We start from the raw sequence: 70,818 nt of genomic DNA, 5'->3' as shown, positions 1-70,818 counted from the left end.
TTGCTCATTGCATAGGCTATATTAGGCCTTGTGCAATTCATTGCATACATAAGACTACCTACAACACTGGCATATTTGATTGCTGAACACTTACACCATCATTATGAGTCAATTTTATATTTAGATCATATGGAGTGCATGAAGGTGAACAATCAATATATCCATACTTTGTAAGAATTTTCTCAATATATTGTGATTGACATAATGCAATGCATTAATATTTCTCATAAATTTGATTCCAAAAATAACATCTGCAACACCCAAATCTTTCATAAAAAAAATGAACGATAAAAATCTTTTTGTTTGGTTTACACATTCACAATTAGAACCCAAAATAAGTATATAATCAATATTTAAATAAATAACAATAATAGAATTACAATGTACTTCACTGTAGACACACTTATCAACATCATGTATTTTAAAATCATTATTTACTAGAGAACTATCAAATTTCACATACCATTGCTTAGGGACTTGCTTTAATCCATATAAGGATTTGTCAAGTTTGCAAACTTTGCGTTCTTGCCTTAGCACTACAAGGCATTTCGATTGCTCCATATATATCTCTTCATCTACTTCTCTATTCAAAAAAGTTGTTTTTACATCAATTTAATGCATTTCGAGCTTATATATGGCAACCATAGTAATCCAAATTCTAATAGTAGATATTCTGGTTACAAGAGCAAAAGTATCAAAATAATCAATACCTTCTTTTTGTTTAAATCCTTTTGCAACTAAACGTATAACGCCCCAAAATTTCAAACTTGTGAACCTTTCAGAAAATAGGCAAGAGACTAGAAGAAAATCTCTTTCCTTTCAGAGTTTGTTTATGTAATCAGCGGAAGATAATTCTTTTATTGAATTTAGAAAGGCAAGCTGACAACTTTGAGCATGTTACCTAAAAGAACCAAAACTCACTACACATGATACTTACAAAACACTTGGAAAATCAACTTTCATTTAAATAAGTTCCCAAATAGTACAAAATTTGAATATCCTAAGGAAAATTCGTTACAAAACCCAAAAACATCCAGAACGCAAGCTAAAAGCAGGAAAATGAAGTCTTGAAGTCATCTTGCCATCGCGCCATCGCCCGTGATGTACCTAATCATCACCTGTACCCATAGAATGGGTTAGTTTCAGGAAAAACTACTAGGTGCACAAGAGAGACTACATAAAACTGAATTAAGAGCATTTAATTCAGCATGCTAAGCAGTTTAAAGCAGATATGCAATTAAACAGGTAAGCAATTTAAAGCAAGTAAGCAATGCAATTGTCAAACGCAACATGACGATTCATTTGATCGTAAGCTACGAACTACCATGCAACAAGCAAGTCTCATGACCCATCAACCAGTATGAACAAACTTTATGTTTTGATATTACTGGTCTGTGGGTACGCACAGGAAAATCATAGAAACAACTGCGACTAGTTCGGGCGTCTGTTATTCTATGTATTTTCAATAACCCGAATAGCTAGTTGAGTTCGCTCCTAAGGAGATGACTTTAGCCGAGAGAGGATTCCCCAAAGGCAGGTACTTGGCAACGGATGCATCCAATGTCTGCATAAGTCCATGAGATCTACCATCTATGATAATGTCTGGTAGTCCTTTCTCCTGACTCCAATGACTGGGGAGGCCAAATTTTTGCCCGTGGGGTAGTTGTTGACAACCTGTCCATTGGAGTTTTGTATCGATCCATCATCTCTCTTGATAGAAACACAAGGGTGAATGAGTGCGTCAGGAGTAAATTAACTGATGACTCATTCTATATGATCTGGTCTTTTCACCAAATGAGCATCTTACATGTGAAGGCGATCCCATTTTTATGTGTTTACAACATTATGCATTTAATACTGTTTGAGGTCGCACGATCGTCTTATCCGATCATCGCAGTACTAGTGTGTAGTGCACGACTACAAGTACTCTAGGATAAAAAAGGTATAGTTCCTCAATAGGAGTCTCAACAAAAGTGTTTCACAAAGATGTAATGTTTCTCAAACTTTACTTTTGACATTCTTTATCTTTTGAAACAATTAACAACTTGTGCCAATATTTGGCATGCAATTATCTAGAATCTCATCCGCTAACATGATATCTACATGCCTCGCATGACTCGATACCGACCTCGATAGACGGGATACGAGTTTCTCAACAGAACCCCCGCTAAGAAGTTTGCTCAAGCCCCAATTTGGGGTTACCCGAGATATGTTGGGTAGACGAACAGAACCAACCAAAACACATTCTTCCAAATACTTTGATTCGGGCAGTCTTTGATGCTTTTACGCAACTCCCTAAAATCTCAAGTCTACTCTACAGGATTGCTTACTCAAAGAGTCAGGATCCTTGTGAGGTATCCCTCTCCTTAGACGAGGATTTATCGTTAAGCCCTCGACTAAACTCTTATCGCAAGAGAAAGAGTGGTAAATGCCTTTGCATCCTTCACAAGGATGCCTTTTATAGCACATGCAATGAGCGAAAATCTGAGCGTCATCTGCAATAGCAAGGCAATAATGAAACATTTGCAAAAGCAAGAGCCTGGACGCAAAGCGCGATGACAAAGAAAAGACATGACAGAAAGTAAAGGACAAGGATCGCGAAATCGCATCCGTGAGTTAAATGCGTACTTGTATAAATATATATATATATATATATATGCATATATATATTTATTTAATTAACCTTTTTAGTTAATTGAACTCAATTCAATTGTCCAAGTCCTTCGTGCAATCTTTCTCTACCTTGGAGAGTTACAAGCTTGCTGGCGCTTGCGGGTGTAAGCGATTGACGGCTCAGGCTGCGGAGCACGATCAAGATCCATCGTACGAGATGCAAAAGCGACAATCTTAACAAGCTAACACCAAAAATAGAAGGTCAGGGGCACTGCCGCTGTCCTGACGTGATGGAAGCAGAGGCAGGGGCAGCGTGCCCCTACGAACCTGCTGAACGCGAAAAAAGCAGGGGCTACAAGCCCCTGCTGACCTGTTGTCAGCAACCATGGGGAGGCAGGGGGTTACACCCCTGCCTGATGAAGGCAACGAGGGAGGCCCGAGCTTCGCCCTGCCTGTCGGAAGAGCAAAGAGGCAGGAGCGAGGCCCTTGTCCGCTAGACACAAAGGGGGAGGCAGAAGGCTTCGCCCCTGCCTACCGAATATGCAAAGAGGCAGAGGCTTGGCCTCTGCCTGTCGAAAACGCAAACAGGCAGGGGGCAAAGCCTCTGCCTGACGCCAGAGAAGAGGGAGCAGAGAGGGGGCTCGATCCCTCCCCTGCCAAAAAAAGGGGAGCAGGGAGGGGCTTGACCCCCTCCCCTACCGTAACAGGGACTAGGGAAGGGCTCGACCCCCCCCCCTCCCCTGTAGTCAATAGGAGCAGAGAAGAGGAGGGTGCATACCTAGGGGTCGTCGGAGGGAGCTCGCCGGACAAGAGCTTGCCGAAGGGGGTCGCCTATGGCGGCTACTCGGTAGAAGCGAGGAGAGTGGGAGAGGCGGTCGGGGAAGAGAGAGAGAGCGATTGGGAAAATGAGGGTTTCTCTTTGAAACCCCACCCCTGCCTCGCTGTCTTTAGAAGGCATGAGAGGCGGTGGCCTCAGGTTGGGTCCGGGTCCGGACCGGATCCAACCGAACCATTTTTTTTTCGGGTTTTACAAAATGAGCTTTAAATTTATCAATTGTACAATCAACTTTTAATTTCTTTTTGAAAATCCATTTGCAGCCAATCGGTAAATCCACTAATTTCTAAACATTATTTGACATAATTGAATCAATTTCATTATTTATAGCTTCTCTCCAAAAGGCAACATCTTGAAAAGACATTGCCTCTTGAAAAGACACAGGATCATTCTCAATTAGAAATGTATAAAAGTCAGAACCAAAATTAGTTGGTTTTTTAATGCGTTTATTGTGCCTGACTTCAGTTTCAGCATCACAATCATTAGAACATTCAATCATGTCATTAACTGGATGTTCATCAACTATAATACGACTACCATAAAGAAGAGAATTAAATGCATTTTTATATTCTATAAAAGATGCATCTCTAGATTCAACAATAACATCGTTAGCAATATCTAGAAATCTATACGCTTTACTATGTTCAGCATATTCAACAAATGCACATTTGAATGCTTTAGGTCCAACCTTCTTTCTTTTATTTTCTAGAATTTTAACATATGCTAAACAACCCTAAACACGAAAATAACTAAGATTAGGTTTCTTACCAAAACACAATTCATAAGGTGATTTATCAGATTTGGAATAAGAAACACGGTTTATAATATAACAAGCAGTAAGTAGAGCCTCTCCCCACAAGTTGGGATATAAACCCATATTAAGAATCATACCATCCATCATTTGTACAAGTATTTTGTTTTTTCTTTCTGCTATACCATTTTGTTCAGGACTTTTAGGGGTAGAGGTTTGATGGACAATACCATTATCTCTGCAGAATTTATCAAATTCTCTACCTAAGTATTCACCTCCTCTATCTGTTCTTAAATGTACAATCTTAGTTTTAAACCTATTTTGCACTTCAACAAGATAAAAAAAAATTGGAAAATGCTTCAGATTTATGTTACATCAAATAAACATAACATAATTTTGAGTAGTCATCTATAAAGGTAAAGAAATACCTATTATCCCCATGACTGAAAACATTATCCATCATACAAACATCTGAATGCACTAATTCAAGTAATTTATAATTTTTTTTGCACTAGGAAATGATAGTCTAGTTAGCTTAGTTTGAATGCATGTCTTATACTTATGATTATATTCAATTTTAATATGACAATTAAGTATACTAAAATTATTTATATTATGAATACAATAAGAATTAATATGTCCTAATCGTGAATGCCAAAGAAAATAGGAGTCAACCATATAAACAAAAATAATGAATTCATTTATGCTCATCTTGAACATACCACTAGTGGCAAACTCTTTCCTACAAAGACTTTCCCTTTGATCATAGTTACAATCCCAGACTCAATAACAAATTTGAAACCATTTCGTGACAGTATATCTAAAGAGATTAAATTTTTATGAACTTCTGGAGCATAGTGGACATTCTCAAGTGTTAGGACTTTCTGGGAGGTGAACTTAATTTTCATACTCCTTTTTCCCAGCACTTTAGTTGATGAAGAGTTTTTTATAAAGAGATTATATCTCTCCCCCACTACTTCATACGACTTGAACAAGTTTCTATCGTTGGCTACATGAACAGTGCTTCTAGTATCCAGGCACTAGTCCTTATTTGCAGCCACCATGAAGGTTTCAGAGATTACAATAACAAGCCTCTCCTCTGACACATTTGGCTTGAGACCAGTCCTCTTCTGTTCTCTGCATTCTCTAGCAAAATGGCCAAACTTGCCACAAACATAGCAAATAATTTTCTTTTTATTTGTTAGCTTTTTTTTCACAATATTCTTTTTGTTTTTCTGGGTTTTCATGATTTTACCACCCTTGTTACTAATAATATTCACTTTAGGATAACCCTCTTTAGGATTCAAATTCTTTTTGTCACGAATACGAGTCTCCTCCTCAATTCAGATGTCCTTAAGAAGATCGTCTAAAGTGATTTTCTCATTTTTATATTTTAGATGATTCCTATATTTTTTTGCAGGAATTAGGTAATTTCCCAATGATGACAACAACTTGGAAGTCATCATCAAGATACATATCTTCTCCCTTGACCTTATAAGCCGATATTTGCATATCATGAATTTGAGTAAGTATAGGCTTATTATCAACAATAGAAAAATTAACATATTGGTCTATGATAAACCTTTTATTACCAGCATCTTCTGCATTATACTTGATCTCCAGAGCATTCCACAATTCTCTAGCCGACTTCAAAGGGGAATACAAATCAAAGAGAGAATCGACTAAAGTGTTTAGGATATGCCCTTTGCATCGGTAGTTGTCTGTGTGCCACTTCTCTCGCTCTTTCTTATGTTTTTTTCTCTCAACTTCTCCAGCAGTAATAGTGGGAGAAGACATAGTCAATGTGCAACTCAGACAACAAGAAAAAGACCTTTGATTGCCATCACTTGAAGTTTAACCCATCAAATCGATCGAGTTTCTCAAGGTCATGGCCAAGAAGATTGATAGGGTTGGTTGTTGAACAGAGGCCATGTTGAAGTTCTAAAATTGTTGGAACAATCGGTGATAAAAAACAGGATTTAGAAAAATCGAGATCTCAAGCCTAGAGGCATGTTCTTAAGATCGCTATCTTTAGAACTTCAATCGCCCCACTTCAGGAATTTTGAAGATGTGAAAAAAGTTTGTTACGACTATATTACCAGGACACAACTAGGCTTGAACATCAAGAGAGTCACTGCTTTGTAAGATCAGGTGACCTCTCTCACACTTGAACTTGGCAAGCTAAATTGAGAACAAAAGAATAGAAAGAGAAAGCTTGAGAGTAAGAAATTCTGATGATCTAAAAGGCGAAAAAATGAAGAAATTTATAGACTTTAGGAAGGCCAAAATGTTTTGTGATAAATGAGATTAAAGGCCATAAATCCAACGGTTTAAAAATTGGACAAAAATGTTCTTGAAAGGTCACCTACCCTTGACTAATGATTAAGGACCTCCAAAACCGTTCAACAATCATAATGTCCCATAAACACTATATAAATGCATTTTTAAAGTCTTTCAAATGGCCAGACCTTTCGAAAAATGAAAAATTAATAAACGGCTTGGTTAAAGCGGACATCAGCACCTCATATGTGCCTCGCACCGCTACGAGTGTGCAAAGTACAAAGTGCGCCATCAAAACGCTATATTGTGCCTCAAGCGCACACATGCATGCGCGAACTGTGCATCCGTTCCTCCACAAAATACAACAACGTTCGTAAGTACCCCTAAGGCACAAGGTTTACCAAAATAAAGAATAGAGAACAACATTCTATTTAAACCACCAGGAAAATTTCTCTTTCTTAGATATAGGAATAAATATTTTCAAAGCACTTTTGGCATAAACAATAAATTACCAAAACTTTACAAATATTCTATATTTTGAAACTTTTTCTAACACAAAGAAAATGGGAGAGAGAGGAACGAAGAATGAAAAACAAGAAGGGAGAAAAGAAGAAAAAGAGGAAGAACTAAGAAGGGGAAGAGGCCTCACCGATGGCCTCCCACAGTGCTGGTTGTGGGAGAGAGAGATGGGGAACCTCTCTCCCATTTTTTTTAAATGTTTTTCCATCCTCGTTCTAACTGTTACTGGGGTGAAACAAAAATTACTGGGTAAAAAAAATGCAACTAATGCTTTTTTGGCGTCCGCAACATCTTTAATTTGTTATATCACCCTTTCCTTTCCTTTCCCTCCTTTCCGTGCTATAAGGAGACCGGTATCAAACAACCCCTAGATTCTCTTCTGCCTAGGGGTGACAATAGGGTTGGGTTGGCAGGTCAGAATACCTCAACCCGAACACGACCCGTTTATTAAATGGGCCAGATGTGACAAACACGAACACAACCCGTTTATTAAATGGGTAACCTGACACGACACGATTAACCCGTTTAATAAACGGGTTGGGTCGACACGACCTGATTACATGACACGACAACCAGTTTATTAAATGGGTCGACCCGATAACATAGACACGATTCATGTAGTTCTTATTAGGTCCGAGTAGTTCTTATAAGTCTCTCTCTCTCTCTCTCCAGTAGCATTAAAATAAAACCCTAACAAACTCTTTAACCATCAACGAGCAAACCCAACAATTAACCCACGACCATCGATCGATCATTCATCAGAGAAATCATCCTCATCGGCCGAATCAACTTCTTCATCATCACCATCACCATCATTGTCATCTTCGAATACCATGTCTTCCTCATCATCAACGTCCTCCTCATCCTCTTCAGTGCCGGAGCTCCAGCGGCCACTAGCGGTGAAAGTTCGAGAGCTACCGACGAAGAATTGGGGAGCAGCGGCGGGTCTGAGGACGGTGCTAGGTGGTGGCAGATGCGAAGGGGCGGAGATGTGCCGAAGGAGGAGGTGGGGGATCAGGAAAAGGGGATGAGTGGACGATACCCTCCGCAGGATGATCGGAGAGAGTGCAGAGGCCATAGTCCGCCACATCCTTTATCTCTCTCTGGAAAGTACTCGTAGGGTTTCCTACGAGAGGAGCAAGAGTTTAGGGTTTTAGTGGGTTAATATATTATATAAGAGGAAATATTTTTGTTCGATCAAAATGGTGCATGATTTTTTCCATCAAAGACATTAGTGTCCCTAAACTTGTGACTTGGGTGGGTCAAACCTGGGGGTGTTAATTGGTCGGGTATAACCCGCCCGCCTAACTCCTAACACGAACCCGACCCATTTAATAAACGGGTTAGGTGGGTCGACCCGTTTATAACATAAACCCTTTTAAGCCAAATCAGCGGGTTGGCGGGTTTACCACCCCTGTTTCTGCCTTTCTCAAGGGTAAGAGAGTAATTTAAAAAAAACCTAACTTATGGCTATTTAAAGAAAGCCACCAATGTTTCAATTCTTACATTTAGCTGGTTACTTTTTCCCTTTATGTTTCATAGAAACGCGTGGCCATAAAACGTTGAGTTGAAATGCCTCTCCTAACCTCCCCCCCACCAACTGTACACAGGTACATGTAGCTTTCAGAGGTGCACCACTTGATCGTGGGGCCACCTGAGGTTTTCCTCACTTTGGTAAGGGTTCCTCATCATAAAAACGAACCTTACTTATGATTTCTTTATTTAAAAAAATAAGTGGAGTTATTTGATAGAAAAGCACACGAACATCATTTTAAATTTTATGCGGGCATTATAAATGTACTAGATAAAGATGGAAGCCAAATCCAATGATAGATACTTTTGACAGTTTTATGTAAATAGCTAATAAATTGGACCTCGATAGATTACTCTTAACATTAATTTCACCCATGATTAAAAATAGTTACTCACTATGAGTATGGAAGGAGCGCGATTGCTTTTTTAGCCCTCATAATGATCTTAAAAGTGTGTGCATTTCTCAAAGTGTACATGTGTGTTTTCATACAATAGCAAGGTTGGGCCATTTCTCACATCACATAGACCCATCATATCTGTCCCAGGTTTCACTCAACAAGTGGCTTTGTAGGATCCAAATGGGGAGCCCTTTAAAAAAAAAAAAAATATCCAAATGGGTAGCTGTACCCGACCCAAATCCAATCAGAGCCTATCTTTAGAGAGAGAATGTGCCAAATTGGTGGGCCGAATAGATGCCACGAGACCGGAAAGCAGGTTCTCTCCAACTCATTCCCACTCTTGCCTTCTAATGATTATGATGAACCCTCCTTAATTAGTCATAGCTAGTCTTTGTAAGTTTTTCTTAATAGAAAAATTTACAAAAACACGCTCGACTTTTAACTTATTTATAAACACGCTATGTTTTAAGATTTTTTTACAAATACACGTCTAGGTTATCAAAATAATTCTCAAACACCCACCTCCTTGATCCAAGTTGGTTTACCATAGTCAAACCATGGTTAGGTTTCATAAGTTTACTAAATTGCCCTTACCATGTCTTTTGTACCATTAAACAGGCTTCCCATAACCCCATCATTTCAGAGAGAGAGATGCACCGTGGATTCCAATGACTCAAACCTGGTGGGGAGGAGTCCAGCGACAACAACACATGCCGGGGGTTGAGTAATCTTGCAGTGAAAGGAAGAAGCCATAGCTGATCGCTAAAAGCTTTACTAGAGTTGGTTTCTGATCTCCCTCATCTCCTTTCAGCTCATTGTTGACAAAATCGAGAACTACAAATCCTGAATTTTACCTTAGAGTACTCAGACCATTACACCCAAATTTTAGAAAAACCCATTTTGTTATTTCCCCAAAATGAACAACAAAAGAAAAAGTGAAAACCCCCAATAAGAATATGTGAACGCAAAGGGGCAAATGGTTCCTGAAAATAGTTTAGAGTTACAGTATAAGCAAACAAAAAAAGAAGAAAACTACCAAATCTTTAGTTCCATTCTACCAGACACATTTTTCCTATATTCTAGTTTGTGAGAACAAAAACAAATGATTCCAACAAAAAAAACAAATGGCTGTGTCAGTGATGATGATGGTGATAAAACTGAACCAGTTTATTCACAAAATGATAAAATCAAAGGAAAAAACCTAGAGCATTGAAAAAAAGTAAAAAACCTAGACATAGCATGAATTAATAGGCAAAATATACAAACTGTGATAAATGCTCCATTCCTTTCATAAAAGGAGAATAACCAAAAGATGATGAAAAATTCGATTCAAAAGAGAAGCATCTACAACAGCACAGGGTGCATGAAGACAACGCATCAGAAGCATTAAACACGATAGTGAAGCCCCTTTGGACTAGGCTGAGGGCTGCATTGAATCTTCTCAAGAATCAGAAAAATGATTGTAGATAAAGAGAAGGAACGCTAAAGGGCTACGTTGAGGAGGGAAAGAAGACCTGTCTGTAGACAAATTAGGAGAAAAAAAAAGTTGTTGATCAGGCATGAAGAAACCCTCCTTTCCAGGCAATGAGGGCAATATGGTAATTTTGATATGATTAACCATGGTTTGATCTTGGTCAACCCACTTAGATGAAGGAGGCATGTATTTGAGAATGATTATTTTTAACTCAATCGGGTTTTTGTAATGTCTAAATAGATAGGCTGTTTTTGTAATTAGTTCAAAAGATAGACGTGTCTTTGTAATTTTTTATTAATAATTAAATGGTGTTATAAACTGCTAAAATACAACAACTTACAGGATCTTGATGGTTATGGTTAATACCCCAAACTCAAAAGATTTACCCATTTCCTACTGTCCCTCTCCAGCACCCCACAATCAGATTCTTTCTTTTCTTCTTTTTCTTCGATGCCCACCTGATTTTTTTTATTCATGAGAAGCCATTGATCATTCCACTACCATTCTTAGTGTTTTCCATTCCTCACTTTCGATGCCTTCTCCCTTAGAGAATGATGCCCGAGCCTCTTGTTTTGCAAAAGAAGAGAGAAGGCGTTGATGGGGAGGATAATTTGTGGGATTTTGGTGGTGGGTTTATTGACTTGGGGGATTTCTGATACAAGAATGTGGTTTTTTCCCCTCTTAACCGAATTGGGTGTCTAGGATTTTTGATCTTTTGGCATTACATTTGAGTTTTGTGGTTCTTCCTACCGGTGGTTTTGATAGAGATGGCGGGTAATATCCAGAGATGGGAGAGAGATCCTCTGTTCTCTGCTGCCGAAATCGTGCAAGACTCCGCTGACAGGTCCGTGCTTCGTTTCTTCGAACCAATTTTTCTACTCATGTTTATTTGGTGATGCATTTATAGAGAAAAAATGAATAAGAAGAGAGAATATGCATCCCCAAAATTTATTCAAAGAAGCTCACGCCCAAGCCCCCTATTCTGGCGATCCCATTCATAGCATGTTGAAGGACCTCTGGTTCCAACGAGTATCATGAAGTTCTTGTTGGGTATTTGGTGGTTTTCTGAGGGTTCACGCTTCTTCTTGATTGATTTCTAACGGTGTCACTGAAATACTTCTTTTTTCTTTTAATATATTTGTTGGGGATGAATTTGTTCCTCTTATGACATCAGATAACCATACATGAAGTAGGAATTGTGGATTTGACACTCATTTTATTCATTTGCTTTTGTTGATAGGTTTAATTTCTTCCTATTCACTTTTTGTTCACATGTTAACTAATTGGTGTTAGAAAATTCAGATAGAATGATGATTTCTAATGTTGGTACTTGATAATTTTTAAGAATTGCCATGTTCTATTGGTCTTGAAGAGATTTCCTACGTGTTGTTTGTTTCTGTGTTTTTTTCCGGTAAATGCTTGTCAGGATGCATTTGATCTCTTCTTATTCAGTTTTTGTTCATAAATTTAATTGATTTTCTGTTATAACAGCCAATCAAATTCAAATTAAAACACGACTTTTTAAGGGCTCTCGTATTTTATTTGCTTTGAAGAGGTTTCGTTGTTTTGTTTTTGTTATATATATATATATATATATATATATATATATATATATATATATATATATATATATATATATATATATATATATATATATATATATATATATATATATATATATATATATATATATATATATATATATATTGGACATTATAAATATTTATATTTTGCATAAGCCACTTGGACCGTTTTTTATTTACGTGTTTGTTGCTGGTGCCAACTTCGATATCTGACTGGAAGAAGATAAACTATAAAATTGTAACGAGTCTTAATAGTAGTTTACGCTTGTACAGGATGGAGTCTGCTTTTAGAACCCTTTTACATGAGCAAAGCCTTGTTGGTGCTGAACCTACTGACCAGAAACTACTCAATTCAATAGAATTTCACCGACGAGATCTCATTACTGCCCTTGGAACAACCAAATGGCAGGTAATTGATATGAGTCTTTTATGCATTTTAAGTTATTTTGTTCCTGCACAATTGACTATATCTCATTCAACTTCTTGTCATTGTTATTCAGTTAGAGGATTTGGAGAGAGCTGTTAGTTTATCTGGTGTCTCACATGAGGCAAACTTTGGTGGAGATGCTATGTTGAGGCATGGCCAGTTTATAAAAGCAATCAGGGAGCAAATTACACTCAAGGAGAAAAGCCTGGAGCACCCATCTATGAGAGAGTGCAATGGCAACAATCAATGGGTAAATTTAAATGAACAAGATAAGGAACAGTTAGCTCTATTCCTTTCTGGTGGTTATTCATCAGACTCTGTAAGTTATGAGACGGATAGAAGTAATCTCAGAGCATCTGGGGATGAGCCCACTCCCTCTGGCTTTGATGATGGGAGTGATGAAATAATTGAGCTGAAAGTTGATGGGACACCCAACCACGAAGGCAGCGTGCACTCTGGGACCAGTTCTCTCATGCATTCGGACTATGGTATTCAGTCAAAGAGTGCTCCGGATCTTAATTGCTTCAGCCACAACCACTTGAATACACCACCTCAGATATCTGCACAAATGAATTCTGATTGTGGTGGAAAGTGGGATCGACAATGCAATAGTTTTGAACAAGGTGTAATTGTAGACAGAAACTATGAAGGTATGTATGTGGATTCCAGGGGTTGGGACTTGGAGGGCACTGATGGTAGTGCTAACAAGAAAAGGTTGAAATCATCCCGAAGCAGGGCAAGTCTATGGGGTCTCCTAAGCTACTTGGGTTCAACAACTGAGAGTAAGATGTCTAGAAGTTTTACCAAGCGAAGGAAAGATGGTGAGACAAGTGTTGACTATTTGTTGGATGTTGGGCAGATGACATCATCTTCAACTACTGGCATTTCTCATGTTGAACAGGTGACTTTGCAATACATAATAGACTGCGGGTTGGAGTTACTTTCTTCTTCTCCTTCTATTTGCACAAGAATCTGTTTATGAAATTTGTAGCATGGAATATTAGTATTCCAAGATGAATTTGCATGTGATTGCTGCTTTCTTACCTAGATTAATATGCAGTTATTTCATCATGGCGTGTTTGTTATTAGTTTCAGAATTATGCATAACATGACATGCCTGAACAGTCAGTGACTACACACAATCCCTCTTTCTCTATGTGTGTGCGTGTGCATCTGTACACCTGATTGTGATGCAGAATTGTCTGCACTCTGGATCACTGTGCTGTGACTGGTTTTAGAACCATGCATACATGCCATTCCTGAACTGTGGGTTAGCTAGACAACCTGACATTCATTTGTAACATAATGAAGCATACACATGTGTCTGTGCAAGCGCATGTGCATGCTGCTTGGTTGTGAATTGTCATCACAATTCATGCTTTAGGAAGCATGCCTATTCATATTCTTGCAATAGAAAGTAGAATTAAATGTTCCAAGTTCATTTCATGGCTCATTTTTACGTGTTCCATTGTTCGTGATCCATTGTGACAGTTGGCTTGCATAAACTTGTGATGATGTTAGTAGAAATTTCTTGGAAGAAGTCTATGATCTGGAGGCTGGAAGAGACAAGTTATTTGATGCATCTCACTATTATGATGTTTCTCAGGGAAAAGCTTTAGGTTATTGGGGTACTTCTGATCTTCCCAATATTATAAACCATATTGATACTTGTTGCCTTCTTTCTTCAATTTATTTTCTCTTTTAATGCTTTTTGTTAGAAATGAAAAGATATCACAATAAATTAGAAAATGCATCATGAACTTATAATTAATATTATCAAGATATTTTCTTCAGTAATTCTATTTTTAGAAGAGATTCAATTTTTTGAAATTTATTTTTACTATTTTTGTTTTATAAACATTCCCTGAAATTTTCTGGAGAAATATCTTGATAAAACCTCGTTGATATTATTACAGTAATGATATTTGTGTTCACAGTGTAACATTTACCTTGTATTTCTTGCAATCTTTGTGATTGATGGGCTTTTCAAGGCTGTGGTTCTGGGATTTAGTTGGAGCCGCAGCCAACTCGGAAAAGCATCAGTTACATGCATCTGTGCTGACTTCGGGTCCATTGGCAATGCAAGCTATGTTTGATTCATAAGCAACTTTGGCTAACTTGATGATGTACCAGCTCTAAGCTACTTTTGACTGAGATTACTTGAGCCCAATCTGGTTGTCAGGCCTTTACAGGTTAGCTTTATGTCTCTTTTTCAGCCAGGATTGTGAATAAAGACATAAACCCAATCATAGAGCAACATGTAACAGAGTCTCACGCTGGCCAGAATTCGCTGGAGCTTTGCTAGGGTTCACAGGTGATGTGTGAAGTATCACAGGCAATGGAGCTAAAATTCCATATGAAGGGATTGAGATATGTATACATTAGCTATTTATACATAGAAATATATTCCTGGGTCCTTTAAATACCTGTAGAAAATAAGAGGATCATCAAATATGTTCATTGTTTTAATGGATAAAACTAAAGTTAGTGCAAAATACAGATATAAAGTTGGTTTTGTTGAGATATCTACTAAATTTCCAAAGTGACTATATTCCTCTTACTGTGCATATTTATCCTATTTTGATTCTGGGAATGGTGTTTGTGAATGCGTTTCCGAATCTGTTGCTTAATCTTCCATTTTCTCTGTTTACCTTGCAGTCCAAGCACATGTGGCCATTCTTGACTTCCTCACTTGGTTCTGGTCAAACACTTTATTTGGAGGGGGTGACAAATACTACACAACCACGGATATGGATTGATTCTATCCAGAGAAAGCTTCAAAGGATTCATAACTTTGTCCGATACAGAAAATTTCCTGTGCGGATAACATCAGTTATATTTGTTATGCTTGGAGTTGTAGGTATGTACCCCTTAGTGCCATTAACAGTGTATTTAGTTTGCTATATTTCTACTTTATTTTTATTTTTATTTTTGTTGGACTAATGTTTGAATTGAGATGAATTTTCTCATTATTGAAGGGCTAATTTGTATTCAAACTGAAATCATGCATTAGGGTTTCATATAAAACACAAAGAAGAAGTGAAGAACAACTTCATATTCAGTAGAGTAAGAGAGCTCCTTTTAAGGGTCAATTCTCACTAAGAATACTACATGACAAAATAAAACAAAACTGCACAGGACAAAACTGTCCCTGATAATGCTTTAATGTACAAAAGAGTACTAAATAGAAAAGGGGGCAACACATGACTACATTGACTAGTAATACATTGTTTTACACTATTCTTAACACTCCCCTTCAAACTTGGGATGATGCAATAGAATCATTCCGAGTTTGGAAAGTTATGAGTTGAAATGAAAACGAGCAAGACTCTTACTAAATATATCTGCAATCTGATTCCTTGAGCCCACATGCTCCAGAGTAATAACTCTATCTTTATAAGTATTCTTTGTATAGCGACAATCTATTTCAATGTATTTGGTTCGCTAATGAAACTCTGAATTCTTGACAATATGAATAATACTCATATTGTTACAATATAAATGAGTTTTGTCCACAATGGAGACTCCCAACTCACCCATTAACCATTGTACCCAAATAACCTCAGTAATGACTTAGGCCATAGCTTTATACTCAACTTCTGTTGCGGATAAGACAACCCTCTGTTGTTTTTTGCTTTTCCATGAGTTCAAAGAGCTTCCAAGAAAAATACAAAAAACCAGTAGTAGAGAGATGATGATCTCTAGTAGAGCCTCCACAATGAGCACCACAAAAGACCCTCAATACTGTATCTGATGATGATAAAAAGAACATGCCATAGTGCATAGTGTCTCTCACGTATCTGATAATCCTGAATGTTGCGACTAAATGAACTGTCCTGGGAGCACTCATAAATTGTCTGACTTCATGAACTACATAAGTAATATATGGCTTGGATATGGTCAAGTATATGAGACTCCCAACTAGTTGTCTGTATACTACATGATTCTCTAACTCCACCATTTATGGGTCTCATCTTCAATTTTGCTTTCATAGTCGAATGGACTCTTCTTGAATCATCTCTTAGCCTTGCTTTTACCATCAAATCTATTTCATACCTATGTTGGGACAAGTACAATCCCCTTAGTGAGTATGTTATCTTTAGACTAAAAGAATATTTCAGACACCCTAGGTCTTTCATCCCAAACATGCTAGCCAACTTCTTCTTGGTTTCCTCAACTCTTTTCATGTCATTTCCTGTGAGAATCATATCATCTACATATAGAAGTAATATGCATCTTCCGAGCATAGAGAAAGATACAAACATGGCAGGGTCATGATGACTGCTTAAATCCAAGAGATTTCACTGCTGAACTAAACTTCTCAAACCAGGCACGTGGTGCCTATTTAAGTCCATACTGGATCTAAATATCCTTATGACAATTTCATATACACCTCCTCTTCCAAGTCTCCATTCAAGAAAGCATTTTTGACATCCAATTGCCATAGGTTCCACTGGTGTACTGCGGCCACAACGAGCATTGTACAAATGATTATCATATGAGCTACTGGAGCGAAGGTCTTAGCAAAATCAATTCCAAGCAAAATCAATTTCAAACCGCTGACTATAACCCTTGGCTACTAATCTTGTTTTATATCTTTCAATTAACTCTTCTGCCTTGGTCTTTATCTTATAAACCCACTTGCTCCCAATAATATTCTTCCCTAGCGGAGGTTTTATCAATTTTCGTACTTGCATCATCTTAAATGCACTCATTTCTTCAGCCATAGCTCTTTGCCACTCATCTTTTTCTGCTGCTTCCACTCAAGTCTCAGGCTAAAAATGCACGATGTTGAGAAGAAAAACTCATAGGATACAAAACGAGAAGGAGAAATCGAAATTCTAGAGTTTCTACATACTTGAGAAGGATCAAGGAAAGAAGATAACAACTCTGATGGGGACTTTAAATTTTGGTGTCCGGATTCAACTTACGAAGGAATAGGATCAAAATTGGCCTCTTCTCTTCTCTCTGGTTTTGCCTCCACTTGATTCAAGAAGGGGATTTCAACAACATTTTCATATATTTTTGAGTAGGTTTGCCTAAACCTACTATCTCAAGGCTAAACTTGCTCCCCTTGAATGCCCACCCCTTCATTTACACACTCTTTTTCACCAAAAGGATCAAAGAAGGATAAGTCAGACTCATCTCTCGTCTTTTCTCCATTTTGATTGAAATATAGCAAGTCCTCATGAAAAATAACATGTTGAGATACCCACACCTTTCTTCCAATAGGGTCATAACATTTATAGCCCTTTTGACCTTTAGTAAAACCAATAAAGCAACACTTAACAACTCGTGGAGACAACTTATCTCTAGATCTATCAGGTAGAAGAACAAAGCGTATACATCCAAATACTCTCATTATATCATAGTTTGAAGTTCTTCTATACAATTTTTGAAATATAGCTGTACTTTTAAGTATACTTGAAAGCATATGATTTATTCGATAGATACTCAACTAAACTGCATCCGTTTAAAACAATTTGAGCACTCCACCTCTAAAAAGACGGGCTCTTGTTGTCTCCAAGATATGTATATTCTTTCTTTTGACCACTCTATTTTGCTTATGAATGTAGGGACACGATCTTTGATGAACTATACCTTTCTCTTGTAAGAACTTCTCAAATACATAGCTGACATATTCACCACCGGAGTCCGTTCAAAGTGTCTTAATTTTAGATGCAAACTGATTCTCAACCATAATATGAAAGCTCTTAAAGATCTCAAAAAATTCACTTCTATTTTTCATAAAACATAACTAAGTAAATATTGTGCAATCATCATGAAAGTAACAAAATATGATGATCCTCCTTTTGACAAGATCGGTGAAGGAGTAGAATGTACATGATCAAAAGGGCTTTCAGACTCCTTATCACTAGACCCAAATGACAAGGCAACAACTCTCATAGTTTCTAACATGATTGGACAGAAGTAACTGAGGCCCACCAATTCTTCCTGAAGATACCAATTTTTGCAAACTAGAGCTGAAAATCTTGGTCTCTGGTGCTACAAAACACTCATCCATGACTGACGCTCCCAATCTGATTCAGGACTTATGCTCACTCGTATCAAGTCAGTTCAAGTAGTATAAGTCCTCTCTCTTATGGCTAATCCCAATCTTCTTCCCTGATAATTGATACTGCACTACACAACCAAAAGGAGAAAAGATAACATTACAATTAAGCTTGATAATTTGGACAACAGAGATAAGATTCATAGCAATGAATGAGACATGATAAACTTGAGAAAGATTAATCTTACTACCAGGATAAGAGTCAAAAGTAACTTAACCAACTTTTGAGATAGACATAAAAAACCATATGAAATATGAAAAGTGTCATTGCAGGGCTATCAATTGGTTAAGAAAGGTTCATGCACTGTCATATGACAAGGAGCCCCTGAGTCTATTAACCAACGAGAGGAGCAACCTGAGATACCTGAGAGAGCAGTACCAGAGGAAGAGTCAAAAGTAGCATAAGGAGAGGCTACAACTGATTGAGCAAGAAGTTGTAGTTGTTGGATCTGTTGTTGCATTTTCTTTAACAATTGAAGTTGACCACCACTTAATGATTTTAAGACTCTCTCAACAGGCAAACCAACAGATTGAACACCAATCTAAGTGTGTCCAACCATGGGCTTAGTACTCTCACCATCATAATGTCAGAGGTAGTATTTTATGTGACTGGCCATTAGTGTGATAGATCAGCATTTTGACCAACCAATCGCTGGTTACTATCTCATTAGCATTATTATTGCTGTTACTACTAGTTCCTGAAGGGTTAGAGGTTTCATGGGGCACTAATCTTATAAAGTGTGGATGTCATGATTTGTTCTCTTATAACCTTTGGTAGGAAGAGATTTGTGATTTCACTACATCAATTTTGAGAAGTTGAGAATGATTTATTTCAATCCAACTTATTGAGCTTCAACATTTGGTTATGTTGTTATTTTCGTGTAGCTGCTCTTTGTGTATCTGATAAAGCCCACGTTTTTAAAACTTTAAAGCTTTATTGCTTGTATATTAATTGCCAAAATGGGAAACCCTATACCATACATCGCCAAGATGTTGTTGTTACAAGTTCCTTGTACCAGTGACTGGTTTGAGTTGTTAGCTATGTCACATGGGTGCGGGTGCGACATGGGTGCGGCGCAGTTTTAAAAATTTTGGACACGGGGACTCGGCTATATATATATTTAAAATATATATATAATAATAATAATAATAATAATAATAATAATAATATATCCTGTGTGCATATATGTGGATATTGTCCTCTAAGGTTTGGCACCAGCATGAGTGTTTTTATAAACTTTGCAAATTGTACTTTTGCCCTTGCAGAAAGGGGGGTCCGGGGGCTCCCCCCGGCACGGGTCCCACTGCGCGGTCAGCGGGCGGGGGTCCATGGGGGGGCCGCCCCTGGCGGGGGGCCGTAGGGGGGCAGCGCCGACCGGATTTTTTTTTTCTGGGGCTTATGTTTGAGGCTTCGTTGCAAAAAATGTACATACTGCCAAGAAAAGGAAAAGATAGAAATGTCAAAATTTCTCAAAAAAATTGTCTGCACATAATTATGATGGTTATTTGTAGTGAACCATCCTTGACATGCATGGGCAGGGATCTCGCACCCAATTTGACAGGACAAGGAATCACATAATGAAGACTTTCAATTCCAGAAATCCCACCATAACAAAATCTTAACACAAAGTCCTTAATTTAACAGAACTACTAAAAGGACAAACAGAGACTCCAGTTATTCTAGATCATTTAACACAAAATGAGAGTAGCTTAAGAAAACCCAGTTCAACCAGAATAAGCGGTGACTCAGAAGCCCCAAAAATGATTTTTTTTTTTGTTTTTTACCTTAAAATGGACAATTTTTTTGTCCTTGGTGCTGATGAAATGTGTTGCCTCATGCCTTCAGATTTGTTACCACGAAAAAACAAGTACTTTGGCAAGAATTACTTGATCCATGTATCCAATTGCAAAAACAAGTAGTTTTGCTTCTCTTACTCTGCTTAAAATCTGTACTGTGCCAATACTGCAGGGCTCCTTGCGTTTTGGGTCATTTAAAGAGTGATATTGCTTCTCACTCTTTCCTCAAGAAGGCTATCACTTATTGTCTCTGGGGTGCACTCCTACATCTCTGCGACACTTGTTTTCTTCGGCATTGACAGATGCTTACGATGGTTCATTCAGATATCCTGGTTCAAATTGAATCAGAATCTTGGGAATTCTGTGTGACATATTGTCCTTTTATTGTATGAAATGCCATTTGTAACTGGTTATCGTTTATGAGTTTAAATATAACCGTTTGATTCTTTCCCTTCTGGACCTTTTTTGTTGGGTGGATTGGGCATTTGATTTGTTACCTGGACTAGATGTAGTATCCCGAATCTTGAACAGGCTCATGGCATCCTCTTTTCTGAGCCTAATTACTAGAGAGTGCAACTTAGTTACATTTCTTTTTTTTGTTGGATAACTGGGGAAACCCACCTCACTCACTTGCGAGCACATTATTGTAAAAGCCCCAGGTCCTCTTTCCCACCAGGTACACCCAACTTTCGGAGATTTTTCTCAAAAAACAAGAATTTCTAAATCTTTCGAAATATTCCCTTGATAAGAAATTCCAGCTGAGTGACTTTTTTTTGGATAGTCCACAGATCGCACATTGGCTGGCCTCGGGTTGGTAAAAGTTTAATGAACCACCTTCTCATGTGCCCGAGTAGCCCACGTTGTTACACCATCCCACTATAGAAATGGTTGGTCTCAATTCGCCCAGCAGGCCAATTATTTGTAGCTACAATAAAATGAAAGCTACCCCAACCCCATACCGATGTGCTATGCCCATAATGTGGACTGTCTCATCATTAGGGGTGGCAATCGGGTCGGGTTGGTGGGTCGACCCGGCGGGTTGACGGGTCAGCATACCTCAACCCGAACCTGACCCATTTATTAAACGTGTCGGCTTTGGCAAACACGAACCCGACCCGTTTATTAAACAGGTAACCCGACATGACCCGTTGGGTCAGGTTGGCGGGTTAGCGGGTGGGTTGGTGGGCGGGTTGACCCGCCCGCCTAACCCGTTTATTAAATGGGTTGGCATACCCCTAACACGAACCCAACCCGTTTAATAAACGGGTTAGGCGGGTCGACCCATTTATTAAATGGGTTAGTTTAAGCCCAACCCTAACCCGCCTAAGAGTTGGGTTGGTGGGTCGTGTCAGGTTTTGCCACCCCTACTCATCATAAATATAGTTGGTTTCAGTTCACCCAGTAGGCCATATTTGCATAGAGAAAGACAGCTCATTTAACACCCCCCCCCTCCCTCTCTCTCTTATTTTGGGATTTGAGCTAGTAGTTACCCAGTTAATTGTGGATGGCAGTGGACCAGGGGCGGATGCAGGGTACAAGGTCTTCATCCCAAAATTCTGCCCTCCATCCCTGCCTTCATCCCCGTTTCATGTCCTCCATCCCCAGTCCAAACAGGGTAAGGCAGGGTTGGGTACCGTTCCCCCGGTCCACTTTAAAGAGGTTGAACCGTCCAAGGATCGATCGTGCGGACCAAAAAAGGAGAGGAAGGAGAGCTTACTAGAAAAGCGGCAACCCAAAGAAGATGATGGCCGTTTTAGCTTTAAGGTTAGAAATTAGAAATATATATAAGGGAGTTATATGAATTTTTATTAAATCATTAAAGGTATTTTAGTAATTTTACTAATGGGGGCGGGGACGGAGGAGCATGGCGGGGCAGAGGAAAGCGTAAGTCCATCCCCAGATGGGTTTTGATTTTAACCTCCATCCCTGCCTCATGTCCTCCATCCCCAATCCAAACGGGACAAGGTGGGGCGGGGGCTGTTTCGACCCGGTCCATTTCCATCCCTACAGCTAATCTGGTGAGACACGGGATTACCCTGTAAATTGTTGACTCAGATGATGAGCTTATCTTGAACAACCCTGTATAACCAAAATACAGCCTCTCACATAGGGGCACAAACGGATCTGGTATGAACCAGATCATGGCAGATCCAAATCTGAAGTTTTGTGCACCAGACTTGCATCTAAATCCGAATCCTAATAAAATTTGATGGGGAGTTGTATTCGTGTTCAAAATATACATGGTAATACTGGATCCATTAAAATAAGACCGTTAAAATGTTGATCCCAACCTGAAAACAATCCGAATTTGTGAAGTCCGAAATAAAGCGTGAGACGGGATTCAGATCGAACAAACACGAACCATTTTGCACCGTTCAGTTTCGCATTCACAATCATGCCAAATGACCTAGAGGGGACCCACCGACCAAGGAATAAAATAGGTAAACAAATAAATAATCAGTCAGTTAATTATAGTCCAACTGCTGCTTCCAATAAAGAATCAAAGAACAACAAATACAAACTCTTCACCAATAAGGAATTTCTGCAGACATCCTCATCAGATCGGTAAAAAATAAACAAGGTAGTTTATAAGCTCATTTTCTATAGAGCAGGCTGGTAGTCTGCCCTGTAGAAGATGGTCCACAGGTCCACAAAGCGTTGTGTTTCTATAGGACGCCGCTCCACAGAGGACCATACGGCAGGCGTTGAATGCCAAACTGATTTCAAATGACGAAGCTTGATCAACGTGGAATGAATGGATTTGCAGGCATTCAGCACATGCCTTTGTGGTTTTCTATAGAGCAGCATCCTATAGAAAAACAAAATCAACTCAGCCAAAGATTTCCATGCAGCAGATGATTGGTTTTACGATGACGACTTCCCATAATCTTTTTGACCTGCATTTGAAAATCAAGACATGATATCAATAACCGAAGCCTAAGAAGTCCTGGATTTCATTAATAATGCCAAAGTGAATGATGGAAAAATACTTGCTGCCCTAAGCAGAAAGAAGGGATTTCTTAATATTTTGAATATAAAATATGATAAATCATAGATTTCAAACCTAAGTAGGCCAATACAGCAAGCAATGTATCAATGACCAAGAGTAGAAGCTTATGAATAATTAATACAATTAACCAAGAAACAGAGTGAATGCACTCACCAGCAGAGATCTTTTGAACAGAAATTACGGGCCCCATGTTAATGATCTTTAAGCTCCTCCATTGGCAACCAATCAACATCCTTGAGCTCACATTATCAGGATAAGCACAATGCCCAAAAAACCCAAACTCTGAATCATCTGCAAGAAGTTCCAAAGTTGAAAATCTTATAAGATCTGTTTGTAGAACTGCCCACATAAAAACCATGTCCAACAAAGAAAGCATACTAATAACGTGACCACCAAAAACATATTTTGAAACCAAGCCATTAAAAATTCAAATTCCTTTCTTTACCAACAACAAACTGTCTAGAGCATAGTTACCAAGAAACTAAATGGACACTAGAAGCGGAAGTTAGGAAGCGAGTCTTAAAAACTAGTATGAAGTGGGAAGCGGTTATCAAGTGATTATGCAAATGCTTGAAAAATATAAAGCAAACACATAGAAAGCAATACGGAGGGCAGGTGGAGGCAAATAAAAAACAATATAAAACCAGTATACAAGCTTGTTATAAAAAAAATTATAATTTTCTAATATGAAACACGGACGAAGTGAGAAGGTTAGTGAGTGGGATTTAGGGATGCAAACGGGACGGGTTTCAGATTCCAAAATACATTGGGGGAGTCGGATGGGTTCGGATCTGGGACAATTTACAAATTCTTCTACCTGGATCCAACCCATGTGCAACCCTAGTGGGAATTGACAAGAAGGGAAAGGGAAACTTAGGGAAGCAATTGACAAAAAGGGAAAGGAAGGAAGCAAAAGGGAATCGATTTACCTGGCTCCTCCTCCCCACTGCCTCTCCTGAATATCCAGCAAGAACCCCATTGAGCCCAATGTGATAAACCGGCGTGCCATCGGGATGGAACAATCCATAGTTCCTCTCAGAGGTCGGCCCGGGCTTCATGTCCTCATTGAACAGAGCAAACACGTACGTATCCAACGGCACGGACGGCTTCTTCGGCGTTCCCTGCTTCACCTCGATCCTCTTCAACAGGTTCCCGTTATAGATCCCGGCATTCTCCGGCGTCGCCCCGGCCTCGTCCGGGTCCCCTTTCGACGGCCAACCCGTCTCCGAGATCCTCACCTGCAACTCTGGCTGGCCCATCGCCGCGAGCGCGGCGTAGACAGCGTCGATCTGGGCGTAGAGCATGTTATCGTAATGCAGGTTGGAAACAGAATCGACGATCCCCTTGTTCGGCAGGAAGAGGACGTACTCGAGGGGGACCTGGCTCGGGTTTCCCTTGTAGGCGAAGTAAGGATAGACATTGATCAGGAAGGGGGAGTTGGTCTGGGCGTGGAAGTCCAGCAAGGGTTGGATGTATCCGGCCAGGTCCTGGCGGAAGGCGCCGGAGGAAGGTGGGTAGGAGGAGGAGAGGACGGTGAGGGAGTGGGCGGTGGTGACGGTTACTTGGCCGTCGAGGCCGAGGGCGGAGAAGGCCGAGTGGATGTTCTGCATCGCCGGGAGGAGGTTGGCCATGAGGACGGTGTCGTTGCCGGAGAAGACCTCGTTGCCGACGGTGACGCAGGAGATGAGGGTGTCGGGGAGGAAGGGGCGGACGTTGAGCTGAACCCAGGCGAGGGCGAAGGAAAGGTCGGTCATCCTGGCGACGAGCTCGTTGCCGATGCCGATGACGAACTCGATGCCAGTGCCGGCGAAGGCGCGGAGGACACTGGGGTCGGCGTCGTAGAGCTTGACCTTGCGGACGTTGATGGAGCGGAGGAGGGCGGCGACGCGTAACGGGGACGGCAGGTTGTTGGCGATCTGCCCGTAGTTTATGCCCACCCCGAGGCTCTCTGCCTGCTGGAACAATGCACCTTCGTAAACAGAAGAAACAAGCACAGTAATTATGAGCACCATGGATGGACAAAGGGGACAACGTAGGATGAGAGAGAGAGAGGCACAGAAAATACATATAAAAGCATTGTGAAAGAAGTTTGAACGAAATTGGGACGGAAAGTTTCCTATTTTTGAGACATTGATAAACAGTTGTTGGGCAGCACTCCAAGCAACATAACATATAAATGCTAAAATCCATGTTATACACTAACCGGGGCTCCGCTTGTCTGGTAGGAGCAGTGCTAGTGTACGTTACCTTGTGTTGGGAGGCTCAAAACCCAATGGTATAGTTGTATAACTGTTAGGAGTCGGGCTAACTCCAGCTTGCCTTTTAAAAAAAAAAAACATGTTCTACTATCAAAAATCACTTCTTTCCGATATCTGTTCTTATTCTCCAAAAAATCAATTTTTTATTGGTTTTCACCACTGAAGGTCTTTAACAACGTTGGGAGGTTTTGAACCTGCGATGCCCAACATCACAGGGAGACGTGCACTGACAGCTCCTACCAACCACACAGAGCTCCAGTTGATACGTTGGGAGTAGGGGTGGCAATTTCTGACACAACCAGCCAACCCGACTCTTAGGCGGGTTCGGGTTGGGCTTAAGCCAACCCGTTTAATAAACGGGTCGACCCGTGTAACCCGTTTATTAAACAGGTCGGGTTCGGGTTGGGGGTATGCCAACCCGCCAACCCGGCTGACCCGTTTAATAAACGGGTTAGGCGGGTGGGTCAACCCGCCAACCCGACCCGCCAACCCGTCTGCCCGACCCGCCAACCCGCCAACCCGACCGCCAACCCGACCCGTCAACCCGTCAACCCGACCCGCCAACCTGTCTACCTGCCAACCCGATCCGTCAACCCGCCAACCCGACCCGCGAACCTGAAAACCCGTTTACCTGACCCAACCCATTTATTAAATGGGTTGGCGGGTCGTGTCGGGTTACCCGTTTATTAAACGGGTCGGGTTCGTGTTTGCCACAGCCGACCCATTTAATAAACGGGTCGGGTTCGGGTTGAGGTATGCTGACACGCCAACCCGACCCGCCAACCCGACCCGATTGCCACCCCTAGTTGGGAGCTTCATAGCAAAGGGACCTCCACCTCTTTTTTATGGTTGAAATAGTTCAATCAACAAGATAAGAGAGGTTGGATCCACATGCATTATTATAGGACCTACATAACCTACAAACTTCATAGCAACCAACCTGTTCATATAATCGCTAAGCTTCGAAAAACTATATGATTTCTCAATGAGTTCTGTCATGGTTGAAAAACGGTGGTGACCCAGAATATCATGTAGAGGATAAGATCATGACATCATTGATAAAGGCCTCCATGCACCAAAAGGCTAGAAACACAAACAAACTACAACGAATTAACCTACATTCTGCGCAATCTTCTTGTTATTCATACGTCACGCTCCATGTGGTATTACATATAATAAAAACCAGGGGCGTAGCTAGGATTGATGTGTGTGTTATAAAATAAAAAATGGCTACAATTATTAATAAAAATCTATTTCATATGGACAAATCAAACTATTTGCTGCAGTCAGGGCTGGGCTAGGACTGGGCCACAAAAATGGATAAAAATCTATTTCATATGAAATCAGGGGTGGGCTTTTAATTTTTTTTTAACTGGGCCGGTTCTGCCCCCTCCCCAGCTCCGCCTATGATAAAAACTAGAAGCAGATCATGTGGAGGATAGGATCATGACATCAGTGATAAAGACCCCACTAAAGCCACAAACCAACTACCCTACATTCACAATCCTCTTGGGCTCCAACTTGTAGCACCACATCTCACAAAAACTATCAAGCCCACGTAATACCATGTTTTGGCTGGATTCATCCCATGTGATCACATAAAGCAGTGTGGTCATATACTCATATGCGCTGGATGAGCCCATCATCTCCAAAGTTTGAATGTCCATCATATCTATTGCTAGTGTCGGCCATGTTTCTCTATAACTATAACCATGGATTCCCCATCAAGGCAATGTTATCATTACATTATTAACACTCTAAAATGATGATCTCATTCAAGATGCATGATTAGGGGAGTAACACAATCAATCCCCAATAATGATCATTGAGATTAAGAATCCATTAATCAAGCGTAAAGGTCTATATGATTGCTAGTTCTATAAGAAAAGTAATAGAAAAGCAATATTCGATGCCATAGCTCGCATCTTTATCGACGAGGCAAATGGGTCCATCGATCAGGAAGACTTGCAGAACCCACTTCCGGGTTCAACGGACTGAGCTGCACCTATCTGTCCCCACAGGTGGGTGCCAATATCATATGCACCCACTGCCTTGGACCATAGTTCCCACTGGTGTATATATACCATCTTAGGAAAAACTAACTTTTCACGCAAAAGTAGGTGGGAAAAGTTAGTCCTGAAAGCTGGTTCTTGTTATTTTCAAAAGAACTTTATATAGTCCAAAATTGCCAGCATGAATCGATGCAGACTTGTCCTTCGGGGTTTATATAGGTCATTTCATCATCACTGACCTCTAAATAAATCTATGCCTATGCATCAACGGGGGCTCTAGTTGTTTGGTAGAAGCAGTTAGTGACGTTTGCAAGTTCAAAACCCAATGATACCTTGTATGACTGGTGGGATCTGCCTAACCGATCATAAAAAAAAAAGTTACTAGGTCTAGTCAACCGGAAGGAGTAACTTGGTTCCGATCAGTCGTATTCAAATCCCTATCTTCCATTTCTAAAAGTCATCCAGGTGTTTTTTGTTTAGTATGAAGATGTATATATCTTTATATTTACTAGATAAAATGTTTTAGATCGAATTGTTTTGATGAGAGAAATATAATTTTTTTGTTGGAAAGTTTTGGTTCATATAGACCATTGATTTTTTTTAAACCTGATTTAAAATAAGAAATTCCTCATTTAATAGATGTTCTCCACTAAAAAAACTACAGAAACATATTTGTAAGGTTTGATTTACAAAACATGTAAAAAAAAAGCAAAAAAATAATACGGTCCATACCGAGTCCTTATATATACAAAGCGAGGAGGGAAGACCAATTACTCCAACTGAAAGTACTATATGTTAGAAACTGCCATCCTTGTTACATCTTCTGATGTTTTTGTCATCAAAATCTAAAAATATAAGCTACATAATTTAGATAATGTGATGTATAAGCGCTTTTTTCAATAGATTAAAAAAAACTGCATATGATGCATCGAAACTTTCAATATCGAAAAATTTGAAGAACTTAAAATAGTGAACGAGCCATGAGGCACCTAAATTTCAAGTCTCAAAAAACAATAGTATCCAAAATGTGATTCTTATCCAACAAATACACCTGCGATTAGGGTTGGTAAAAAAGCTGAACGAACTAAACAGAGGGTGTTCAAACTCAGCTCGTTTTTTTACAGAGCCAGATCCCAGCTTGAGTTCATGGCAAGCTTGAGTTAAATGAGCTGAGTTTGAGCCAGCTTGTAAAAAAGAGTACAGATTTTAAAATGAAAATAACAGAAATTGTACTCCATAGCTACTAAGTCCAGCTTGAGGTCACTGTTCAAAGCTGTAAGCAATAGGATTTAAACCCTAAACTTATTGTTTGTAAGCAAAACACTTTAACCATCTACACTGTCTGACATAAAATGTATGTAAAATATTTATTACTAATTAACGAGTATATACAAGCCGAGCTTAGTTGAGCCAAACACTGATTTTGCTAAAAAAATCCTATATTTGGAAAAGGACAGAGCAACTTTTGAAGATTCAAGCAACAGAGATTTTGCTAAAAAATGACGCAATTTGCGTTTTCTTCTTTGCAGTAGTGACCAGAAGAACCAACGCTGAAAAACGTAATAAAAATCTTATCACATATCACGGTCTCTTGATGTAGCAAACTTAGACAAACGTGAATCTTCAGCAATACTTTTCGTTTTCCCCTGTTTTTGAAGTTCTCTTGCTTTCAGCAACGCGGTTATTACTCATTCTTCTGAATCTTAACCCGTACTGAAGATAAAGAAAAACCCGGAAATTCGGAAACTTGACCACTAAATTTCTAGTGTTTTTTTTTCGTGATATCTGAAATTCTCTATTTAGGATCATTTAATATCCAGTTCGATAACTGAGTTTTACAAAAAGATACCGAAAATCTCGCAAAATACACAAATTTCTGAAGTCTAGATTCTCGCAATTACCTCTTCCCTTCATTTCCGGAACGAATGAAATCTAATGCTAAAATCCTAGAAAAGCTCAAGTTCGGTATTCACCCACTTGAGATAACTATTTTTTATATAAAAAATACCAAAATTCCTCATAATACCCTTTTCTCCTAGAGATAGACACAAAAAAGCCCTTTCCAACTAATTCACTATAAAAGCGGAAGAAAAGAAATTTCGAACAATTCAACACTAGTTTTACTCTCATTTCTTCCTCACTCGTTCCAGAATTCACAAGAATCTCCAACTCTGCATTCTCTCGCTCAAGATCCAGGAAATAAACCGCAGAAAATCAACGAAATCAATGCAAAACGAGTTTTTTCACCTCCAAATTCACATGAAAAACAGAATTCTCCTCGACACTTAAAATTTACTTTTGGAATTAACAGATTTACTTGGAAATATTTGGAAAAAAATAAACTAAAAACGCAATTTCATCCACAAATTTACATGCTAAAAACAAATCATCTTCACTTAAAACTCCATCAGAAGCTCACCAGATTCTGTTAAAAAATATCAGCAGAATTTTCATTTTTTTAGGCATTGAAGAAACAGAGCAAAAAAAGAAAAAAACACAAATGTTCTTCCTTTTCCCTATCTTCCACCGATTAATTACGCCAGAAAAGGAGCAAAAATTACTTGTTACACGCTTTCACTATTTCCTCCACCGATTAATTACGCCAGAAAAGGAGCAAAAATTACTTGTTACACGCTTTCACTATTTCCTCCACCGATTAAATTCCCAATAAGTGGAAAATTTCTAGTAAATCCGACGAGAGAGAGAGAGAGAGAGAGAGAGAGAGAGAGAGAGAGAGAGAGAGAGCCGAACTATAACCATCAACATTACGGAGAGAGAGAGAGAGAGAGAGAGAGAGAGAGAGGCGTCCGTACCTGCGAGCAAGATGCAGGCGTAACAGTAGCGGAGCTGCATCGCACGTGCCATTCGGAACGTGTGCTCTTCTGGAAGAGGAGGAAGAGTCTGTTTATCGTCGGGAAGGAGAAAGGGAGGACGCCTCCGGCTTTTATACCGGGCGATCCATGCGAACGCTTCATCTACCACAGGGATACGTGTCAGAGTTCACGCCGCCGTCCCTCTCCTCGTTCATACCGCTCGACCGCCTTATCGTCTACTCTCGCTACGCCGGGAAACGGCAAAGACGAAACGACTTTCATATCCTCATCTTTTAAGAAAATGACAAATGTGTTGAGATCCGCTAGTAATCATGCATTAAGATAAAGGGGGTCCTCCTGAGTCCAAGCTCTTAACGAAACCGAGCTCCCGTTGGCTTGTTTACGAGAAAAAAAAAATTCAATAATTAGAGGCATTAAGATTAAAAATAAAACACATTGTTTTTAAGTAGAAAGCAATAAGATTTCATCTCTAGACCTATTGCTTGCAAATAAATGATTTGATATCATTTAACACTATATTATATGATGTAAGATTATTTGAAATATGCTTAGTACTTCTTTGTGAGTTTATACAAGTCTAGCCAAGCTAAACCTTTATTGTTCATGTTGAACTTGCCGAGCTTATTTTACAAGTTTGATCGACTTAGGAGCTGAGCCACAAACCACAAACCACAAACAACTATGCTTCTCTCACTCTCTCCAAATTCTAGGAATTCCCCACCTCAACAAAAGCCACAATTCTCATCCTCAAAAAAAAAAATGAAAGGCAAAAAAACTCTGATATTTAAAATATGAGTATATACCAAACGTATAAAAAATACTCACCCTCTCTTTTGAAAATCGATACATCCTTGATACGCGCCCGGTAATTCTCCATTTGAGGATAATTGCCATTTTAAACTTTGTGAAGGGCATTTTAGGATTTGCTGCTTTGACTCTTGGTCTGAGCATCCAAGCCGGCTTTCGGCTTTGGAGGATTAAAGAGTCAAAATCCAACAACGATATTTTGTCAAGGTTCAGCCGTTGCTGACAGGATGCGATGCGTCGGGCGGAAATCATGACCGCTGCCGACGGCAATCCACGTAGATCGAACCTTACATGACGTGGCCGCCACGTCGTCGCGGGCCCCACCTTTCCGACGTTTTGTAGGGGATGGACTCTGGATCGCCTGGTCCCCGGAGTGGATCCAAATGGATGAGGAGTGCCCGTCGGATCCTTTGATTGACCAGGTAGCAATTTGGATCCGGTTGCAAAACAGGCATAACCTGGCGCCATCAAGTCAGGTTTCGATATAGACTACGACGGAGTGATGTAAACTCTTCGGGTTTTGGTCGGATATCCAACTGAGTGGGAGTATGATCAATTGATTGGAGGTTTCAGTATTGAATTTGGATCAACATTTGAATCCAACTCAAAGTCCAACAGGATCTGAACCGTTTTCAAGTAAATGTACATCCGATTAAGGTGTGTACACTAGTTGGATCTGGATTCAGTACAAGCTTTGTTCATTTGAGTCCAAGTTCCATCCCACCTACATCTAACTATATCTGACCAGAGTCCGACCCGTTTATATCGCTACTCCCGTAGGCAGACCACTTCCAAGTTTGGGGATGAGAACCACTTGCTTATTTGGACTTACACATGAAAATAAATGGAATTTGGACTCTAAGTCTATTGAGCCAAGCTCAAGTTGAAGTTGACTCATTTTATAGAAAAAAAATGTACGATTTCAAAGATGGAAACAACAGGTTTTGAATTCTAAACCTATTGCCCTCCAAGCCAAACCAATGTTATCAGTATCGATAGCTTATCGGCCTATAATTTTGATAAGCTGAAGGCCTGAATGTATTTTTTAATAAATATAAAAAATACCAAAAAGTGTTATTCTAAATTATTTTAATAGTTTTCACACGTGTCATGATTGACAGGTAATGATTTATTATTCTAAATTCTTGTGGTGGGACCATTCAGGTTCAAAACCCAGTGGTGGTACGTTAAATAACTGGTGGGGGTCTGCCTAACCCCGGCTTGCCTTTCAAAAAAAAAAAAAGAATTTCTTAAAATATATTAAAAATATGTTTATTATGACTTAACAAGCCTGTGCAAAAAGCAAGCCGATCTTAATAGTATTTTTGTATTAATTTTGTTGAGCTTATTTTTTACAAGTTCAAAGAAGCCGTGGCTTTAAGAAAGACCATTCTTGGCACGTGCTCAAATGTATGAAGGTTACTTTAATAAAGCGTGCAACTTTGGATGGCCAACGTTGTGATTGGCCTTGTCGACCTTACAGGGGTTGTCCCATCTGATAACTCTGTCTTGTTGATAGCAAAAAAGAAGCGTCACGCCACTGTCTTCCATCAACAACCCATATCTTTCGGCGCCTATCATACCAAATGATACTGTGTGAATGAGACGTGTCTTTGGTTTTATGTAGGGATGCCGGGTTTGAGCCGAGCTAGGGCTGGCTGGATAAGAAATTTTGGCTGTTCAAGCTTGAACACCTTTAATTTTTTTTAAGTCTTTGAAAATCATGTCAAAAGTCTTTTTGAAAGAAGGAAAGACAATGGGATTTGAACTCATGCCACTACAAGGAATGACCAACCTACCCATTAACCTAAGACCTTTCTTTATAACCATACACTACAACAAAGCAGTAGATTAGCGACGACCACATTCCGTCGCTAACATGGTTAGCGACAACGAGGCGACAGTATGCTTACGTCGCGAATATTTCGACGCTAACTGGCGACGGAATTATTCCGTCGCCAGGTCCGTCGCTAATTGCGACGGAATAACGAGCGCTATATTCTGTCGCCAATCCGCCGGTACTAAACGGCGACCACGGCTTGACGACGGATTTAATTCCGTCGCTACGCCGTCGCTAGATTAATATGAATAGCGACGGATGGTTCCGTCGCTAATCCGTCGCAAACACGAAAAAAAATTAAAAAAAATTTATTTGAAAATTAATTACCGAGAACTGTACAATTTCTATTTCCTGTACAATTTATATTTCCTGTAAATAAAAAACAAACCACAAAAAAAATTCATATAACAAGTATCTACAACAATTAATCGTTCCACCTTAAAATTAAAAAGTTTAATTATTTACAATTCAACAATTACAATTAGGAAAAATAAAAAAATAGAACTTCTTCAACACAGTCCTCTAATCATCTCCAAGATTTTGTGCGTCTTCTTGTTCATTGTCTTTATCTGTCCCTTCAGCTCCACTACCTTGATTATCTCTAGCAGCCTACACAAGAAAAGAACAGTCAGTATTGATAAACAAAATATAATGAAATAAATTACACACTATATGTGATTCTATCATGTGCTCATATGTGATCTAAGGCAATAAAAAAACTCTATATGTGATTCTATCATGCTCATATGTGTGCTAAGGCAGTCAAAAAATTGAATATGTGATTATAGCATGTTCATATGTGTTCTAAGGCATCTAAAAAAACTCTATATGTGATTCTACCATGCTCAGATGTGCTTTAAGGCAGGCAAAAAACTATATATGTGATTCGATCATGCTCGTATGTGTGCTAAGGCAGTAAAAAAATTGAATATGTGAATATAGCATGCTCATATGTGCTCTAAGGCAGGCAAAGCCAAAAATTTTATATGTGATTCTATCATAAATGATATATAGCATGTTCATATGTGTTCTAAGGCAGTAAAAAAACTCTATATGTTATTATAGCATGCTCATATGTGTGCTAAGGCAGTCAAAAAACTGAATATGTGATTATAATATGCTCATATGTGTTCTTAGGCAGTCAAAAAACTGAATATAGCATGCTCATACGTGCTCTAAGGCAGGCAAAATAACTTTATATGTGATTCTATCATGCTCATATGTGTGCTAAGGCAGTAAAAAAATTGAATATGTGATTATAGCATGTTCATATGTGTTCTAAGGCATCTAGAAAAACTCTATATGTGATTCTACCATGCTCAGATGTGCTTTAAGACAGTCAAAAAAACTATATATGTGATTATACCTGAGAGGGACATGGAATCGAAGATCCCTTATCCTGAACAGCGGCCTTGATCTCATTTTAGAGAAAGGGGGCGACGGTGTATTGGAAGTAGTTATTCAGTGATTCATTAATGATCTCGTGTACATCATCATCGGAAAGAATAGTCGGCTGCTTGGAGCTTATGTCGGCGCAAGAAGTCGGTGAGCCGTAACTGGAAGAACCAATAACTGGTGAAGTATTTATATTACTCCCAAACCCGAACACACGACCATTTTTGGGTTCACCTGCTGCAGTCACCCATGCTGTAGGATCAAATGATGGATGCTGAGTAGCGTCTTCGCCATATCGCTCTACCATCTGTTGCTCATATGCCTCCTACAAAATAATGTTTAAAGTATTCATTAATAATTAATGATAACATTATGATAACTTGCATATATATTGCAATGATTATTAATAGAATTAATACATACCATTGTCGTTCTCGCCTTCTCTGATACGAAGACTCCCGTGGTCTTCCGTTTATGTGTTTCTACAAACACATCCTTATATGGTACACTGCCTCCTTTTTCTGCTTCCTGCGAAGTTAAATGACAAAAGATTTAGTACACAAGTTGCAACAATACTTATAAAATTAATATTATATATTGATGAGTTACCATTTTCTTTAGGTGGCTCCAAAATGTCTTAGATCCACCTGTGTGTAGATGGGCTTCGGGCATCTTCGATCGATTTTGTGAAGCCTTCGCAGAGCGATTTCTAAATGCATCTCCCGCCCACTTATCGCACATTTCATCCCAGTAATCTCTCCTGATAGTAATAGGACCATGACCCTTCCACAGTAATGGATCATCTACTACGCCAGATGCTTTTTTTGTTGCAGTCTTCATAGTGTGCAGCATGTCTGCAAATCGATTGGCAGCCACCTTCTGCCACACCTTCCTTGCATCATTTTCTTCCACCGTAGTTGCGAAGCGATTCGAAGCCTACAAATATTTTCAGAAAGTTAGTAGACATTGCTTAAATAAATTAAATATGAAACACATTAACTATGAAGAACAACTGTATACCATGAATGAGGACCACAATCTGTCTAACACCTCCTTTGGGTACTCTTTCCATTGAGCAACTGGTCCTGGTAGATGTTGAAGAAGTGAATTCCTAATCTCCCGTACTACTTCTTGTGGCTCAAACCTCGTGCTGCACATGAATTGTTACACAATAAATATCAATATAAAATATTTAAAAGATATGCAATAATTGAAAACAAAATACTTACGTTCGATTATCGATATACACTATTCGAATGAGTCTTCTTGTGCCAGCCTAAGAAGACCCTGTTTCCTGTGTTGGCTGTTGACTTGTGTGATCAACTGGTGTAGGTGGGTCGTGTACAGGCGCAACATCATCTGTAAAAAAATACATTAGAAATTCTCAGAATGTGCATTTGAACTAATCAAGCATCTAATTAGTTATATGGTATACCTATCACAGGAGCCCGTGAAGATGAAGGTTGAGCATGGCTACTACTGGATGAGCGACCACTATAACATCCACGAGCCATATTCTAACAAATAACATATGTCATACAATACATTCAAATAATTCACATCAAGTATTACAATGCATTCAAGTCATTCACATCAAGCATTGCAATGCATTCAAATAATTCAAATCATTGACATCAAGTATTGCACTAATTCAAATCATTCGTTAATTGCATAAATTATAATACATTCAGATAATTGAAATCATTCACATCAAGTATTACAATGCATTCGAATCATTCGTATCAAGTATTACAATACATTCAAATAAAATTTTTAATCATTCACACCAAGTATTGCAATACAACTCACATCAAGTATTACAATGCATTTAAATAGAGGTTTGTAGTATAAGATTTTGCTCACTAGCTTGAGAATTCTTCCTTGTCACTAGTTTGACTTTCTTCTTCTTCTTCTTTTTCTTCTTCTTCTTCATTGTTTGCCCATCCACTTGGTACATCATTTGGATCACATTCCTCTATGAATGTTTCATCGACCAATGGAGATATGACATGCATATCATGCGCAACATCGTGACCATAAGCGAAGTCACATACATCATCTGATTGATAGTAATCACTGTCTTCAGCTAACTCATCTTCCTATAACTGATCATACTCGGGGTATAGTTTGGATTTCACCTTGCAAACCGCCCACCATTCATTTCTATCTGACTTTTTTATACTCGGATATGAAGTATAATAAACTTGTTGAGCTTGCGAGGCTAATATGAATGGTTCATATGTTCCAAACCTGGATTTATGATTCACCTCCACAATGCCTGAAGCTTTGTCGAGTCTTGTTGCAGTTGGATCAAACCAATGACACTTGAATATCGTAACCTTGTTATTCATGCCTAAGTAAGTCAACTCCATTATTTCCTCTATAACACCGTAGTAATCATGTTCATTTTCACCGTAGCTGCTACCCTTGACACACACGCCACTATTTATCGTTGATTTGTTTATACCGTAGTCTTTTGTATGGAATCGATAACCATTTACGATATACCCGTTGTAGCATTGCACAACTTTTGTCGGACCATTTTCTAAATCACATATTCCTTGATCTTTAACATCACCATTGCGAACCTACGCACAAACATAAACAATGATTGTGATCACGATCAATTAAGTAACTTAGTGTTGTTTATAAGTACAAAATTTATATTAGCTTCTTTACCAACTGTTTCAACCACTCCACAAACTTAGTTTCACGTTCTTTTTGTACTTCTGCATCAGTGAGATGTGAAACTTCGTTTTGCAACTCCAGATCAAATTGTCTGCAAACCACAAATACTTATATTACCGAGTCATGTATCCACATATAGCACATAAAAGGATTTATAATTGAGTTGCATATACATATACTTACTCGATGTATGGGTCGATCGCTGAGCAATTAAAAAGAATATAGATGTGTGCTGCATCTTGCTCTCGATCTGTCAATAGCCTTGATCGGCAACTACCAAATGCATGCCCAAGTGGTTGAAATATCGACAGCTTGTCAGCTACAGTTACTTGTTCTCCATCATTGTTACGGGGCGGGCATGTGTAACGTGTTGGAATATGAGGTTCGAAGTACATAGATGAGAAATTTGAAATCTCTTCTAAAGTGTACGCCTCACAAATAGAGCCTTCTACTCTTGCTTTATTACGAACCTTTTTTTTTAGGTCGAACATGCATCTGACAAGAATATACATTTCAAATTTTAAATATCTGTCATTAAAGAGACAAATATAAAAAAACATATACCTTTCAAATGGGTACATCCATCGATATTACACAGGGCCACCAACCCTTAGTTCATATGGCAGATGTATGATCAAATGTTCCATAACATCGAAAAATGTTGGCGGAAATATCTTTTCTAACAGACAAACAGTGGTGATGACAGAGTCCTCGAGATTCTTTACATCTGATACAACGACCTCCGATGTGCACAATGTTCTGAAAAATCTGCTCAACACAGACAATACCCCCCATATAGGTTTGTCTAACATATCATGGAATGCTAGGGGTATCAATCGTTGCATAAAGATATGACAATCATGGCTCTTCAACCCATATAACTGTCCATCGTCAATCTTCACAGCCCGAGCAATGTTAGAGACATATCCATTTGGAAATCTCAGTTGTCTCAACCATTGACATACATGTTTTATTTGATCAGGTCCAAGCACGTACTTCGCCTTTGGTTTCAGTACTTTGCCATTATACTCTTTGAGTTCCAATTCTGGTCTTTTACATATTAATTTTAAATCCATATGGGCCTTCGGATTATCCTTCGTTTTTCCTTTAATATTCATTACTGTATTGAACACATTATCAAACACATTTTTCTCTACATGCATCACATCCAAATTATTTCGTATCAATAGGGTCGGCCAATACGGTAGTTCCCAAAAAATAGATTTTTTCGTCCAATTGTGATCCTTCCCAAATCCACGGAAGGGTGTACGACTGCGGGCATCTGTTAATACATCTGGAAAGTATCGCAATCTTCTTAGAATCTCTATGCCAGACAATCTTGAGGATGGACCTTCCGTTTCAGTTGTGCCTGCTGTAAATGCATTCTTTTGACGTCGGAACGGATGATCGCTGGGTAGAAATCGACGATGGCAATCAAACCAGCAAGGCTTCCTTCCATGCCTCAATCTAAAAGCTTTGGAATCCTCCATGCAGTACGGACAAGCCAACCTCCCATGTGTGCTCCGACCAGATAACATACCATATGCAGGGAAGTCACTGATTGTCCATAGAACAACGACCTTCATGTTGAAATTTTGTTTTTTGTGGGCATCATACGTGGTAACACCGTCATCTCACAGTACTTTTAATTCATCAATCAATGGCCTTAGATATACATCAAGATTTTGGCCAGGTGAGGTTGGACCAGGGATCAACAGAGACAAGAAAAGATTTGGACGTTTCATACACAAGCTTGGTGGAAGGTTGTATGGAGTTACAAATACTGGCCAACATGAGTATGGAGTTGATCTACCCCCAAATGGATTAAATTCATCTGTACATAGACCGAGTCTAACATTTCGCACTTCCATTGCGAAGTTCTGATGAGTACGATCAAAGTGCTTCAAAGCTTTAGCGTCAACAGGATGCGTGATCTTGTTTTCATCGTGTCGAACTTTATTTGTATGCCATCTCATGTGTTTAGCTGTCCTTGAAGACATATACAATCGCTGCAATCTAGGAGTGATAGGAAAGTAGCGGAGCGACTTGTATGAAACTTCCTTTGATCTCGTGCTACCATTGCCTCTTGTCTTTGGCTTGAACCGAGGATGCCCACATGACGGGCATGATATATCATTTTCCTGCTCCTTGAAATACAACATGCAGTGATTTGGACAAGCATCAATCTTTTTGTAACCCATACCTAGAGCGTTGACCATAACTTTCGCACGATAGAAATTTTGTGGCAATTTCTCATCTTTAGGCAACATACTCTTCACAATCATGCACAAACAGTCAAAACATGATTGACTCAAATTATACTCGGACTTTAAATTCATTAGTTGAAGAACTGCAGACAAGATAGTGTGACTCTCACAACAGTTCCAAAGTGGCTCATCAGCATCTCTAAGTAAATCATAAAATCTACTAGCTGCATCGTTTGGTGATTCTTCATCTACGACAGTTCTTACATCACTAGAACTCATAGCAGAACCCAGTTCTGTTCCTGCAGCATCAAATATCAAATTCGTATATGGATTATCGTGCACCACATTCACCCGTGCATCAAAATCGTTTCTAAATTCTTCTCCATGAAACGTCCAGTTCTGATAATCACTCACAAAACCCTTTCTGTATAGGTGATGTCTAACGCCATGAGGTTCTACAAATCGATTATTCTTACAAATCTTGCAGGGACACCTAATCCGACCTATGGGATCTACCGTACTGACACTTGCCGTTGCAAATTCAATAAAACTGTCGACACCATCCATATATTCATGCGATAACTCATTGTCCACTATCCTACGGTACATCCATTCACGGTTTGCAGTCATTCTGTCGTATGATGTTACGAATAGTATCCTAACCAGTTAAAAGAGAACCATCAGAATGCTATGATGAAGAAAATATCAAATTTATCATGCAATATATGATGTCATACAATCACAAGAATTATGATGCATGCATTGATAACTTAATATTTTCATGTGCAAACTATTCATGACACGATACATTCATTTGAAGCATGCTTTCAACATACAATTTCACATGGAAGACATAATCAAATTGAAAGTAACTACATGTAAGCATGGATACAATCACATCAAACATTGCAATACATCAAAATAATTCATATCAAACAAATGTCAAACATGTACCTGCAGCAAACACACTTCAATATCCCACTAACTACTACCATGCATAGCATGGACTCCGTACTCCAAAAATAAGAACACTTCCATATTCATACATTAAAATCATGCTCAGCATGATCTCTGAACTCCAACAAAGCAGTCCTAGATATCAACAACTAAGTGAGTGTGTGAACAATAAAGTGTTACATTCAATAAATTAAATAACATGTGATGCGCTTGCATCACTTACTCACCACGGGTATTTACCCGATTTGCATTGTTTTTGTCACTTACTTACCACGGGTGGCGGGGCACAAGCGAGTTCTGTTGAGAAATCTGCAAAAAAAAAATGATGTTTTAAAATGAAGTCACCATGAAAAAAAACTCACTCTAAACAAATGATTTATAAAAGGGACACGCCTGTTTATAAACTAATTGGTTGGCCATATATGGTTAGAAAAAAAAGGTTAAAATATTTATCTCTTATTCCAATAACAAAAGAACGTAAGAGTGGATATTAACAATGAAGGAAAAGGAGTAATTCTATACACCAAGTGGCTATTGAATTTTATCATGGATAAGCAGGCACTACAATGTAATAATCTAAAAGTTGAGCTAGTTTTTGCAAACAGAGTGCACAGGCTTTTGTAATTTATTCAAATAAAATAAAAACATCTATTTAGACTCTTATTTATGGTTCTTAAGGCTTGTTTGATGGTTCTAAAAGCTCTAATCAAATCCAAGAAAACCCTAATCAAATTAACTATAAAATGCCCTAATTTTTAAATTTTGATTCAAAGCCCTAATAAAACAAAATCAAATAAAAACCCTAATTAAATTAACTACAAATAGCCTTATTTTAAGAAATTTGATTCAATTGCCTAATAAATGAAAATCAAAATAAAAAATCCTAATCAATGAAAATCAAAGAAAACTAAACAATGAAAATAAAATAAAAACCCTAATTTCTGAAAAAAGAAAAAGAAGAGCAAGAAACCAGGGGGTCGACCCCCGATCGGACACGGCAGGGGGTCGACCCCCGGTCGGACATCAAAAGGGGTTGACCCCCTGCCGGACACGGCAGGGGGTCGACCCCGGCCGGACACGGCAGGGGGTTGACCCCCTGCCGGACATCAAAAGGGGTTGACCCCCTGCCAGACACGGCAGGGAGTCGACCCCCGGCCGGACACGGCAGGGGGTCGACCACCTACCGGGGTCGACCGCCTGGCGGAGTCGACCTCCTGATGATGCATAAATATCATGTTTTATTAATACAATTTCACTGCATAAATGCATCATCTATAGGTTTAAAGCATACACTTAGGTGCATAATGATGTTAGGGAGCTCTGGTTCGAATTTCATCAAAATCGGACTTAAAACGAAAGAATTATGGCATTTACAGTGTAACGGGTCAAATATCGGATCCGATTTGAGAGATTTGGATCCAGATGCCTATTTGGACTTTGGATCTGGACCAAATTGCATGGATTTAACCCAGCTCCAGCCCACTTAAGTTTTATAAAAATATTTTCTAAAAACCCCTTGCAAAAAGAGGCGCCCAGTAAATATTTTTATTTTAAACCTGTTTTTGAAATTAAACCTAAAATAGCCAAATCGTCAAAATGGAGAGGGGGCGCCCATTCCACCTTGTCTTTGCCTTGGTTTTCGTGCCCTAGGGGCACGATTCTAGCTCCAGCCCCTTCTCAACCTTCACCTCCTTCCATCTCCATTGAAGACATGAAGAAAAGCTTGAAATCCAAGCCTTCTACCTTGTCTCCCTTTCAAATCTTTTCATTTCTTTATCTTCCATGTTGTTTAATCTCCATTGTTGCTGTGTTTTGCAGGTGCAGCAGAGGTGGGAAGCATCTATTCTCGTGTGGAAGTGCGAAACACTCCAACGAGAAGGGCCGGCTCTACCTCCATCCGGTCTTCTACGCCCCCCGATCGAGAATCGATTCACATTTCATCTTCGGTGGATTTCCAACGTGTTGCAGCTGTAGGACATGGTACCATGGTGTATTTCCAGCATCAACGAGGTCCTGAACGGTGTGAAGCCAAGCAAAGTCCGCTCTTCTTCATCCCCCCATTCTTCGGATCGCCCAAAAGGTAGGTCTTCTCACCCATTGCTTCTAGTTAAAACCTATCATGTGCGTGTGTAATATGTGGGTGTTTTTCTGTATTTTTGTCAGCCTTAGTATAGCTTTTGTTCGTGCAAAAGCCAGCACGTAGGATGTTTAGGTGTTTGGGTCATTTACTTTTAGGTTTTTCAATCCAACGTTGGGAGTTTTTAGGTCTTTTCGGGTGTGTGCATGTATGTGAAATGAGATTTCTGCATGTCTGCGTTTTTCAGTTGTTCTAAGTCGAATAGATGTTGGCTTAATCGATTTTAGTATTTTAGGAAAAATGTCTAGATCATTTGTTGTTTGATGTGTTTTTAGATTTCGTGAAAGTGTCTAGTCGAGTGTTGTTTTTCTAATTTTTAGGTAGAACGTCCAGCAGTTTGTAGCATTTCCTGTAGTTCTTTTCTTTGTTGTGTTCATTTCAATTTGTTAATTATTGTTTAGGTTTTTCATAGATTTTAATTCGTATATTGTGTTTAGTATGAATTTCTGTTTTGTTCTTAGGTTAGTCGATTGTAGTGATTTGATAGAATTCGTTTTATGTTATGGTTTCATTTCCAGCATGTTAGTTGTTTAGTTTGCGTGTTTTTAGTTTAAATTAGATTGTCATAATCGTTTGTTAGTTTAGTTTAATTTAGCTTTGTAATTATTATTGTGTTTTTAGTTTAAAATTAGATTTTCCATTTTTTTTGTGAGTGTCTTCTTCTTCCTCATAGGTAGGGCAGCCATTAGAGGTCCATCAAGGTTGCATAATTTGTAATTTTTGTGGTAGTTAATTTAGCATTAACTTAGTGTTCTTAATTTTCGTATAGTAGTTAATAAGATTTGCATTTTTGGTTTTTGTAGTTGGTAGAATTAAATTGCTAATATCATTTCTAGTGTAGCATTTACAATAGTTAATATTTCCAATTCGTTTTTTATTCTTGTGTCCTTGAGTTAGTTGTGCATATTTTAATCTAGTTAGAGTAATGTTAGCTTAATGTAGTTAATGAATTTAATTTTGTATTTTATTTAGAAGAGCAATTGAGTCATTGTTTTGAAACTCGTTTTTGATATGAATATACCTCCTCCCAATTCGTGGATAGCACTTAAGAAGATTACCTTTTCCAACTCAATCATAAATGAGTTATAATTTCAAAGTTGGAAACCCTTTGGAATTCCAAAGGGCCTTTTAAAGAGGGTTACACGATTTTTTGAAAACCTTTGGAATTCCAAAGGTCCTTCTAATTATGTCTACACGCTTTTTGGGGAAAGATTTGAAATTCTAAATGTGCATTTAAAGCTAACCCAAAAACGTGTAGAGATATTTGGGGAATGTTTTCAAAAAGATGATTTAATGCTTGGAGGTTTCCAAAATGTTTACTCGATTTTGGCAAGAATTTAAATGCTATTTCCTCTTTTAAGACTAGCCAAAAACGTGTAGTGTGATTTTGGGAAGGTTTTCAAAAAGGATTCAATAGCTTTTAATGCCTATTTGGAAAAACGTGTGAATCCAATGGGTTGGACGGTTTGTGAAGATGAGCTTTCCCCAAGTGCAATTAAGGCAATAATGAGAGGAGGTAACTCATACCAAATTCGTGGTCTATCATTGGAAGCCCTATTTACTACTTTCATTATTTGAATTAGCATTAATTAGGCGTAATTAATTTGGTAAGGTGTGCTTTAGGGTAGGTTTTATAAAATCGTGTATACTTAATTAGGTAGGGGCTAATCTTAGTTTCTAATTAATGTAATTGTTAATTTAGATATACATTAGTGTTTTAGGAAATAACCTTTAGTTATTAGTGTAATTAATGATTTTAGGGTGGCGTGTAATGTAAAGCCCCATCTCTTAAAACCGCCCCCTACTAACCCTAGTTAGTGTATAACCTATGTAGTTAACTTAATTTATTAATTATTAATCGTAGGTAATTAATTACCCTAACTAACCATAGTTAGTAATAACTTAGCTAGGTAACCCTACTTAACTACCTTAGTAGACCCTAGTTAACCCTTACCCATACCTAGTTAGTTACCCTAACCGACCCTAATTAACCAGCCCATAACTGACCAACCTTAGTTAGCAATGATTACTCTTAGTTAAAGCCTATTTACCTTAGTTACCCCAACCGTACCCCTAGTTAAACACTCTTAACCCTAGTTAAGTAAACCTAACCGACCCCCTAATCTAACCTTAACTGACCCCTACTAACTCTAGTTGAGTTAAACCCTAGTTATTAGTTAGAATCTAACCCTAGTTAGTTTAACCGTAGATTAGTAGTTGCTTTATTAGGGTAGAATTAACATTAGATTAATGAGTTCAATAGGTAATCATGTTAGTTAGAGTATGTTAGATTTAGTTAGATTTGTCATTTAGATTAGATAGTTAGTGTTTAATTTAGTTAGTAAGTAATTTTAGCTAGTTAGACTAACCGTAGTTAATTAATTAATCCTAGATAGTTAGTTAACATAGTTAGTGATATTAGATGTTATAAATTAGGTTTAATTAGAGTTTAGATTTATTTAGGTATCTTATTTAGAGTATTAGTGAGTTTAGGTTAGGTTAGTTCTTAAATTTTATAATGTAATGTAATTGTTATTGTTTGTTGTAGTTTAACAGTAGGTTTGGTTCAGTTAGGACTGTTTTTGTACGTGGTTCAATGTCCAAATGTCAATTATGGGTTCAAAGGGATGAATAGTGCACTGAACCAAAACCCTAATTTTTACCCGATCGTGCACTAGTTATTTCATGAGGATTTTTCATGAATTTTCTGAATATTATTTTTCTATTCTCCACATTGGTGTGTTAACTGTCTGCAGACCAAATTTCAGCTCGATCCGAGTTGATTTGGTCTGGTTTTTAAGCGTATTATGAAAACAGTTTTTTCTGATTTTGAAATTTCGGGTCCAGCGATTTCCCAAATTATCCTGATTTTGAAACGCTTCGTTCTGGAGATACAGAACGTATTTTTCACTTCTGTAAAGTGTTTCAGATTCTTGGATCTGTCCTTTACAGAATAGAAGTGATTTGACTAATTTTGGAATTCGTTTGACCCCTCAAACAGTCATTTTGCGAAAGCTATCAGAATCCATTTTTGCCTTCTTTAGGGACAAAACAGTCTTTTAAGTAATTGTTTAATTTCGGGTAGTTTTACAGTTTTCTAGTTGTGTAATCAGTAAATTAACAGTAGTTAGAGTAATTAGAGTTATTTAGCTTAGTTAGTTTACTTAGTTAGTATAATTTTAGTTTTAGATATTTAAATTAATTGTAGTTTAATTTAGAAATAGTATATAAGTAGTTGTAGTTGTAATTTAGATTAATTCTTGATTTAGTTACTGATTTTGTGTTTTTATTGTGTAGGTTGTTAAGTTAGAACAGGTTCACAGGTGTAATCCAATTATACTGTGCGACTGCACTTGATGTGAAAAGACAGAAATGCCCCTAGAGACCTGCAGAAGACTTAGCCTCCGATTTTATTTTATTTTCATAGTTTAGAATGTTATTTAATGTAACTTGTAAACACTGACATAGATTGTAAACTTTGTTTTTATTAATAAAGTGTTATTTTGGAATTAATTCAGAATGTTCCCGTTCCCTGTGGATTCGACCCGTACTCGCCACTTCGGTGGAAAGTCGTTTTTTATATCTTTGGTTGACGATTTTCCCAAATATTTCATTGAAAAATATTGTTTAAAAATATCATTCCAAAAGTGCAACCACCCCCTGCCGGAAAACGCAGGGGGTCGACCCCCAATCCATTTAACGGTGAAATACCTGCGGTTGCTCCGGGCAGCGGCGGCGGCAGCGGAAGGTTGACGGAGATCGACTTCCGGCGAACGGTGGGGGCCGACAGAGAGGTCGACGGGATGTATAGGGCGGCCGAAGGAAGAGGGCGGCAGGAGGGAGAGGGCGGCGGGCGGGAGCAGCGAAAGGAGAAAGGAAAAAGAGGGCTGGGATTAGGGGTAATGCGACATTTAGCGACGGATTAATTCCGTCGCTAAGCCATCGTAATTCAAAAAACAAAAAGGCGACAAAAAATATTTCGTCGCCTAGGCCGTCGCTATGTTGCGATGGAATTTTAGCCGTCGCAATTTCGTCGCTAACTGCCGTATTTATTGCGACAAAATATTCTCTCGCACAATCCGTCGCTACTTAGCGACGGATTTTGCGAGGGAATATAATCTGTCGCTAGTTTCGTAAAATTCTACAAATATAGCGACAGATTCATTTCTCTCGTTAATCCGTCGCTAAGTAGCGACGATATAACTCCGTCGCTAAATTCCATCGCTAATCAACTGTTTTTTTGTAGTGATATTATGAACAAAATAATACATATATAAAGTCTAATTTCTTAATTATATACCTATGTGAGCCGAGCTTATTCGAGTTTGACTGGCTGTTCAAGCTCGGCTCATGTACGTGTACAGAACCCTTGTTCAAGCTCGACTCATTTACTTTTTTGAATGAATTCATGCCGAGCCCAAGCTAGCTCAGCTCGTTGTGCATCCCTAGTTTGTACAAACATGGTGGCCATGCTCCTTCAATGGACCCTGGATAGTGGGAGGGTGGTGTGTGTTCTCCCCCGAAGACGACCGTTAGCCACAATGTATGTTCGGGGTCCCAATACGTCCTACGTATATAAGTACATGGGGCTCGTATTCCCGTGTGTGTCGGCATCACTTAGCATCGGAGTGCGTTGCAGTTGCAAAGACATAAGTATCCTTTCCTGCTATTCTCGCCATGAAACGACAGTTCAAGAAAATGACAAAAATATCCGCCATTCAAAAAAAAGAAAATGATGATTTGAGAAAAGGACAAAAATGTCCTCCATCCAGAAAGTCAAGGATGATGTTAACTCTTCAAAGTCCAAACGTTTTGTTTTCGCCCTAAGCAGTAAACTTTTGCACCATCTGCTGTAACAGGAGCTCCCTTTGACGACACAAACTTTGCCACCGGAGTAGCAACCTTTGCTGTCGTCTCAAGTCGAGGTTCCCGCCTTGGTTTTTAGCTTGTGTTACAACACATTGCCGTCTTCTCGTTCCTGCCTTGTGTTACAAAACATTCCCGGGTTCACGATCGACTGGTTCGATCATTGGTGAGCGTCATAGGGCATTTGTGGAAGAAAGCAATGATGCACAAACATTCCAATAAGTGCCATTAAGGCATCGTGAGTACCTTTCCATGTCATCATGCTATCGTTGAAGAACGTATGTCATCGTGAGTGCCATTAAAGCATTGTTTTGTTATTGCAGGTGGATCTTGTCCTTTCGATGGTTGAAAACTTAACGATATTTATAAGGCGTTGGGACCTGTTGACAAGAATGCTTGTTTACAGATGCGTGGAAGGGCCTCTACCCCATCCGGTATCCTCCATTCACTCAGTATATGCAATGTATCACAAATCGCAGTTGTAGTAACATACTACCGATTTGTGAGATATTGTTTTGTTTGTTAATATCGATTTGTAAGCTATTATGCTGATTTTTCATGTCGATTTGTAATATATTTTGCGATATATATATATATATATATATATATATATATATATATATATATATATATATCGATTTGTAAGATATTATGTGTTTTGTAGTATCGATTTCTAAGCTATTATGCTGAATTGTCGTATTGATTTGTAATATATTATGCGATATGTATATCGATTTGTAAGATATTATGTATTTTCTACTATTGATTTGTAAGATATTCGTAGAAAGACTTTTAAAATGTGTGCGTGCAGAAATACATTGTTACGCGCTTGCGATAGAGATTTTCGTATTCAAAATGCTGCTCATTTGGCGATTTTTATTGAAATCGCTTCACAACATCGTAGATATAATCAAATCGCTATCGTCACTACACATATACGACAAATCGTTTCTTTTATTGGCATGGTAAGTAACAACTCGATGCATAGTATAAGCAAATAACGAATCGCCGTTGCTTTTATATTGTGATTCATTCAATCATTTCTTTGACTTGTTTAACCTTATCGATATCCGTTGTTATATGCATCTTGAATAAATTGTAGTAAACGTATGTGATTGCTAACACAAATTGATATCTTGCTTATAACAGTGGTGAGCTTATCATCTGGTTGTAATGAAGATAATCTATCTCAATCATTTGAAAGATATGGAGAAGTGAACATTTGTACTAATGACACACCTGAAGAAGTGAACATGTACACTAATGATGCACATGATAACAATGATGCAGACATTGGATTCACTCTTGACTTGAATGTTCCAGCAGAAGAAATGCAATTCGATAATGAGGTAGACGATCACGACAGTACACTTGATAAAGGTGCATGCACTGGGAATGTACATGATAGTACACCTGACTCTGTTCCCGTAGAAAGAATGTAGCTTAATAATGAGGATGATGCATATAAATTTTATAATGATTATGCCTTAAAATTTGGCTTCAGTGTTAGAAGGTATTCTTGGTCAAAAAATGCACATGGTGTCGTGGTGAGAAAGACATATGTTTGTTCTAAGAAAGGTTGGAAGAAGTCAAGTGAAAATCCAACAAGGAGCATGCCAGAATCAAGATGTGGATGTCCAGCGAGAATGGTGTTAAGAAGACTTTCGAATGAGAAATATATAGTTCATACTTTAATCAATGATCATAACCATGAATTAGTAGCTTCACATATGAGTCTTATGTTAAGGTCACATCGTAAAGTAACTGAAGCACATGTTGTAATTGCTGAAATAGCTGATAGCACCGGCATTGCACCAAGAAAGACATATAATTTATTCGCGCACATAGATGGTGGTCGCGAGAATATGCCATTCACACATATGGATCTAAGAAACCACTTGAGAAGGAAGATGTCAGATAACATGAAGAATGAAGAAATATGTTCTTTGGTTGATTACTTACAGAAGAAATCAAACATTGACCCTGGTTTCTTTAGTGCAATGCAACTGGATGAAGATGGATATGCTGTGAATATGTTTTAGGCAGATTGAATGTCAAGAGTAGATTATGAATGCTTCAATGATGTGATTATTTTTTATACGACAATGAAGATTAATACTGAACAATGACCATTTACGTAGTTTGTCAGAGTGAACCATCACTCACAGAGTTGCATATTAGGCGACGCTTTTTTGTACGACCAGACCAAGGAAAGCTTTGAGTGGTTGTCTATAGATTTACACAGGCAATGAATGGGAAGCAACTTGAAGTTGTACTTACAAATGATTATCACGCAATTGCGGCTGCAGTGTCTCATGTGTGGCCAGATGCACATCATCGCCTATGTTTGTGGCATATCTTTCAAAATACAACAAAGAACATAGAACACATGTTTAATCAAAAGACAGAGTTTGACAAAAAATTTACTAGGTGTGTACTTGAGAGAATAGACAAGATCACCTTTATGTCAGATTGAGAGGAAATGATTCAGATATATAACCTTGAAGATTGTGTATGGTTACAAAATTTATATGTAGAAAAAGAGAAGTGAACATTGGCATATGAAAGACAATACTTTTGTGCAGGTATGATAAGCACACAAAGAGCAGAATCTATGCATGCCACACTGAAAAAAACCCTATATTCATGTTTAACAATGTTTCACTTCATAGAACAATATGAATTATTTGTAGACGGTCTTAGACAGAATGAACTTGAACAAGATGTGAAATGCTTCAATACATGCCTTATAACTTTGGGCATGAAAATATTGATGCGACTTTCAGATCTGTATACACTAACTGTATTTGAAGGGATTAAAAAGGAGGTTATACATGTTATGAATTGCAACATAGAAGAGCATGTGCAAACTGAGAATATGCACAAATATCATATTGTATGGGAGGGCGAAGAGCATCATAAAAGGTAAGGAGCACATGTCATATACAATATTGACAATGGAACAGTTGAATATATGCGCAAAAAGTATAAATTCAAAGGTATTTTATGTTGTCATGCATTAAAGATACTTAATGAAGAAAAGATATGAGAAATACCTGAGTCATATTTAATACAAAGATGGAGGAGACCATCAAAGATTGAACTGCTAAATACAGATAATGTCAGTCAATCTGGTGTTGATGAGAAGTGCCACACATCCTCCCCTTACCAACAACTGTGTAGGTCATTTATGCATGTTGCATATTTGGCATTGAAAAGTGAAGAAGCCTATGTATGCATGAGAAAAGTGTCAAGAGAGTTACTTAAAAACGTGCAGTTAATTCACTACCAGTCCATTGCAGCTCATGAAGACCAGTTGAAGAAAATAGCAGTGAACATCAGGAGGTGAAAATCATGCTTCTCTTGACACTCCTAAGAAGTTGCGTTGAAGCGTAAACATCATCTTTAACAAGTCAGGAGTGAACGATGTAGATTATGATAGAAAAATTCACCTAGCGAAGGGTATCAAAAGAAAACCTGCCTCTGATCACAGTCGTCGGAGGACAAAAGGTGGACTAGAATTGGTTCGCAAGAAAAGGTCTAAGAAACAACCAACCTCTAAGCAAAAACAACCAATCCCTTCGCATGAATAGGTATGTAAAACATTATATTGCTTCCCATGTAAATTGCATTACGTAAAGCAATATCTAACTTGTGTAATTTTCAACATGCAACAATACCCTACGGACGTAATTTCCAATGTTGTAACCTTCAATCCTCCCAACCAATTTTTCCGGAATGATAACTTCAGTTTTACAAGTCTTTTGGTATGTAATCAATGTTGGGAGGATGTTTGCATTTCTTGTGAAACTTAATGTAGTATCGTATATTGTTCTGTTTCATGACAGACTCAGATCAATTCGAAAGCGAGCTATGAAACACATGAATCACATGTGAATTCTGTTTAAGTCTTACCATAAAGTTAGTTGTCATGCCTCTTTGCATGACTCAATTTCTACATTGTTAGATTTGTTAATAGTTTAACAAAACAGGAGGTGAATATGCTTATACACTGGATGATCTTATTAAGAAAGAGTTTTTGGATGAAGCCATTTTCATGAATCACGAGTCACAAAAATAGAATTGTATCTTTCACATGTATTAAAAATAGAACTCTGTTTAATAATGTATCTTTCATATGTATAAATCCTTGTAATATATATCATTCACATGTATAAATCGTAGTTAGTGAAAATCGTAAACATTGGGAATTATATGTGAACTCAGTGTTTATACAATTAGTGAAAATCGTTTTCTCATCTAGCCTTCACATATACAAATCGTTATATATAAACTGTATCGTCCATATTATATGGGAGGGCCTCTACAACATCTGATATTGTCCGAGAATAATTCATTCACAAACAAAGCCACACGATATACAAACTTAGTAAAGAATAAATCGTGAATAATTCAACGATACAAATCGATGTAACTTTATAAATATAAATCAATTTCGTTCATAAAGACTAACAAAGACATATCGTTGTCGCGGTAACTTCATAAATACAAATCAATTTTCCATCTTTGGGTAATTAACGGGAATGGTTTACAACCGATGTCATTTACAATCGATAACTTTACAATTGATAACTTTAAAACTACAAATCGATATCATTTACAACCGCAATCATTTACCAAAAAAACTAGTCTTTTTTAATTAACCATAATGGTTTGACTTAGATAAAACACATGACCATCATCATCAACAAAACAAATATCATCACCAGTAAGTAATTAACAGGACGTCTAATTGTATAAAAAAAAACAGATGTCTTTTTTTGTCTATGTGAACGATATCGATTTGTAATATAGCGATTTACTCATAACATTTTGCAACTGTTAATTGGATTTATACTTTACCAAGACTACACATCGTGTCAATGCCTGTACACGTGTGTAAAACCCTACAAAATATAAAATCCTAATATAGTATATATAAAACCCTACCCTACCCGACCCGACCTATTGTCTAGGTCTTAAACCCTAATCTATTTAACCTCTCTTCCTCTTTCTTTTCTGCGGCAACACAACTTCTTCTTCTTCTTATTTTTTCTCCTCTGCCTTATTCTTCTTCTTCTTTCTTGTATTTTTCTTTCTTCTTTGTTCTTCTATGTTCCTTCTACCCGTGCTTGATAGACAAGGGGGGTGATGCTGATGTCCATCTATTTGATCTATTCCTACTGTCGGACCCTACATTGTTCGCACACCATACTTCACAGTTGAAAAAATATCTGTCTAATCTTTGATATACTTCATGCCAAATACGTTAGGGGTGGCAATCGGGTCGGGTTGGCGGGTTGGCGTGTCAGCATACCTCAACCCGAACCCGACCCGTTTATTGAACGGGTCGGCTGTGGCAAACATGAACCCGACCCGTTTAATAAACGGGTAACCCAACACGACCCGCCAACCCATTTAATAAATGGGTTGGGTCGGGTAAACGGGTTTTCAGGTTCACGGGTCAGGTTGGCGGGTTGACGGATCAGGTTGGCAGGTTGGCGGGTCGGGTTGATGGGTCGGGTTGGCGGGTTGACGGGTCGGGCAGACGGGTTGGCCCACCCGCCTAACCCGTTTATTAAACGGGTCAGCCGGGTTGGCGGGTTGGCATACCCCCAACCCGAACCCGACCTGTTTAATAAACGGGTTACGCGGGTCGACCCGTTTATTAAACGGGTTGGCTTAAGCCCAACCCGAACCCGCCTAAGAGGCGGGTTGGCGGGTCGTGTCAGAAATTGCCACCCCTAAAATACATAGGGTGAGTGATCTATCATGTAGCCTCTCGGTTTCTGACCTTTGAAGCTTATTCTCAAGAGCGCATCAATGCTGGAGTCTCTAAGAATCGACCTCAGTCCAAGGAAAATGGTGCAGTGGGCTGCCATTACTAACGAGCTCGTTTGCCTGCAGAGGATGTATCCTCAACATAGAAGGATACAATGATAAACAATACAAATGTTTTGGTGATCTCTTCTGCAAAAATTTAAGTCTCTAAAAGATAGATGTGTTCGACGGAATTGTCCTCTCATAGATATTGTAACTAAATACTAATATTTTTTCTATATGAATTTGGTTGTAAATCATGTAAATCATGTGGATTTGTAGTTACGAAGTTACAGCAAGAATGATATGTCTTTGTTTGTATTTGCACGTAATGGTTTAACGATTTACACAATGATGTCTATGTCGGCCACAACTAGATAAAAATCACTCTATGCATGAGTAGAGATCATGGTACAAGTGCACTGTCAATGCTTGTGCAACTCGTGATCGTTGTTTATGAATGTTTATGCAAATCATTTAAGCCTTATATAAACACTTGTTCAATTTTAATTTACGAAGGTCGATCATTACAACTATTTGTTTAGTGACATTTATGTGCTACACTAATTAAAATAGATTTATACACTTACAAAAAGTCACGTTAAAGAAAACTATCAATGCTTGTGCAAATCGTGATCATCGTTTATGAATGTTTGTGCAAATCGTTTAAGCCTTATATAAACACTTGTTCAATTTTAATTTACGAAGGTCGATCATTATAACTATTTTTTCAGTGATATTTGTTTGTTACACTGATTAAAATAAATTTATACACTTATAGAAAGTCACGTTAAAGAAAACTGTCAATGCTTGTGCAAATCGTGATCGCCATTTATGAATGTTAGTGCAAATCGTTTAAGCCTTATATAAACGCTTGTTTGATTTTAATTTATGAAGGCCGATTATTACAAGTATTCGTTCAGTGACATTGTTTGCTACACTGATGTTATCATCGCAAAATTTTTTCCCTCCCTTGCGAGAGAGAAATGAATTTGCGAGTCAAACTCGACCAAAGTTTTGAAAATTGTTTTGAAAATTTACTCGCCTCCGTTTTGAAGATTTGCGGGAAAATTCCATGGAATGGGATCCGCCTGTCGGTACGAGGTTCAACCGTTCCTGGCGCCTTTACCAGGGGTAATTGAACCAAGGACCAATTATGTGCTTTAACTTGACTCAAATATCTAAATTATGCTCTATTTTTCCTAGAATGCACAAAGAGTCAGGCTTGTGCTATGGAATTTTGAAAAATACAAGTTTGAGAAAATATGATGTTTGCATTGGAAAATTGAAATGCATTTAGAAAAGGACTGGAAAATGCTTGAAAATGGAATTCCTGGGAAAATCATTGAATTTTATTGAAAATCAGAAATTTGCATTGGAAAGTGATTTCTCAAGAAAATTTGAACTTTAAAAAAACGATTTTGAAATTTGGAATTGCTTTTCTGAAAAAATGGATTTGAGAATTCTGAGAAAATCTAAGAAATTCATTGGAAAATTACTTTTGAAATGGAAAATGAATTCTCAAGAAAACTGGAAAATATGAGAAAATGAATTTATGAAAACTTGGGATTTTGAAATTTGAGAATTTAAAAACGTAGGAAAATCTTGATTTGAACTTGGGAAATGCTTTGAAATGTCATTTGAAAACTTAGGATTTTGAGAAAATCAGATCCTGAGAAAGAATTGGAAATTCTTGAGAAAATTGAATTTTCTGAAATTGAAATTGGAAAATGAGTTTGAAAATAATGCAATTTGAATGATATGAATGAATGAATATGAATTTGAAAAGGGAATTTCATTGAGGAATTGAGAAATCCTTTTAAAACTTTGAGAAATGCAGTGCATTTTGAAGTTAGCCTAAGTGTGTAGGCTGAATGTAGCTAATACGAAGATCATAAATCTTGGTTTTCTTTGTATTCTGACTATGGCCATAAATACGAATCCCACCGAGTTTATAAACTTCATAAAAGCTTGTGCACATGCCATTCGTGTAAACCATAGTGAATTTGAAAGAAATATGCATGAATCATACATCAAATATTGAAATTTGCAGAAATTAAACTATATGCAATGCAACCCTATTCTAAGCAGAAAATGTAACTCTTATTCCAAATTATTACATTTGATGTTACATTGAATTGAAATAAAATAAGAAAATAAAATCTTCTTCTTGAATATTCCTGCAAAACTAGAAAACAATGTTAGCACAAAAATATAGTTTTTTCTGAATTTATCCAAAAATATGAGAAATTATCGGATATTATTCAGATATAAACCCACAATCATACCCCCTTTGATATAAACATGAGAAATAATGAATAAATTTTGAAAATAAACTTGGAAATTCGAAATTGGGGTCAAAATAACCAAAATGCCCCTGATGACCTTGAAATTAGGGTTTTACAAAAGAATTTTTATAAATTTTGGAATTTTGAAAATCAAATGAAATAAATCAAACATAATATGATAAGATATGATGATATGCATGAAATTTTGGAGAATTAGAAATTGAAATTTCGAAATTTAGGTCAAAATGACCAAAATACCCCCAATAACAAGACTATGGCCTTGAAACCAGGGTTTTCTGAAATAAATTTTGTAAAATTGAAAAATATGAAATGAAAATGACATTGAAATTAACCCTAATATGATTCTACATGCTTATGTACATGATAAAAACCCTAAAATGGCGAAAATATCATAAAACATTGAATTTAACCTGATTTTCGCTTCTAAATTTAAAGATAAACTAACACATGGAGCAAATGAACTTGGAATTAAACCAAATTTGGCATGGACACCTAAAATAACCCTAAAAACAGAATGGAGCTCGAAAATCTATTTTTTTTTATTTTTAAATATAAAAATTCAAATAAAAACCCTAAATTTTATGATTTTTGCCTAAAATATTGATTCTAAAGGGGATTTAGATCAAATTTCCATAAAAATTTACTAAATTTTATGGGGTGACAGAGGACAGTAGGGAAAGGATTTTTTTCCTTTTACACTTTCTGGTTTTGACCTATAGTCGGAGCTGTACCACTCCGGCAAGTCGGATCGGAATCCGGCGACTCTAGTAAATGAAGGAAACAAACAGGTTTCGGTAGAAAATATGAGAAAAATGGAAGAAAGATGGGAACATGGATTAAATTGTGGGAAAATGTGCCTGACAAACAGAGGAAGATTTGATCTTTTGACACCCTTGGGATTCGGGTTACGGTTTGGAAAAGGCCACACTGTTATCAGAGACCTAAATCTCTGGAATTTCTGGACATTGGAATCTGTTAGACAGAAAGAGAAAATCCGGGAAAAATAATGAAACAGATCCAACAATTCCCCAATTTTGGGAAATGACAGGAAATTATGTTAGGAACAACTTTCATGTTTAAAGTTTTTGCAGACAGGTTACAGATTTGGCGGACTTGATGCATTAGGGTCTGTCTATACCCTAACAAAGGAAAATTGATATTTTCCCAGAGGTCTGGGAAATCCGATTTTTTTCAAATGTCAAAACTACTTGAAAAACCCTCAAAATTTTCAGATCATCAGTAGATTTGATTATGAATCCACTGTGATTTTTGGAGGAAAATCCGGATCTTCCACAAGGGTGGTTCCGAAGGTTAAAATCTGCTAAAGTAGAAACTGGAAGTTCAGAGAAGCAGAAAACCCGATTTAGGGTTTGATTTGTTCAAAGGAGTTCAAAAACCAAAATAATCCGGAATTTTGGCGTGGAATCACAGACACGTAGATGTGTTTACACTAAAAATACCAAGATTTATTAGTGAAACATTATGCATAAAATAACAATTGAAATATGTGCCTAAAATCAAAATTATGTGCTATCAATGAGATCATACTAAATAGCTAAAAAAATAAAACGAAATAAATGTAACATCAAGAAAGACATGAAATATATTTAAAACTATGAGTAAAAATAAAAAATAAAAATAAAAATAAAAAAATCAGGGGGATGACATTCACTTGATGTTGGCTGCAAGTGAGAGGGACCCAATCCATCCATCGGATGGATCCCCTCACCTAGATGGCCTTGACATAAAAGATAGAAAACTCAAAAACCCAGTCTTAAACTGATTTTTATATTACGTTTTAAAAAAAGAAAAAAGAAAAAAAAAACATTCATAACAGTACGAAGAAAGAGGAAAATCAAACAAGCACCAATGAAACAAGGGCCTTACCTTGCAACGGATGGGCTGGGAGCAGATATTTGCAATGGAGGCTACGGCAGCAAGTGGTGGGCGTTTCCTTTGGTATGCTGTGTGAGGAACCGGCTGGTGCTGCTGGAAGCGAGGAGGAGCCGGCTGGTGCTACTGGGCGTGGAGGAGGAGCCGTGGCTGGTGTCTTATGTGGTGGCTGCAGTGGCTGTCACGAAGAAAGAAGTTGCTGGTGACCGTTGGCTGGATGGAGATGCAGCAAGAAGAGCTGCAACAATGGAGGCTTCAAAGGGGTAGATGCTACTCCAAAGCCTGCTGGAACCGTAGGTTGAAGGTGGCTCCAAGAGAGGCTGGTTGTTGCTGTGATGGTGACTGCCAAGGTGAGTCGGCTGGCAGCTGAACCTTGAGGTGGGAGGTTGGAAGCTGTGGTGGTGTACTGGCTGGAAGTGCACCTGTTGGATGCCACCAAGGAGGTAGCTGGAGAGGCTACAAGATGGCTGAAATAAGGCTTGAGGGTAGCTGGATGAAGGCTGTCACCAAAGGGTGAGGCGTCTCTTGGAGAAGGGCTGGAACCAAATGAACGTTGGCTGCATGGAGATAGCTACAGCCATGGATATTTGCTGCAGTTGGTGGGCTTCCTTGTGGCTGCTAGAAAGAGCTTGTTGAGGCTGCTAAAGGTGCCAGGGCTGCTGCAAAGGGGAACCCAAAGAGAGAGAGAGAGAGAGAGAGAGAGAGAGAGAGAGAGAGAGAGAGGAATATCTTTTTTTTCCCTTTTTTTTTATCACAACTTAGGTTTTGATAAAAATCAAAACCTAAGTTTCTAATATTGTTTCAAGAAAACAGCATAAGTGAATGGCTGTAGCCATATTTCTTTGGAGAAAATAGGGAGGGAGTAAGAAAGAAAGGGGAAAGAAGGAAGGGAAAGAAAAGGAAAGAAGAGGGAAAGAAGGAAAAGGAAAGGAAAGGAAGAAAAGAGAGGGAAAGAAGAAGAAGAAGAGGAATGGGTTTACGTGAGTGTGCTGGAGAGGAAAGAAAGGAGGAAAGAAAGAAAGAAAGAAAGAAAGAGAAAAAAGAAAGAAAGAAAGAAAAGAAATAAAGAAGAAAAGAAAAGAAAATAAAAATAAAAAATATATATATAAAAAAAAGAAAATAGCGGAAAAAAGAAAGGAAATGGGCTGGAGGTTTGGGTGACCCCCTTGTGGGTCCCACCTTAGGTAGAATAAAATAAATAAATAAAAATTTAAAATAAATAAAATAAAACAAAAAAAAATAAAGAAAAAGATATTTATTTATTTTTTTATAAATTAAAACAAGAAAATGCAAATGGATGGGCCATCTCAGAGCGGGTCCAAATTTTGATTTTGAAATTCATTTTGACGATTACAGGGGTAAAATAGTCTTTTCAGAAAGTTTCCAAACGAAACGAGCTATTTTTTGCAGTTTTTGAAACGAGCTCGGATTTTGAAGTTCAATACTTCGTTGCGAAGCAAATCCAATGTAGAATTGAAAAATTTAATTTTAAAAGAAATTCAGATTGTTTTTCTCGAGAAAATATTTCCAAACAAAACGAGTTATTTTTGGCAGTTTTTGAAATGAGCTCGGATTTTGAAGTTCAATACCCGTTGCAAAGCAAATCCAGTGTAGAATTTAAAAATTTGTGTTTGAAATAAATCCAGATTATTTTTCTTGAGAAAATATTTCCAAATTTAGACTCTCGGGGGTAAAAATGTCAATTTTGGAAACCCGGGGTTTGAAATTGATTTCTGAAAATTTTTAGAACTCAATCTGGATTGAAATTTATAAAACTGGAGTTCTGGACTTCGAAAATGGAATGAAATGTTATGAAATGCTGAGAAATGATATGAAATGATGAGAAATGACATGAAATGCTATGCGAAATGCAAACCCTGAATGAAGAATTTTGGATGTTAGACCCTGATTGACACTCGTACCAGTTCAAAAAGTGTTAAAATTGACAAAATTTACAAAAATGGTTGAAGAAATGATTTTCGAGCTCTGCCAAGCTTGAGTGACACCGAAAATTAGGGTTTAAGCTTAAATGAACTGAAATGAGTTGGATTGAGCTGGGTTTTAGAGTTTCAGAACTCAAATAAACTGACCAGGCACTGACTCAACTGACCTTTCCGACTGAATTTTCAAGAAAAGTTGTCATTTTTAGAGAAATGGTACGGAATGGTCACTGGGGTGAAGTGAATTATGAACTTGAGCTGACTTTGAGCTAAAAAAAAATGGTCAATAATACTGACATGAACTAAAATTGAAGCTCGAACACTTGCTTAATTGGCTGAACTCAACTCAATTTCAGCTGAAAGAGCTGAAATGGACTAAAATGGGCTCTTGGACACTGAGAAATGGTTTTGAACTGAAACTTGAGCACTTGAACTCTTGGTGAGCTCAAGTTAGACTCTGGGGAATATGACTGACTATGAATGACTGACTCAGAGACAATTGGTTTGGATTTAAGTGAGAAATGAGCTCATTTTTGAAGAAATGATCCCATTTTGGCAGGAATGGTCAGAAATGAAAATGGTCTGTTCATTGTGAGCTCAGATGAGCTTGAGATGACTGATATTCTAACTGTCCTGAACTGACCAATGAGCTTAGTTGACTCCGACTGACTGGGGTCCAGGATGACCTAGGGGTAAAATGGTAATTTTCCTAATAAAAGTTGGTAGAATGGTGATTTTCTGAAACGGGGTTTGACTCCTACACTGACCTGACAGGGTTGGCACTGCCTGAGGAGGATTGTTTGAGAATGGATGTGGAAAATTTGGGGTGTTTACAGATGCCCCTCTTTGCTACTAAGCCGGCTTGAAGACGAGCTTAGTGGCAGAGAAAACACACCAAATTTGAGCTATAAAAATGCCCCAGTTAGAAGGATCTGACTGGTTCTGAAAATATTAGCCCTGATGAAAATGGTAGATATGAAATGGAGAATAAAGAAGAAAAATTTTACCTCAAAAGAAGTGAGATTCAGGTTTTTGCCCTTAACCTGGATGAGACAGAAAATACCTCGTGTAGAAACGAAGCTCAGGTTTAACCCTTAACCTGACCGGGAAATGAAATACCTCATCAAAATGAGGCTCAGGTTTAACCCTTAACCTGACCGTGAAATGAAAATGGTAAGTTGAATGGTGAATAAGACAATTTTCTTGAAGAGGAATAAGGTGACTCTTTCAACAACACGAAAGATAAATTCTTTCGACAACACGAAAGATAACAAGGCGATCCAAAGGAACAAGGCGATTCTTTCAACAACGCGAAAGTTGACAAGGCGATCCAAAGGAGCAAAGCGATTCTTTTGTCAACGCAAAAGATGAATTCTTTCGACAACGCGAAAGATGGTAAAGGCGATCCAAAGGAACAAGGTGATTCTTTCAACAACGCGAAAGATGACAAGGCGATCCAAAGGAGCAAGGCGATTCTTTTGACAACGCAAAAGATGAATTCTTTCGACAACGCGAAGACGGAAAAAAGGCGATCCAAAGGAACAAGGCGATTCTTTCAACAACGCGAAAGATGATAAGGCGATCCAAAGGAGCAAGGCGATTCTTTTGACAACGCAAAAGATGAATTCTTTCAACAACGCGAAAGATAACAAAGGCGATCCTTTCACAGAAAAGGCTAATCTTTCAACAACGCGAAAGATGATAAAGGTTACTCTCTCAAGGAGGTAAAAGGTGATATCAGGATGTGTCAAGATGGACATCGAGCTCTTCACTTCATGTCAAGATAGTAAGAAAATATTGCCAAAATGTTAAAAATTGTTTGTTGATTCAAAATGCTTGAAATTGATGTATATTGGTATGAAAATCTTTCCTCTTTTCTACCTAAAGTATTACCTCCGATTGGGCTTAACTCTATAGAATCAAGATTCGAATTCAAATTGCTTGCAATTGGCTTTTTTTTCAAGGAAGCTATCAATTTCCTTGATATGAGCAGAAAAGATAGTATTCTTGATATTGTGAGAGCAATTGGTGAAAGAATATTGATAATATAATTTCACAAAATTAAAGAAGATTCTTTGGCAAATTCGGCAGTCTGATATCCTGGGATTCTTTCCTCATGATGATCTTTCTGCCCACTTTTTTTTTCTTTTTTGGCAGAATTAGAGCTCTCTTAGGTTTTGGGGGATTTTATTACATCATCCTTCATTTTGGAGATTTCCTGACTTTTCTCTCTTTTTTTTTTTTGGAAGGGTACGTCACAAACTCCTTCATCTTGGAGATGTTCCGATCCTTCTTTTTCTCTCAGGGATTATATCGATGGTTATTGGCTCATTGGTTGGAAATCTCTTGATGATAGCGGAAATTAAATATCCTTTAGGGTTTGTCGGGAGGCTCATCACAGTCGCCTTCATCTTGACGGTGCTCTGAACTTTCTCTGGAAGGATCCGTCACAAACTCCGTCATCTTGGAGATGATTCAAATCTTCTTTGGCCCCGGGGGTCTACTCGCCTAATTCGCCTTCATCTTGACGACAATTGAGAGATCCCTTTTGCAGATATTTAATTGCAGCTTAGGTGATTGAGGAGATATAGGCATTGAATGGATTTTTTTGTATCACCCAGGATATTTCGACTGCTTTATTTTCCAAGAATGATCTTTAAAAATGTGCCATTGACTGCGATCAATACCGATCACTTATGGCTTTGCAACAACATTGAATTTCCTTTGCTGGCCATATCGGGGATTTATTCTTCATCCTTTTGGTTGGCCAATAGAAAGAATTTGAATTTTGAATCCTTCTTCGTGAAAGATTTGTCCTTTCGGAAGTAATACTGAAGGTATTCTGAAGTAATGTTTTTGTGCAATTAAAATTTTGAAATCAATAAATATTTAGTGACAAATTGGCAAAATTTTCTTGAAATCCTTGGTGAGAGCGAGCATTTGAAGCACTACGCAACACATCCATGACTAAACTGAATCCTGAAAATACTTTAGTAAGAGATCAACTTGAAAGTTAGGTTTTGTTTTGACTAACCAGCTCAAAAGCATGATTTATTGACCGACCGACTCGAAAGCAGGATTTGTTGACCGACCAGCTCGAAAGCAGGATTTGTTGACCGACCAGCTCGAAAGCAGGATTTGTTGACCGACCAGCTCAAAAGCAGGATTTGTTGAACTACCAGCTCGAAAGCAGGATTTGTTGACCGACCAGCTCGAAAGCAGGATTTGTTGACCGACCAGCTCGAAAGCAGGATTTGTTGAACTACCAGCTCGAAAGCAGGATTTGTTGACCGACCAGCTCGAACGCAGGATTTGTTGATTTAAAAATGATTGACATTAATGAAATTGTAACCCAAAGGCTTATAAAGTGATAGATATTGACAAAGTTGTAAACCGAAGGCAGGAGAATGATTGATGTTGGTAAGATCGTAACCCGAAGGCTTGAATTGAGAATCTGATAGAGTGGACGGCCCAGAGGCCTGATTGATCAAATTGGATGACCTGAAGGTCAAGATTTGAGAATTACATGACCCGAAGGTCGAAATTGGGAGTCGAATGACACAAGGGGTCGAAATGGGAAATCAAAAGTTGAGATTGAAGGATTGAATAACCCGAAGGTCAAAATTGAGGATTTGAATGACCCGAAGGTCAAAATTAGAAATTGAGTGACCCGAAGGTTGAAATAGAGAATTGGGTGACCCAGATGTCAAAATGGGAAATTAGAAATTTTGGAATTGGAAATTGGAAATTGGAAATTTTGAAATTGATTGACCCGAAAGTCGAAATTGAAGTTGATTGACCCGAAAGTCGAAATTGGAAATTTGGAATTTGAAACTTGGAAATTGGAAATTGGAAATTGAGAAATTGATTGACCCGAAAGAAAATTCGAGTCGGAACTCGAATCCCGCAAGAAGACTAGATCAGCATGGATTAGGTTTGAAAACATTAACCAGTAAAACCAGATTTAGAAAGTTTGACCAATAAAAATTTGATTTTGAAAGATGTACCAGTGTGAATGCCGGATTTTGGAAATGAACCAGTATAAGTACTGGATTTTGAAAATAGATCAGTACGAATACTGTTTTTGGAAGAATTACCAGCACGAACACTGGATTTTGAAGAATTTACCAGCACAGACACTGGATTTAAAAAATTTTACTAGCACGAACACTGAATTTTGAAAATTTACCAGCATGAACACTGGATTTAGAAGAATTTACCAGCACAAACATTGGATTTTGAAAATCTTACCAGCACGAACACTGGATTTTTGAAAATTTACCAGCACGAACACTGGATTTAGAAATTTTTTACCAGCACGAACACTGGATTTTTGAAAATTTACCCAACTGATTCTGATGAGAGATTTTCAATCTTTATCCTCACGATGACTTAGACAACTGTCGGGGTCTCAGGATTTGTCCCTTATCCTGAATGGGTAGTTCAGGTTTATCCCTTAACCTGAAGGGGAAATGAATATTATGCATATGTATGCGAATGAATGCATGCAAATGCAAATGAATGCAAATGTATGCAAATGAATGCAAAATGATGTAAATGGATGCACATGCATGCAAAATGAAAGATTTGTTTGATCCTGCCTGCATACAAGATGTTTTGAAAACAATTTTCAAAATAATGCCCCAGTGTAACTGGGAAAGAAGAATTTGACCATTGTTGAAGAAAGTATATTGAGGAATTACAAAGGATGGAATAGAGGATTTAAGTATAGGGAATTTTTAAATATTGAGCATTGATGGGGTCTGATAATTCCACACCATCGGCATTGATGAGCAGATATGAATTGCAGAATAATGCTTCCTTAACAACATAGGGCCCTTCCCAATTCGACGGCCATTTGCCACCTGGGCGATGCTGGAGATAAGCCACAGATCTGAGTACTAAATCATTGACTCAGAATTTCCTTTCAATGACAATTTTTGCATATTGTTTGGCTACCCTCTGCCGATATGATTGAGCATGCTCTGCTGCTCGGAGCCTTCTTTCATTGAGCAAATCAAGTTGTACTAGTCGCTGTTGCTAATACTGATCAAGCGGTAACTCCAGCAGTGATGCGAACTTCAAGGCAGGTTTCTGAACATGTAGAGGCAGCACTACTTCAGTTCCGTAGACAAGTTCTGATAGAGTAGTATTAATTGGAGTTCGAATGGTGGTTCTGTATGCTCACAATGCATCATGGATCTTCTCATGCCAATCGTAGCCTGTTTCCAAAGTTCGCTCCAAGATTCTAATTAGAATTTTATTGGTGGCCTCTGCCTGACCATTCCTTTGAGGATAATAGGGGGCAGAGAAACAATGCTGAATTTTGAACTTTAAGTCAAATGTCCTCATTCTCTCATTCTTGAAATGACTCTCATTGTCTGACACAATATCGTGCGGTATGCCGAAACGACAAAGGATATTCTTGTGGATGAATGAGACCACGTGTCGACCTTCTACTGTACGCAAAATGATAGCTTTGACCCATTTAGTAAAATATTCTGTTGCGGCAAGAAAATATTTGTAGTCGTTTGAAGCAGGGAGTGATGGGGCCCACAACATCAAAGATCCACATAGAAAATGGCCATGGAGAGATAACAGATTGCAAATATGTTGCTGACGCATGAACGAAAGGTGCATGTATCTGGAATAGAGCACACTTCTTCACAAAATGGTAGCAATCTTGTACCATAGTCTTCCAATAATATCCCGCCCAGATGATTTGCTTGATAAGAGTTTGGTAGCCGACGTGACCACCGCAAATGCCTTAGTGTACCTCTCACACGACTTCTTTGGCTTCAACTTTGTCTAGGCATCTGGAATATTCAGAACTGAATCCACGATAATAGAGGACATCGACGAGAATAAAATATCGAGCAGACACGCGCCGAATCACTTGTTGCTCTTGCCAGTGATATTCTGAGAGAAGGAGACAAATGTCTTCTCCTTGATGGGAGCCTTTCTGAGACTGTCTTCAGCTTGCTCAAACATCATCCTAATCATCATTTTCTTGAACATCTGATATATAGCAGGATTAATGTCATCCCTATCATTCAGACTCTGTCTTCTGGCAGATCTTGGAGAATCCATTTCTTCTTGTCTGCTTCTAAAATCACTGATGCCCTGATACAGTGGTGTCTTCTTGCTTGATTTGATCTGAACCACTTGGGAATATTGATGCTCTCTACAAAATGAATGATTAAATTTCGATGATGAAGATTCAGGATAGAAATGAATATAGAAAAAAATATTTGATGAGAATTTGGTAGACAATTGGAAGAACATCCCATTACTAGGGATTGGGTTGCCGTTGGAGTCACGACAATTATGTTGTCATTCTTTGCAAGAAGAACGAACAACTGCAAATATGCCTTGTCACCTAGGCGAGGTCGTCGAACCATGATAGAATGAAAATTGAAGGATTTTTTTTTTATTGAAGTAAAAATATGATTGCATCAATAGTGGACTTGGGAAAGAGGGGGCAGACAGACAATTTGCCACCACTCCTTATAACTGGTAGAGACACGAGGACCGAGAAAAAGTGGAAGAGTAACAAAAGAGTCCCAGCCATATCTGGCAGAATGGTATGCTCCAGACCACTGTGCTGATGTAAGGTCGAACTCTGGCACGACTTCTGATAGCAGTCGCATCTCTATGTGCTTCTGTCTCTGAGAAAACTGTCGAACACACCGCTCCGGATGATAGTAAGCACAGAAGAATGGACCAAACAACTTGAATCTCTTGCCATATGCATAGGTGTATCTGGGAGGCAATAATTCTCGATCAAAATAGTCCCACACCACTTCTTCTTCCTGCAAATAATCGATCATGAATAAGTACCGCGCAACTGGAAGAAGTTCCTTGCCATTGTATCTGAACGAACTAGCTCTGGCCGGTACATGCTGAAAGAACCAAGACTGAAGAGCATAAGTACATCCCTCGACTAAGATGGACTCTCCAAGTGTGAAGCGGGTCAGTCCTCTGTATAGAAAAACAAGCGCAGCCATGGCTATCGAAAGATGGTTGGTCTGTCGACTTCCCCATCTTCTTAGAAGTTGTACTATTCTGACATCCACATAATTTTGTCTGTCTGGAAAAAAAGCAAGTCCCACAGTGCACAAAACCATCGCATGCTGAATTCTCTCTCGAGCTATTCTGGACAGCGAGCTGACTTCTGCGAATTCTCTATACTGTCGATAGATCTTGATCAGGCTTATGTACTCATTCTCGTTTTCTTCAATCAGTGGCCAAGACTTGCCCCCTGTCATGCGAGCTACGACATCTTTGGGGTCCAGACCCTTGACATTGATCAGAAATTGTTGCTCTAATGGATCTCCAGGCTGACCGACTGGCTTGGGCAGTCCCATAATCTCTGAAAATTCATCCATCAATAGTGTTATCTCGCCCCACGGGAACCAGAACGTGCAAGTGCGCGGATTCCACCGCTCTGCCAGTGCATGAATCAGATTGTCGTTGACTGTCAACTTTCCCACTGCAGATGCCAATTCCAACCCGCAATCGCTCAAGTGGTCCGGAAACATACGAGAGAAGTTTTTGAACCAGACATAGTACCACCGGAGGAAGAAGGGTCCGGTGCTAAGAGATCGATGCTCAGGAAGACTTTGTCGCACCTCGTAGGAGATGTGACCCTCAGGAAAAACAGAATCGAGCTGACTAGATGCCATGGGACTGAAAGACAAGAAGACTGGAATTAGACTTTGGAAAAATACAAGAATTTTGAAAATTGCTAGCAGGATAAAATGAAAGCTGGAAATTCGAAGTCCAGAGGAACGAAAGAATGGAAAATCTCCCTGAGTTTTGAAGGAAAAGGTGGATAATTTAGAAAAATCATCCAGGGTTTTTGAGAAAAAAAAGATATTTCATAAAAGATAAAAAAATGAGGTATTTTGAAAAATTGTTCGGTATTTTGGAAAAATTGGAAAAAATATGAGAAAATAAGGCGAAAATGGATATCATATATTCAATCACAAACAATTATGCACATACAACAATCCCTAAGAAGCCAACTCTAAATGCATTGATTTTGAAAGAGCTTTAGGACCCTAATCCTGACTCTAGGCTCAGATCAACTGTGTCCAATCATGCTATGCCGATATACTCGAGCCGAGGCTCGATGTACGTGGCATAAAACTCATCTTCGGGTCTAGGCTTGTGTTTTCTCAACATCCTTGAGCGCCTGCCGATATACGTTGGACTATGGCCCTTGGTACGTGGCAGGGGGCGTTAGCCCAAATAAGTGGCCCAGTTGTGAGGCTCTGTCCCGAACTACGGTTCTGGAAGAGAGCCCAGCAACATGAAGACCGGGTAGACATAGGTGGGGTGGTTTTTGAAATATGATCACATGCAGGCAAACAGAGGGCTCTAAGTCCTAAAGAGATAGAATTTTGAAATTTTTTGAAGAAGCAAACATTGTTTTCATACAAGTCCTAGATTGAGGAGTGTTGTATTTCAGACCTAAGTCTAAGTGAGCATGCATAATTCTCCTCAATATGGTCCTACAAAACCATGCCTAGTCTACATGCAATCCATGTCAGCTGGGTTCAAGTCTAGGCTCCTAGGTTCACATGATATCAGAAATTAAAAGCTGACAGTTCATAGAGCACAATTTTGATAATTGAGCTAAGTCAAAGCACATAATTGATCAGACGAAGACAGGTCCTATCTCGGTCGCCAAACCTGTTATCATCGCAAAATTTTTTCCCTCCCTTGTGAGAGAGAAACGAATTTGCGAGTCAAACTCGACCAAAGTTTTGAAAATTGTTTTGAAAATTTACTCGCCTCCGTTTTGAAGATTTGCGGGAAAATTCCATGGAATGGGATCCGCCTGTCGGTACGAGGTTCAACCGTTCCTGGCGCCTTTAACAGGGGTAATTGAACCAAGGACCAATTATGTGCTTTAACTTGACTCAAATATCTAAATTATGCTCTATTTTTCCTAGAATGCACAAAGAGTCAGGCTTGTGCTATGGAATTTTAAAAAATGCAAGTTTGAGAAAATATGATGTTTGCATTGGAAAATTGAAATGCATTTAGAAAAGGACTGGAAAATGCTTGAAAATGGAATTCCTGGGAAAATCATTGAATTTTATTGAAAATCAGAAATTTGCATTGGAAAGTGATTTCTCAGGAAAATTTGAACTTTAGAAAAACGATTTTGAAATTTGGAATTGCTTTTCTGAGAAAATGGATTTGAGAATTCTGAGAAAATCTAAGAAATTCATTGGAAAATGACTTTTGAAATGAAAAATGAATTCTCAAGAAAACTGGAAAATATGAGAAAATGAATTTATGAAAACTTGGGATTTTGAAATTTGAGAATTTGAAAACGTAGGAAAATCTTGATTTGAACTTGGGAAATGCTTTGAAATGTCATTTGAAAACTTAGGATTTTGAGAAAATCAGATCCTGAGAAAGACTTGGAAATTCTTGAGAAAATTGAATTTTCTGAAATTGAAATTGGAAAATGAGTTTGAAAATAATGCAATTTGAATGATATGAATGAATGAATATGAATTTGAAAAGGGAATTTCATTGAGGAATTGAGAAATTCTTTTAAAACTTTGAGAAATGCAGTGCATTTTGAAGTTAGCCTAAGTGTGTAGGCTGAATGTGGCTAATACGAAGATCATAAATCTTGGTTTTCTTTGTATTCTGACTATGGCCATAAATACGAATCCCACCGAGTTTATAAACTTCATAAAAGCTTGTGCACATGCCATTCGTGTAAACCATAGTGAATTTGAAAGAAATATGCATGAATCATACATCAAATATTGAAATTTGCAGAAATTAAATTATATGCAATGCAACCCTATTCTAAGCAGAAAATATAACTCTTATTCCAAATTATTACATTTGATGTTACATTGAATTGAAATAAAATAAGAAAATAAAATCTTCTTCTTGAATATTCCTGCAAAACTAGAAAACAATGTTAGCACAAAAATGTAGTTTTTTCTGAATTTATCCAAAAATATGAGAAATTATCGGATATTATTCAGATATAAACCCACAATCATACCCCCTTTGATATAAACATGAGAAATAATGAATAAATTTTGAAAATAAACTTGGAAATTCGAAATTGGGGTCAAAATAACCAAAATGCCCCTGATGACCTTGAAATTAGGGTTTTACAAAAGAATTTTTATAAATTTTGGAATTTTGAAAATCAAATGAAATAAATCAAACATAATATGATAAGATATGATGATATGCATAAAATTTTGGAGAATTAGAAATTGAAATTTCGAAATTTAGGTCAAAATGACCAAAATACCCCCAATAACAAGACTATGGCCTTGAAACCAGGGTTTTCTGAAATAAATTTTGTAAAATTGAAAAATATGAAATGAAAATGACATTGAAATTAACCCTAATATGATTCTACATGCTTATGTACATGATAAAAACCCTAAAATGGCGAAAATATCATAAAACATTGAATTTAACCTGATTTTCGCCTGATTTTCGCTTCTAAATTTAAAGATAAACTAACACATGGAGCAAATGAACTTGGAATTAAACCAAATTTGGCATGGACACCTAAAATAACCCTAAAAACAGAATGGAGCTCGAAAATCTATTTTTTTTATTTTTAAATATAAAAATTCAAATAAAAACCCTAAATTTTATGATTTTTGCCTAAAATATTGATTCTAAAGGGGATTTAGATCAAATTTCCATAAAAATTTACTAAATTTTATGGGGTGACAGAGGACAGTAGGGAAAGGATTTTTTTCCTTTTACACTTTCTGGTTTTGACCTATAGTCGGAGCTGTACCACTCCGGCAAGTCGGATCGGAATCCGGCGACTCTAGTAAATGAAGGAAACAAACAGGTTTCGGTAGAAAATATGAGAAAAATGGAAGAAAGATGGGAACATGGATTAAATTGTGGGAAAATGTGCCTGACAAACAGAGGAAGATTTGATCTTTTGACACTCTTGGGATTCGGGTTACGGTTTGGAAAAGGCCACACTGTTATCAGAGACCTAAATCTCTGGAATTTCTGGACATTGGAATCTGTTAGACAGAAAGAGAAAATCCGGGAAAAATAATGAAACAGATCCAACAATTCCCCAATTTTGGGAAATGACAGGAAATTATGTTAGGAACAACTTTCATGTTTAAAGTTTTTGCAGATGGGTTACAGATTTGGCGGACTTGATGCATTAGGGTCTGTCTATACCCTAACAAAGGAAAATTGATATTTTCCCAGAGGTCTGGGAAATCCGATTTTTTTCAAATGTCAAAACTACTTGAAAAACCCTCAAAATTTTCAGATCATCAGTAGATTTAATTATGAATCCACTGTGATTTTTGGAGGAAAATCCGGATCTTCCACAAGGGTGGTTCCGAAGGTTAAAGTCTGCTAAAGTAGAAACTGGAAGTTCAGAGAAGCAGAAAACCCGATTTAGGGTTTGATTTGTTCAAAGGAGTTCAAAAACCAAAATAATCCGGAATTTTGGCGTGGAATCACAGACACGTAGATGTGTTTACACTAAAAATACCAAGATTTATTAGTGAAACATTATGCATA

The 70,818-nt window shown here is 38.1% G+C and overlaps 2 protein-coding genes across 3 annotated transcripts; one reads left to right on the top strand and one right to left on the bottom strand.

The window, feature by feature from the left end:
* The first annotated feature begins 10,823 nt into the window (after positions 1 to 10,823).
* LOC149838011 (uncharacterized) lies at positions 10,824 to 20,732 on the top strand. Its single transcript, XM_090007558.1, has 5 exons — positions 10,824 to 11,247; positions 12,260 to 12,395; positions 12,487 to 13,314; positions 15,072 to 15,273; positions 20,456 to 20,732. Exons 1-5 carry the CDS (start codon positions 11,171 to 11,173, stop codon positions 20,479 to 20,481), a joined length of 1,269 nt encoding a protein of 422 aa, XP_089863684.1. The 5' UTR covers positions 10,824 to 11,170; the 3' UTR covers positions 20,482 to 20,732.
* A 1,995-nt stretch (positions 20,733 to 22,727) lies between these two features.
* LOC149838010 (glucan endo-1,3-beta-glucosidase 14-like) lies at positions 22,728 to 30,583 on the bottom strand. 2 transcript variants are annotated; one of them, XR_016431928.1, is made up of 4 exons: positions 30,377 to 30,583; positions 24,223 to 25,262; positions 23,447 to 23,584; positions 22,728 to 23,180 (listed from the first exon to the last, which is right to left on the bottom strand). XR_016431928.1 is itself a non-coding variant. In XM_090006318.1 (3 exons), exons 1-3 carry the CDS (start codon positions 30,426 to 30,428, stop codon positions 23,534 to 23,536), a joined length of 1,143 nt encoding a protein of 380 aa, XP_089862444.1. In that variant the 5' UTR covers positions 30,429 to 30,580; the 3' UTR covers positions 23,445 to 23,533. The 2 variants fall into 2 exon arrangements, 1 of the variants encoding a protein (XP_089862444.1); XM_090006318.1 differs by lacking the exon at positions 22,728 to 23,180 and having other exon boundaries at positions 23,445 to 23,584; positions 30,377 to 30,580.
* Between the last annotated feature and the right edge of the window lie 40,235 nt (positions 30,584 to 70,818).

This window comes from Nuphar pumila, chromosome 5 (assembly GCF_984573655.1).
Source record: "Nuphar pumila chromosome 5, dmNupPumi1.hap1.1, whole genome shotgun sequence".
In the NCBI taxonomy this organism is placed as follows: domain Eukaryota; kingdom Viridiplantae; phylum Streptophyta; class Magnoliopsida; order Nymphaeales; family Nymphaeaceae; genus Nuphar; species Nuphar pumila.
This window is presented reverse-complemented; position numbering and strand designations above follow the sequence as displayed.

Excerpts from the sequence above, each read along its gene's own strand:
- LOC149838010 (XM_090006318.1), bottom strand. The coding sequence starts at position 30,428 with ATGGCACGTGCGATGCAGCTCCGCTACTGTTACGCCTGCATCTTGCTC. Across the intron at positions 25,263-30,376 it reads CGCCTGCATCTTGCTCGCAG|GTGCATTGTTCCAGCAGGCA; the intron begins GTACGGACGCCT and ends CTGTTTACGAAG. Across the intron at positions 23,585-24,222 it reads CAGTGGGGAGGAGGAGCCAG|ATGATTCAGAGTTTGGGTTT; the intron begins GTAAATCGATTC and ends AACTTCTTGCAG.
- LOC149838011 (XM_090007558.1), top strand. The coding sequence starts at position 11,171 with ATGGCGGGTAATATCCAGAGATGGGAGAGAGATCCTCTGTTCTCTGCT. Across the intron at positions 12,396-12,486 it reads TTGGAACAACCAAATGGCAG|TTAGAGGATTTGGAGAGAGC; the intron begins GTAATTGATATG and ends ATTGTTATTCAG. Across the intron at positions 13,315-15,071 it reads GCATTTCTCATGTTGAACAG|TCCAAGCACATGTGGCCATT; the intron begins GTGACTTTGCAA and ends TTTACCTTGCAG.